General features: G+C 48.1%; 1 protein-coding gene across 1 annotated transcript; it reads right to left on the bottom strand.

Moving 5' to 3' along the window:
• Positions 1 to 34,033: 34,033 nt before the first annotated feature.
• LOC144805666 (uncharacterized) lies at positions 34,034 to 56,270 on the bottom strand. Its single transcript, XM_078672179.1, has 3 exons — positions 56,201 to 56,270; positions 39,202 to 41,393; positions 34,034 to 34,299 (listed from the first exon to the last, which is right to left on the bottom strand). Exons 2-3 carry the CDS (start codon positions 40,010 to 40,012, stop codon positions 34,034 to 34,036), a joined length of 1,077 nt encoding a protein of 358 aa, XP_078528305.1. The 5' UTR covers positions 40,013 to 41,393; positions 56,201 to 56,270.
• Positions 56,271 to 71,826: the final 15,556 nt, after the last annotated feature.

Here is a 71,826-nt window from a genome sequence, read left to right as displayed (position 1 = left end):
CACCTCCTCTGCACCCCACTCAGGCTCTCCTGACCTCACCATGAATGCCAGGGGGGGAGGGTGGGAATCTGATCCATGGATTCATAAATTGCGAAAAGTAAAAAAAATAAAATGAGTTGGCAGCTCTCCTACCTGAGCAGAAACCTGTCCGGGCTCTCTCCTCCTTCTAGGGGCTGAGGGGGGGGGCAGATCTGGGGTCTGAGGAGGGGTCTGTGAGGGTCTGAAGATGAAGGTCTCTGCCCACCAGACAGGGCTCCTTCCTCCTCTGCAGCAGGCTGCATTCACGAGGAGAGGCCGGAAGTGATGTCACCACCGCTGCTGGTGCTGTCTCTGCTGCTGCTGACCCGGAAGAGGAAACCCTTAATTTCACCCCACGTACAGCTCAGTGAGTTTCATGAGCAGGCGAGGAGCGCCCTCTGATGGCCGCTGATGGAACTGCTGCCTCCAGGCTCCAGCAGTGAATGCATTTCACCCAAACAAGCACTTATACCTGTAAAGACCTGGGATTTCAGATGTCACAGACAGACGTGAATGTTTTTAAGGGTCAGACAGTTCAAGTACAGGGCCTCACACTTGGCTGCTGCTGTAAAAAAGTATTTATAGCTTCACTTCAGATGAGCATCTTCCAAACACTGACGTAAAGGACTTAAGAGTATTTACAGAAAGGTGACAACTGGAAGTGACAGTCTGTATTTCAATGAAAATATCTGTATTTCAATTAAAATATCTGTATTTCAATGAATATAACTGTATTTCAATGAATATATATGTATTTTAAAGAATATATTAGTATTTCGGTCAGTTTTGCAATTAAACTGGACAGCTTATTTATTTTTCTAAATAACTTATTTGCAGGTTTTTCAAATCCATAGCGTGGTAAATAGGAAAGTAAACAGAGGAAAATACCAGGGAGTTTTAAACACCAGATCAGTGACAATGAGGCTCAGGTCATGTGTCAAAACGACAATTAAAGGAACAGTTTATTTCCAACTTTCCTGTGTCTGTCGCTTATTCCTTATATCTGATACAGTTTTATATCCTTGAACAAGACTGAAATTTATGCCCTAAGTAGGTTTTGAATTTCTGATTTAAGAGAACAACTGTCTTCTAAATTATTAAGACACCGGCCTCTTCGAGGTTTTGTCGTTTTGTTTACAGTAACCACCTCCCTCTCTCAACAAAGATTCACTGACAAAAAAAAGCAATTTATCTTTGAAGCATTTAATTCCTAAGATAGAAATATCAAATATGAACCAGAATTTTCTCACACAGTTTGCATTGTATCATTAAAAAAATGAGTGGGTGTTACTGGTTTGAAGAACAGGGGAGGGGCATTTCATTACTCGAAAATATTGTACTCCTTCATATAAGCCCCTATATCATAGTACACTCGTCATCAGTACACCATTGATTAGTGAGTGTGTCAACTCTTTTTAGCATTGTCATGCAAGCAGCCTTAAATGCCTCGACAGCGACATTAATTCAGACATGCATTCATCAGAGCTCTCAAGCCTCACTCATCACGAGTGACGCTAACACATTTGGAAGTCAGTCTGAAGTCTGTGGCTCAGTGGTTAGAGGCGGCAGACCCAGAATCTGAGATCGACCGTGGACCAGGGTTCGATTCCCCGCCTCGGCGGGTCTAGGGCTCATAAATTCCACGGTCTCGACAATTCTCGCTCCGGTGCCTACTCGACTCACGGGGTCACACTCTGCGACTCTGGGCAATAGCTTGCTTAATCTCCACATCGGCCCCTCGCGGTGGGATGCCTGGCTTTCACCTTGTGGATACCCTGCCGGGGTTTCTCACAGGGGAATACCAGGACGGGTTCCCTAAGCAAGCGCGGAGATGCCCCAGGGTAAGTCCTGCGCTATATAAGTTTCATACATTTACATTTACATTCACTCAAACCTGGCCCATTCTTCCAAACTATGGGGGTTAACTAGAACTTCACACATGACTATTCGGCACAGAGCAGACCCTCTGTCCCACATTTTGGTGGCAAGACCTCTCATATTTGACCTCGAGCACTGCACATGTTACAGTTCAGAAGAATGCTAATGTGAATGTCTATTTTAGTGAGACTTGGTTGTTAATTGTATCACTTTACATGTGTTCTCATCATGTCTATAAATTCATTAATGTCACTAATAGCCTTTTTATAATATCTCAATTCTTTATTGATTTTCCTTATACAATCAGCATATAACAGGTATGAAAGATTATCGATTAAGCAGAGTCCAAGGTACTGTGTAAACTAGAACTTGTGAGAATACATTGATAACAGGAAAAACAATAAATAGATTAACCCCTTCAGATAGAGGTGATACGGCACAGAAGATCGGACAGATGATCAAGGAAGGAGGATGTGGGGGAACACGAGGGGAAGGAACATGGGGACAGGAGAGAACAGTCAGGGTGCCAGGCCACCTGGCAGCCCCTGAAGAAGCCAAAACCCACCCCCGAAGTAATCAAGGGGCAGGCACAGAGGACGGAACCAGGCCGATTGGTGTCAGCGTATACTGCTACCGAAGTAGGAAGGGTCCCCAAACTTCTGCAGTTGGTCTTTCAGCTTACACATAGGTCTTTTGTAAGTGGCCATGTTGTGCATCTCAAAGAGCCATGTACTATGAAACGGTAGCGTGGCGGATGACCAATGGCATCAAATTCCACCTTTGCCTCTACGAAGGCCGTAGCCAGCCAACTCTTGCCATGGTGCATTAAATCCGGGAATATTGACATTTTGTGAAGCAAGGTCAGATGGGCCATTAATTGCGGTGTCACCCCTAGGTTGGTCATCAAAGTATCCTAAACGAAGCCCCAGTAGCACAAAGTACTATACAGACCCACAGGAAATACAAAATGTCACAGGCCGGTGCACCATACCTTCAGCACTTGGAATCCTCTGCCAAATGTGCTTTATAGACCCACTCCGGCATCCAGTGCCAGTGGTGTAGGAACTTGAAATAACTGAATTTCAACCTGGCCTCCTGGAGGAAACTGCCATGGTCTTTCCAAGGGTCATGGGAGTCCCCCTCAGAGAGTGAGAGGCACCGCCTCTGCTCCAACAAACAGCATAAATTATGGGTGGTGATGCCCGAAAAAAGGCTGTCTGCAGCAGTGTAGGAAAGCAGGATCTGCTTCTATGGTTACCCCCACTTTTTGCCCGGTGTTATACTGTTTCTGACTAGTCTGGCTGGGATCCTGCTAAGCAGTACCCTAGCCTCTGTTCTTTCTTCCCTAAATTGGCTATGGCAAGTACCTTTGTACATTCCTGTTTGGCTACTGGTGCACCCTTGTAAGTCCCTAGTATATGGTTCTGAAGTACCTGGGGCATAGGTGCACCAGGGTTCCTCCCTGGGCTGAAGCATGTATTATGCCACCCATGAGGGTCCCTCCAAATCCTGACTACAGGCCAGCCATTGCAGACTGTGTGAGTTGATGCCTGCACCTCTCACTAGAGATATAAGCTCCTTATATCTCTCTCCACTGCACTTAGACCCTAGAGGTCACCACTCTGGCAGGCCTTTTCAGCCCCATAGGCAGGGTGCTCGGTTTTAAGTGTGAGGGTGCCCCTGCATGAGCAGGACACCCCTACAAACCCTGGAGTCCATTCTCCAGGCTTTGTAAGTGGAACAGCCATCCTGAAATAAAGAGGCCAAGAGTCATCACACGATGACCATCTCGAAACTGACTGGAACGAGCCTGGGCATGTTTGGTATCAAACCTGTTGGAATCATACCACAACACCATATCCGGTGTTGAAGGTATGATTCCAATCACAGGAGAGCTCCCTGCTCCCGGGACCGACGTTACAGAGCCTAACCGCAACCTAGGTCTGCTGCCGATGCCAGACACAATTCTGCCCTCCTGCTGCTGGGCCATGGCCGAGCAGGGGAAGGTAGGACAAAAGGTTTCCTGTCACAGGGAGGTCGCTCCCCACACTGCAACAGCACCACCTGTCTGTCTGTGTCTCCCAGCTTGCTGCTGTTGCCTCGGACACGAGTTCAAGGCCCTCCTCCACCCGCAGGCTACCACCTGTGCCTCATCCCTGGTGGCCAGTGGTAGGTTGCTTTGTGTAATTATATTGCTTGTTGTATTATTTATTTTGTTTGCTTAATTCCCCCTGTTGATTCTTTCGCTACTTCCATGCCCTGTGCCCTTCTGCCTTCCTGCAGTTCATCCTGTGGTTTCCCCGCCGCTGTGTCCCCTGCGGCCCTGCTCCCCGCTCGCTACACTTCGCCTTAGTGTATTTTGTATTGCATTTTGCTGGATTGTTAGTTGTTTTCCTTTCCATTCCTCCTTTTCCTCGTGTGCCATTTCTGTGCCCTTTTTGCCTTCTGTACCCTCGCCGTTCCCAGTTTTCCCGGCGCTGCGCCCCCTGCTGCCCCAACCCTCCGCTCGCCCATTAATGCGCCCCCACCTCCCAGATGCTCCTCCCTCCCATCTTCCCATCTTATGGCGGCTGCTACACGGTGAGGAGACCGACCCTTGACCCTTTCACAGGCAGGTGGCTCACCACGCCGCAACAGCACCACCTGTCTGCCTGTGTCTCCAAGCTTGCTGCAGCTGCCTTGGACGTGAGATCGGGCTATCCTCCACCTACAGGCTACCACCTGCGTCGCTTTGTGTAATTGTATTGCTTGTTGTATTGTTTATTTTGTTTGTTTCATTACCCCATTTGCCTCTTGCACTACTTCTGTGCCCAGTGCCCTTCTGCCTTCTTGCCGTTCCTCCCATGGTTTCTTCGCCACGGCGTCCCCTCCGGCCCGCCCCCCCACTTGCTACACTTCGCCTTAGTGTATTTTGTATTGCATTTTGTTGGATTGTTAGTTGTTTTCCTTCCTATTCCTCCTTTTCCTCTTGTGCCATTTCTGTGCCCTTTCTGCCTTCTGTACCCTCGCCGTTTCTCCCCTGTTTTCCAACCACTGCGCCCCGCCCTTCCGCTAACCCATTCGTCTGCCCCCACCACCCAGCTGCTCCTCCCTTCCACCTCCCCTTCTTATAGCGTCCACGCCTGGACCGCGCCCAGAGCCAGAACACCTGCCCCCCGTGAACGCCACGACGCCCGTCTCCGCAACTACTTCAGCTCCCTCCACGCACTCAACGCCGGACGATCATGCACCTGCTGCCTTGCTGCTCCGAAACGCACCCAAGGACCCTTCTCCTGCCAGAACTGCAGCTTCACCAGCATCCGGCCCGCCAACTCTCCTACCAGGAAAGAACCCAACTACCTTAGATGCATTCATCTCAACACTCGCAACACTAGAAAGCATGTTAAGACTCACTTACCAGCCGGGATGAGATGAAAACTGTGGATCAATGTTTTGTCCACGGGGCAAAGTAACATAATTAGGAAAATTAGTTCAATTAGGATTGCTATATAAGATACAGTGCCAAAGTTCATAATGCCATCTTTGATGTAATCTTTCCTAGTTTTTCAGTGCAGGGCAGTAGAAAAACAAATTTGCAGGAAGTTGCGCTGAGTGTGGCACTTCTTTACGATCCCAAAGGGATTCTATAAGGACAGTATCCACTTGTCCTAGCTCAAATTTACATTTTGTTACAATAAGTCAGGGAACTTAGAGTCAAAGAACTTAAAGTATAAGTAAAAGATTCATATATTCATTTGAAATTTAAATGCTCCACGTTCAATTTCTGAAGAACGAATAAATCATTGTGGGTTCTCTCCGCGCTTCTGGTTAACGAATCACGGCAGAGAACATAAACGGGATGCAGCTGGCAGCCGCAGCGTGTGCATGCAGTGTTCAAAGGCCTCGTGTAAGATGGCAGATCAGTTGAGTGGCGGTTTAGCTGCCGCTTGCTGTATGGTACAAGTGGGATTATACGAAGTATGCATCTAAGACTACCCAAGGTTACAGTCCTGTTTTTCTATCACAAACTTACTTCAAATGTTTTGTTTGATTTAAGTTATTCCTGTAACTGTTCAAAATGAAGAGATTGATCTTGAGAACACAATTTGTCACCAGGGTAGGCTGAGAATTAAGAAAAACAACAAATCTCCTGGTTTTATAGATGCCATCTTGTTTTTTAGTGGATGTCACTGTCTGTGATAGTGAGACCGGGACTGTTCTTATCATGGAAATGCCACTGAGTGCGAGCTGCCCAGACCTTGAATAGAGAGTTCACAACCACAATATTTTGGCAAAGAGGTGAAGCCACAAATAAATGAGTGAGGTTTGTGGCTGCCCACATCAGTGAACACCTTGTTGGCGGGGGGGGGGGGGAGATTCACAAGGATTTTTCTAAAGCACTCGCTACTTTAACAGAGCCAGTTTCCTAACACTCAAAGTGTTTACCGAGAAGAGACTAAGGGCCAGATGTAGGAAGCTAAATACCGGTCGGTAATGGCCAAAAATCTGTGAATTTTCCATTACAGACCGGTATTTAGCCCTTTCCAATGTTAGAGGCTGTAAATAAGGATTCGGTAATTTACTGATTCCTTATTTTAAGGAATCAGTAAATTACCGAACCCTTAAAACCTATGTAGGTAGCACCTAAGTGAGTGCATTTTTGTTTTAAGGATTCTCCATTTACCACCAACCACAAGTTGGTGGTAAATACTGAATACCTTTAAAAAGCAATTATTTGCTTTTTTCAAAGTGCCATGTGGCAGACATACATGCCCTTAGGGCATGTATGTGTGCCACATGTGCACACATGCACGATTCAGGGGTGTAACAGGGTGTCAATGTGACACCCTGCCACCTTTGAGTATGCTCCCGCTATTACCGATTCGGTATTTACTGAATCGGTAATAGTGAATGGCTTCCTATTCATTCCAGGGCCATAGGAATAAATGGAAAGGTATTCCTCATTACCAAATCGGTATTACTGATTCGGTAATAAGGTTTATTACCGAATCGGTAAATTTTACCTATTTTTTACCTACATCATATTTACCGATTCTTAAATACTGAATCGGTAAAACTCTGTATTTAAGAATCGGTAAATTGAGATTACCTACATCGGGCCCTGAAGGTATAATAAGGAGATAGCGATGCCGAAGATTTTATTTCATACCAATCAAATTACTTCCTGTGTAGACTTGGCTCACCAAATGCAGCAATAGCAGGCAGAAAAGGCTTACTTTAAGGTCCAGTACTGTCTAATCCTTGTCTCTTCTAAACACTAGGGGATTCAACAAACTTTATTCGGTTTTATAAATGGAAAAAACCACAAAAGTCATAGATAGGATGCGTTTTTGCAGCATGCTGCTGGGGTTCTGGACAAGGAGATTGAAGTGGCTATTAGACAATTATCTCGCTCACCTTTCCACCCTTCCCTAGGGGTTGCTTCTGTTGCTCCATTTGCTGGTTCCCATACTCAGTCCCCTCAACTAGGCTTGGTGGACATACCTCAAGATATGCCTCAAGACCAGGCTGGGGGTATCGCCCCCTTACACCAGTTGTTGTCACACGGGTCGGTGCCCAGTCTCCAATTTTTTGGTCAGCCCCTGACATGACCCCTGGCAATAGGTGGTGCCCAGGAGACGCTAAGCGGAAGCGCCCCTCAGTTGGGGGCCCTTGTAAATGAAAAAGAACATTGGATCACAGTCATCTTCAGCAGTCCACCCAGAAGTGCCTAACCTGGATGGTATTTCGTTAGACATGCTCAAAGCAGCCTTGCTGTCAGCTTTTGGAACTAAATTGGACCCCAGCCTACTCTGACTTTCTGCACTGGAAAGCAACCTGTCTGCACTGATAGCTACTTGCAAAGGGATCGTGCCCTTCTCTCCACAAGTATCCCTCCTACAAGGCCTACGATCTCGATCACCATTTCCAGTCCCAGTAGTAGTGGCACAGAAGCAGGAGACAGAGCAGTGTCTATCACGAAGCAGCCTAGTCACATGGTAGGAGATACAATGGCACCTATTGCCCAGGACTGACCCTCAGCACCATCCAGCCAACCGGAGGGGGGCGGGGGGCACCCAGAACACAGTATCTTTTCAGTCTCTGCAATCTCAGGGTTTCAAAGTGGGCGGATTGTATAGTTCCGATGACAGGTGGGAGGGGCTGAAAGCCATGTCCCCGGGGACTAGAATAACTATTATCCTAGTTTGGGCTCTGTTCATCTCCTACCTGAGCCCACTCCGCTTGTTGTGGTGTTAGCTAGAGTACCATGCCTCAACCCCGGGACCAAGGAAGACTTTTACCAGCTGAACAATAAGGTGGTGCACTGGCTCAATTAAAACATTGCCCCTGGGCTTAGGGTTGAAAACCAAATTGTCGTGGTGCGCTAGACACAGTGGGTTGGTAGCGTATGTAAGAAAGGAGAGGGGTACCCCCGACTAGAGTTCCTAATTTCGGGATATGTGACCGTGTGTCAGTACAATAATTAGGAACAAGATAAAAGGGCGGATGATTACTGACAAGAGAGAAGGAACACTGAATCAACAAGAAAGTGTGCGGTGCAGTTAAGTTTCATATATTTTTATTATACAATCATATCAAAAAAAGGGGGAAAAGAGGGAGGAACCAATATCTTTTATACATTCATTGTGGTTTGGTCTCCGTCATATTTGTATATTCTACAACAGCATAAAGTTATACATATTTGTTGCTATAGATAGCTTGTTTGAGATTTACATTTGTAGTGCTGTATAGAAGATTACATTAAAATACATGGCTAAAGATTAGAGTGTTACCGTGGGTTGGTAGCGCCATGAAATCCTGGCTGGAGACTGCATTATCATCAATTTTAACAATCCAGTCATGGTAAACCGAATCTTAAGCATGGTTACCCAGTCTAACTACAGGTGTTGGAACTCAGCAATCTTGACACTCCCGCTGGGATACTTCTACAGGCCCAATTATTACCAACTACGGTCCCAACGCAAGCGGCTCCAAGAGGTGGGCCATAGGGGTCGTGCAGAGGGGATAATAGTGTCTGTAATAAGAACTCCGGCGGTCCTAGTGTTGGGCAGTACCGCTCCTAAGTGGAGGGTGCAGAAGTCCTGGTTCGCTGAGCATTTGACCGTCTAAAGTGCTTGACCATATTTTCTTTGGGGGCCTCTGGAGGTCGTTCCCCGAGGAGGGGGGAGGCCAGGTTCAGGTTCAGCCTGACCTGGAGGAAAGGGCATCTGTAATCAGTGTCCTGACCGGTTGTTGGCTTCCAGGGGTACCGCTCCCAGGTGGGAGGGTGCAGTACTGGAGGGGAGTGTGTCGCTGATACGCCGCTGGCGTGTGCTCTGTCTAGCCTGAGACATACTGTGCCTGTAATCGTGGAACTGGGAGGGGGTGCAGAAGGACGGTGTACTTCTGACTCCGGTGCAACTTAAGGGTGTAAATCCTAGGTTGGGAGATTAGGAAACTTCTAGGTCAAGAGGAACTCTACCAAAGTGAATCAGCGGAAAAGACCGAGGGGGCTGCCCTTGCTGTGTGTTCTGGGGCCCGTCTGCAGTTTGTTGTTTCCACTAAGGTAGAGGAAAGGGGACTTTGCTGTGTGCTGTGTCCCCCCCACCTGCTTGAAGAGGGACTGTGCTGTGTGCTTTGTACCTCAGAAGTGGAATCGTCTGGTCTGGTAGGAGAGTTGTGTTCTGGTGAGTGCTTCGCTGTGAGGGTTATTCCTTCACCCTGACTGGAAGCAAGGGTCCCTACTTGGTCTAAGGTACTTACCTCTGCCAACTAGAGACCCCCAGTTCTAACATTGGTGGAGTAGAGGTAGGATCGGGCATGCTTGCCCGTGACCTCTAGTTAGCCTGAGGGTGTGGTCCCTAGGTTGTAGGAACAGTGGTAGTGTAGCTACCCTGAGAGAGAGAGTGGAGATTGGCTATTGTGTGCCAGGGGCTTCTGCCCCCACTCTGTGGATTGGTTAGGACCTGTGATCTTTGGATGGCCTAGGGCCTGGTCCTGGCTGTGGATGACTAGTGTGTACCAGTGGGGTATCCTAGTTGTGTCAGAGAGCTTTTGTTGAGGGAAATCCCTGTGGGTTCAGAGTGGCGAAAAACTGTAAGGTGGCCCTGCCCTGCAGGCCCGTCTCCGTGGTTTTGTCGCCCAAAGCATTGAAGACCATCAGTGTAGTGATTGGTCTACCCTGCGTTTTGGCTGGAAGGGGGATGTGTTGGACCCGGTCCTTTGGGCAGGTTTACCCCGTGACTTTTTGCTTTTTCCTAGCCTGTTTTTGGAACCTGGGTTGGTGATTTTTAGGCCTCTGCGCACTTTTTCACTGTAGTACAGTGTAAAGTGCGTGTGCTCTCTGTGTATGGATGGTGAGCGCCCTGCCCTCCCATAGGAATGAATGGGGAATATGTATGCCCATGGTAGATTCCTGATGCATGGGGAGTGCAGGGTCGAGTTTGATATGCATGAACTCGTGAGAATGAATGCTGCAGAATGGTGTATGCGGCATGGCTGTATCTAGTCCAGAAGCGCCACTTTTAGAAGTTGGCATAATTGTGTAGTGAGTCTGCTAGCACGTGATTGGCTGATGGGCCTGGCCCAGGCATGCCTGGGCCTGTTGCTAGATGGACTGTCTGGAGGAGGGGGTCTGAGTCAAGCCGTAGAGGAAAGGCCCCCCATCTGCTGTTAGGGGGGAGTGGAAAGAGCTCTGGTGGTGCCAGGCTGTGTCTGTCGGCCCACCCTGGATGACTCTCCCTCCCGATGGCCCCCTGTCACCTCTGACCTGAGGCTGACAGGAGAGGGAAACCAGATACTCCCAGAGCTTAGGGCTCGCCTACACAAAGACTTCTAAAGACTTCAAAGGTTTTTTCTGTGGATAAGAAGGGGCTGTTCCCCTTCCAAAATGTTCTTGTCTTGTTCTTACTTCGGACTGGAATCTACCAGGGGCGGGCGCTGCCCAGCCCCTGGATGCCTGGACCTCTGGGGGACCCCTCTGCCTGTCCAGGAAGGATGGGGGACTTTGCTTTACCCTGGAGGGACTTTGCTGCATCCCCCTGAAGGACTTGGCTGGACTTGTCCCTGTAGCGCTGAGGGAGCGCTTCATCTGCATCTAGCGCTGAGAGAGCGCTTTATTGCCCTTCTAGCGCTGGGAGCGCTGGATTTGTCCTTCATAGCGCTGAGAGCGCTTTATTTCCTGCCCATGGCACTTTGGTTGCACTTCTAGTGCTGGAGCGCTTTGTTTGCCTCTATAGCGCTTGGAAGCGCGTTGCTGCTGGAGGCCGGCGGCGGATCGGCGCGGGAGCCCACTCCGCTTATTTTTCCGACTTGGATTTGCCCAGTTGTTTATGTGATTTACGAGTGCCCACCTCGCGATTTCTGCCCGCCTGCCTGCCTAGCGAGGGCCGCCGCGCTGCCCGCGGCGACCCGGAAGTACCTGGCCAGCCGGCCAATCCCAGCGCGGCCGGCCGGAAGTCCCGCCCCGCAGCCTGTGAGGCGGGGGGGAAGAGGAGAGAGGCGCGGGGAGATGGCGGCCGATGCCGAGAGGGGAGAGCCTGGGGGCCCGAGGCGCATTGTCGGCGCCTGCCCCAGGAAGACAGAGGAGCCGCCCCGTGAGCCCCGGTGAGTCTGGGCTGAGGGCGGGCCGAGTGGGGCTGTGCCTGGGAGGTCCCCCTTCGTCAGAGCGGCCCCGTAGGGCAGCGGGCCGCTCCAACGGTGTGTAGAGCCTGGGAAGGCTCGAGGGGCCAGTCTTTGTGTCGAGCCCTGCAAGGCTCCAACGCGGGGGCAGAAGAGAGGAGGGGCGCCGGGACATGTTGTCGGTGTCCGCCCCCCCCGCAGTGGCGCGAGCTCGCGCCTAGTGCCAGTAGGAAGCCATGAAGGCTTCAGGGGCGGCCCCGGTTGGCAGTGGGTCGCCCCAACGTGCACAGAGCCCGGAGGGGCTCCCCGCCTCATTTTTGTATTTGGAGCCCTGAGAGGCTCTGGGGGCATTTTGAGAAGTTAGAGTTCCCCGTAGGGGACTCCACCGTGACGAGGGCTTCAAGGGCGGCCCCAGTTGACAGTGGGTCGCCCCAACGCTTGGAGAGTCCAGGGAGGCTCCAGGGGGCATGTTGCTTTAGAGCCAGTGTGGCTCCAACGTTTGACCAGTGTTGGCCAGGGCCTGTGTGGCTCCAACGTGCGCAGTGTTTGTTTTAGAGCCTGTGTGGCTCAGGTGGCACAGATTTGTTCTAGGGGCTACTGAGAGCCCTGCCACAGCTTTTGGTACACAGTTGCCCAGCACTTCGTGGGCAGCTGCCACGTTTAGGCTTTTTGGTACTTTGAGACTGGCGCTGCATGGCAACGCACCCTGACACTGAGACTCAGGGCGTCTGAGCCCCAACAAGGCCAGTTGGCCTAGGGACTGCCACAGGTGGTGGCTTATGTGAGTTTTTGCGCAACTGTATGGTTATTGCACCTCTGAATGTGTTCTCTTGCATCATGTCTTATTCCTGCACCTCTGAATGTTTTTAGACATCATGTGACTATTGCGCTACTGTATTATTCTGGTACCTCTGAATGTAATTTTATTGCATCATGTGCTTTATTCTTAACACCGCTGAATGTGTAGGTTTATGCATTATGTGTTTTTCTTTACTACTCCTCTGAATGTATATTTATGCATCATGGGTAATGTGTTCTTTCTGAGACCCCTAAATGCTGTGTGATACTTAGGTGGTTTTCCTTTACTACTCCTCTGAATGTGTTTCATACATCATGGGTAATGTGTTCTTGCTTAGACCCCTAAATGCTGTGTGATACTTAGGTGGTTGTTCTTTTTAGTACAGGTGGTCCTAGTGAGGTCCTGGTCCCCGGTGTGACATTCTCCTAAGGTGTTAGGGTTGCGTAGGGGGTACTTACCTGTTCCCAGTAGTTACTGGAGGTGATCTATAACTGTTACTTTGTGTTACAGTGAAGTTTATATACTTTTATTCTAATTTCTGATAAGTATTTCTATATCTGCAAAGTGTTGATTCAGACAGTGGCCCCTGTGGCCCTGTCTTGTAAATAATCCCTTGTGAATATTGCCGTGCCAGTTGGCACAATGTACATGTGTAATTTCTATCTGATATGTTTTGACAATACAAAAGTTATTTTAATATAACCTTGTGTGGAGTCTCTTTTGTGGTGTACCTAGTATGTTGTTGCTGTTGTGCGCTGACGCAAATGCTTTACACATCGCCTCCGAGTTTAGCCTAGACTGCCCGCGCCATGCTACCTAGAGGGCGAGCAGGGGTTATCTTGGCGTGTGACTTCCTTGCCCTGACTGGAATGGTGGTTTCGGCCTGGCTTGGGCATCAGCCTTAGCCTACCCGAAATAGCCGGTTTCCAACAGACAGCAAATAGGTTTACTCCTCTGAGCTCATAGGAAGATTGCGATTGACGATGTGTGGGTCCCTTGGACCCTGTGGCACCCACATCCCAGGGACATGTATCGCCCCCGGAACAGCTATCGAGTGTGAATGGAGGGTGTAAATTTCTTTCTTGGAATATCGTGGGGCTGGAGAGTGAGATTGGGCACACCGAATGGTTGGCCCTTGTTAAGAGTTTTGACGTAATATGCCACCAGGAAACTTGGGCTGGAGACAATAATTAGCACCTGGATGGCTATAAAACCCTCTTTGTTCCAGCTACCCCATCCAGGTCAGGGAGAGCCAAGAGGGGGCTTATCACCTTTGTTTCTCTAGCTGTCCTTGCCATCTCCGCTCCCAGTAGGAAGGAAAATGCTACTTACCAGTGTGCATCTGTTCTTGGCAAGTAGAGCTGCAGAGATTCACACTCTGTGCATAGATCGCCATCTGGTGTGGGGCTCGGTTGCTTGCACCTTGTCGTTGTCTTGGAATAAGTCTTTTTAGTCACAAGATAGGTGACTTCTCCTTTGGACGATAGTGCGCATGGGCATCAACTCCATCCTCAGATTGTTTTTCGCCACGTGAGTTTGTAAGAAACAGAGATGTCCATGAGAATGTACCTAAGATAACACTGGAACAGATATAGGTTCCGGGGAGGTGGGGGGGGCGTGTGAATCTCTGCAGCTATACATGCCAAGAACAGATGCATACTGGTAAGTAGCATTTTCCGTTCGAGTCGCAGAATTCACACTCTGTGCATAGACTGTACAGCCGTGTCTCCCCTAGCGGTGGTTGCCTGTATCTGTTGCAGTCATTTGAAGAAGTGTTTGCCTGCACATCTACACAATAGTGTTTGGTGAAGGTGTATGTAGTAGAAAATGTTGCTGGCTTACAAATGTCTTCTAGGGGAATGTTCCCTAAGAATGCCATGGAAGCCCCTAGTTGGCGTGTTCAGTGCGCTCTAGGGGGAATTGTTAAAATGCATTTTGCTTCCTGATAGCATATTTGAATGCATTTTACTATCTACCTGGCAATTCCAGCATTGAAAATTGGGTTGCCTTTATGAGGTGGTGAGAAAGCCACAAACAGTCGTTTTGTTTCCTGTCTATGCAATAAAGTAAAGCTCTTTTGACATCAAGCGTGTGAAGACTTCTTTCCGCTACAGAATCAGGGTTTTGGAAAAATATTGGTAACTCTACTGATTGATTGAGATGGAATGTCACCTTTAGAAGAACTGTTGGGATTGTTCTAAGAACCACTTTGTTGCGATGTATTTGTAAAAATGATTCTTGTTCGGTTACAGCCGGAATCTCACTTACTGTCCTGAGAGAGGTGGCTCCTATATGTCTTTGGGCCGAGATGTTGGTGGCATAAGTTCCGAGTACACGCCCAGTTGGGTGTGGCCGTATGTGACATCCGATAACCATTCATCAAAAGTGGGTATCCTTTTCCTGCCCCACTTAGGTCAATCTGCCTGCGCGCATATAGCAATAGGAGAGCATGTAACTTGCGCCTACGGGGCAATGTGTGCTGTACCAGCCCTAGTAGACCCAGGTGTGGTGATGCCTCATCTCTACGTTCAACTATCTGATTGATTGCCGAAAAAATGTCTGTCCAGTAATTTTTTAGCGACGGGCAGTCCCATGCTATATGTAAGAAGGAAGCAGGTTCATACCCGCATCTCCAACATCGCTCATCCTCGCGCAACTTCATTTTGTGGAGACTAATAGGAGTTCTATAATACCGATGTAAGAATTTAAAATGTATAAGTCGGAGTTTGTAATTGGGGGATAAGTCCGATAATTGTTTGCAACAGTAGTCCCATTGCTCTTCTGTCAAAGGGGATCCAATTCGGCGTTCCAGAGCTGCAAGGATTTGGGTTGAATAATTGGGGTCTGGTCCTGCATGGTGGTGTATAGCCTAGAGACTAGTATCCGAGGGGAGGCCCTGGCCAAGATGTTATCTAATGCGTTTAGTGTCGGAGTGGCCTCCGGGAAACCCTTCCACATCGCGCAGCATGCAGCCTTCAATTTATGGTAGGTGAACCGCTCAGCAAATGTCAATGCCTGATCTTCTGTGTCTGCGGGTAGGGGCCTAAAACTGCCCTCTGGATATAGGTCGGCAAAGGTTATCAGCTGCGTACCTCCTATCTCTACCACCCCAACTCCTTGCTCCAGACCCGGTATAGTGGGGTTATCGCGCAAGGGCATGGAAGGCGCGTACAATAGTGGGACATTAGCACGCCGCTGGAGTTCTCACCAGACCCATCGCAACATGTCAGCAGTGTTGATGTCCTGCCGGGGCCGTGGCGCCTTTTTGTAGAGTGCAACTTTCAAAGGAGTGGGCGCAACAGCTTCCATCGCAACCGCGACATGCGGCTGATAAGGGGTAGGGTATACCCAAAAGTGAAGGAATTTTGCTTGTGCACACAGTGCATAAAGTGGCATGTCAAGAGCTCCGAGGCCACCTTGCTTGAGTGGAAGCGTCAGGAGATCCCAGGATACTCTCGCCTGACTCCCAGCCCACACCAAAGACAGCAGCTGTGTTCTAAGGCTTTTATAAAAATGCTGCGTAAGAGGGAGCGGTACGTTAGCAAACAGATACAGGAATTTCGGCAATATGACCATTTTTATCAATGCCACCCTCCCAGTAATGGATAGTGGCAGTTTAGACCATATAGCTACTTTCGTCTCCAACAAGTCCATGGCCCTCCCAAAGTTTAAATTCCATATGTTCTGCAGATCATGGCTTAGGCACACTCCCAGGTATTTTACTTTGTCTGCTTCCCAGCGCAGCGGATATTCCGAAACCACCTCAGGAGTACCATCTGTAAGCGGGAATATTACAGATTTCTTCCAGTTGATGGCAATACCAGAGATACCGCCAAAGTTAATGAATTCACGGAGCACAGGATCCAAGTTTTCGGAGGGGTTGAGGATGTACAAAGTAACATTATCCGCATATATGGAGATCAATAGGCTTCTGGAGCTGAAGCCAATCCCCCGGGCCGTGTGGTGCTGCCGAATTCTGGCCGCAAGTGGTTCCATTGCGAAAGCAAACAAAAGGGGAGAAAGGGGACAGCCCTGCCTTGTTCCCCTGCATCAAGGGCACACTTGATTGATGCATTGGTTATTAATTTATTTGGATGAGATCATTGGCCTTGGTCTTGTATTGATCTAGTAAATGTTGCAATAGGGTTTCTAGTTGGTCATAGTGAGCCCTATCATACCTAGCAAGTAATGCTTGTGTGTTGGCTATCCGCCAGTGATTAGCTGCTTGAGCAGCAACTTGTTTGCCGGAGGCATCTAATAATTTAGACTCCTTGTCCGGAGGTGGTGTCTCACCAGAGGTCTGAGAATTAGCCCATTTTCTAGTGTTAGCTGCCACCAGGGAATCTTAAGGGAGTTGAATTTTGATGTAGGCGGGATCATTGAGAGGAGGTTTATATTTGTTGTCAATTCTCAGATTGAGAATTCTAGCCCTAACAGGGTCTTTAAATATGTCAGGGGCATGTTTAATGACACCTTTTAACATTGGCAGGGTTTGTGCAGTCTTTAGTGGTTGCTCAAAAGTGTCTGAATGCATTGAAATGCCATGGTATGTAGCTGCCCTATTTACCAACTGACTAAAACCAATATTGTCATCTGGGGGAGGTGGCTTTGTTGGGTATGCCTGGGGATCAGGGAGGTCTAGAGTGTCGACCGGGTTATCATAATTTTCCTAGCCGTCCTGTGGTAAGTCTGTGTAGGTATCAGAGTCTGTAAAAGGGTCATTGTTGCCTCCCCCATTGCCTAAATTATCATCGACCTGTGGTAATTGTGAGTTTGGTGGAAGTATAGGAGAGTGTGGAGGAGAGGTAGGATTGGTAGGAAGAACAGGAGAAGAAGGTTGTATAGGTTTAGTAGCACCATTTCTTTTCTTAACAGGCACTGCAGGAATGCCTGGTGTATACAGTTTCCTCTTCTCGTGTGGAACAGTAGACACATGTCCGGTTTTAGGGTCTATGTGGAGTGTTTTTTTATTCGGAGCGATAGGATCTGGTCGAAAAAGTTCTTCCTCTTCGGTAGATGCTTTCGGTGCCGATCTTTTCGGGTCCAAGCATGGTTTGGATTTCTGCTCCGGAGCCTTGGAAGGTGTTTTTGGATCCTTCGGCTTCGATGTGGAGGCGGAAATATTTTTTGGTTCCGAATGTGTTGGTTTAGGATCCGATGCCTTTTCTTTCGGCGCCGGGTTGGTCGATGCTGATTTCTGTCTGGGAGTAGGCTGCGCTCCCGACTTCGGTGCCGATGGCGCCTGTGGGACACTAACATGCGGTTTGCTCGGTCACGAGCTGCCTGAAGGCTTGTCCTTTGTCTTTAGAGCCGAGCCCGGGGGCGGGGCTTCTGAACATTGTTTTCGGTCACGGCTGGGGCCAACAGGCGAAGTCTTGACCAGGGCCTTCTTTTTTGCAGGTGGGGTTGGGGTTGCGGCAGTGGTACTCACTCGTTGATCTGGAGGGATGGGTGGTCTGAGTTGGAGTGGTCTGCTTCGGACACGATTTCCAGTTCCTCAGAATCTTACTCCGGGACATCGGGACCTGCATCAAAGATGTCCACCGGTACCGGAGCTGCTTGCTGCGCCATGATGTGTCGTCGGGCCCGGCGATCACGGATGGTCTTTTTGGATCGAAAGGAGGCGCAGGCCCCGCAATTATTCTCATTGTGCTCTGTCGAGAGACCCAGATTACAGACCTTGTGGTTGTCACTGTGTGGGAATTTAGCTTCACACTGGGGGCATTTTTTAAACAGAGTCCTTTCCATGAGCCGTAGGCCCAAATGGCGTCAATAGCCCCAGCGGCCCGTGTCGACCACAGGAATGGGATATTTGAAGATGGAGTCGATGCCCATGCACACTATCATCCAAGGGAGGAGTCACCTATCTTGTGACTACAAAAGACTTCTTCAAAGACAACAAGGTGCAAGCATCGAAACCCCACACCAGATGGCGATCTATGCACAGAGTGTGAATTCTGCTGCTCATATGCCTCGAACAGTGGGTTTCTGTTGCAGTATCCCCCCCCCCACTTTTTGCCAGACTACTATTGCACCTTTTTTTGGTGTGTCCTGGGTGCCAATCAGATTCCCAGGGCCTGTGTTCTTTCCCCAAAACTAACTCAATTGACATCTCTGTCCACATGTCAGCCCCTGGTAAATGGTACCACAGGTACCCATGGCACTGTGACCAGAGAAGGCCTCTAAGGGCTGCAGCACTTATTGTGCCACCCTTAGAGGCCCTGTACCCTGACACTCACACACTGCTAGGCAGGCTGCATGTCTTGGTACAGAACAAAGTGAAGATTCGACATGGCATACATCCCTGTGTGCCACGCCCACAAACCACTGCCCTCGCATACATCAGTCACCCCTCTAGCTGGGTGCCCTATGCCAGTGGTGAGGGTACAGGTACATGAGCCCTATATCCCTACAGTGCCCAAGTCTATTCCTGGGCACTGTAAGTGCAGTGATGCCATTAAGAATAAATGGTGCTGGGAGCTTGTCATTACGAACTCCACAGCGCCATAATGGCTACACTGAAGACTTGGAAGTTTGGTATCAAACTTCTCAGCACATTAAACCCTCACTGATGCCAGTGTGGGATTTAATGTAAAAGGCACAACAAAAGGCATCTTAGAGATGCCCCCTGAAACTCGACCAAGTCCTAGTGACTTGACTGAGTGGCTGCTTAGGCTGCCACCACCAGACATGTTTCTGGACCCCTGGGTCGAGAGCTTGCTGCTCTCGGGGGCCTGAAACAATGCACATCCTGGGAAGAGGTGCCAAGCCTCCTCCCCCAGGATAGGCAGGGTTCACGAAGGGGAAGCTTCAAAGGCATGCCGCCTTTGTGAGATTCTCCAGACCATTTGCCGCTTTCAGCAATGGGTCCCCACTGGTTCTACCCCCCACTTTGGGTGGGAGAACCGGCGGGAAAAACAATTGAGGAAGAGAGGTGTGCCCACCTCTGCCAACTCCACCCCTAAGGTGGGGGAGGAGAGGTGAAGCACAACCTCGAATCCCCACCATCTTGAGGATGGGGTACCCAGCCAACCAGGGACAGGCTCCTGCCCCCTCCCACTGGAGAGTGACAGAATAGGGAGTGTACCCACCCCAGGGAGCGACCCATTGGTCCCTGCCCTTTACATACCTGTAACGCCCCTAAATTTAGTATTTAGTGGCAACCTGAATGTTCCTTCCTCAGATCCAGCAACAACAAGACAAGAAGAGGACGAGAAGCCGTGCAGAGCTAATAAGAGGACGACGCCCACTGACTTGGCCTCAGCCCTACAGGCCTGTCTCCCCTTGAACCTGCTCCTGCGAAAACCCCGGCCTTTCCAGCAGCCAGCAACCTCACAAACCCCGGAGGACCTGCCTGCCTTCATTTTCAAGACTGTTTCTCCTGTGAACACCGGACATGTTTAAACTGCAGCTTCTGGTGCCAGCCAGAAATCGAGAATCCAGCCCACTCCACACTCGCCGAACCCGACCCGAGCTCGGGTGGAAAAACACCACAAGGAGGTCCCCCCGGTGATCCTGACCCGAGATCCTTTGACCCATGACTTGCCTCAAGCCTCCAGAAGACGTCTGTAGCCTCAATTCAGAGGACCCAACGTCCAAAGGCACCCCTACATCCAACGCCCCAGGGCCTTGTGTGCCCAACCCAGCGGTGCCTAATCAACCTTCAAGATCCCAACTTACCACTCGAAGTGGTGGTCGCTCCTGGAAGATCCTCGTCCACAAGCCTGCAGTGTTTCTTTGTCCCGGAGAATCTCCATTGAAATCAACAGGGCCCCCGACCTCAAAACAGACCCTGCGCCTGGCCGCCTTAGTGCCGCTGAGGGTGCACCTTTGGTCCCCAACTTGCCCTGAGCTAAACCCTAGGAGCTTTGCTCCCACAATCCTGTGGCCTGCTTGCCAGCCTCCACAAAACAAAGCCCCCCTATCCTCCATAGGATAACATTGGGCCTCAACACTCTGCACCCGGCCATCCTAGTGCCATTGAGGGTGCAACAACAGTGAATCACTGACCCTTGGAGACCCCCTGAGTCTAACCCCAGAACCTTAACTCCCACAGTCAATTACTTACCTGAGAACCGTTAACCTGTTTTCCCTCCATAGGATAACATGGACACTTTTTCTCCAAAATGTTTCTAAGTGTGGAGTTTTGAAATCTAAAAATATTTTTTTTAACTGCACAAATCACCAAAACGTGTTTACTTACCTGTTTCAAGGGAATGTCCCAGTGCTGAATCTAGGTATCCAAAGCGATACAAAAGGGGATGATGGACGGAGCGTTTGAGCAAATCAAAGACTCACCCCCAGTCAACTTGATCTGGGTGTAATCCATCACCATTCTTTAGCTCACTCCGCTACCCCAGTTCAGACATGGCCATATGCAAATCAGTCTGACCCTGTGCCTCATGGGAACAGTCCAGCCCGAACTGCCAAGCCATGTCTTCCCTGGACCGGAAACAAGTATCCTGGGACCGGTTTCGGGTTCATAACCCTCATCAGCCAGGCTATCTTGAATCAAGTGGCAAAGTGAGGGACTCACATCTGAGCACACCCTGCCAACTTAGGGCGAACAAAGCGATACAAAAGGGGATGATAGACGGAATCTAGGTATCCAGCACTGAGTTAGAAAAGTAACACGAAAAGGTTTATTGTAGAAGCCCATTCATTTCAATGTACTGCTCCAAAAAGTTTCCAAGTGTGGAGTTTTGAAAACTGAAAATATTCTTTAAAAATCATGCGAATAACCAAAACTTAATTACTTAGCTGTTTCTAGGAAATGTACCAGTGCTGAATCTAGGTATCCAGCACTGAGTTAGAAAAGAAAAGCAAAAAGTTACTTACCTGCAATTTAGTGAAAAAGCCTATTCATATCAATGTACTGTATTTGCTAAGTGTTGCATACTACTTCTCCCCTGTAAATCATACAAAGTACAATTTCTACTGCATACTTGAACTGTGTTCATACAAGTAAATGATTACCGCAAAGTATTTTTATGCTTACCTGTGCCAGGCTTGCTTGGTTCTAGAAATAAAACAACAGTATATTTTTTATACGAAAACAATTGGCCTAGAGTTCAGTTCTTGAGTGTGTGAATTCATTTGCTGACTGAGTGTGTACATCAATTGCTTAACACTGTCCTCTTATACTACATGTGTAGGGACATCATGCAAGGAGGAGTGGAAGCTATGGGCTGTGAACGACAAGCAGGCTTACACATGAAACATACTCCCAAGGGTGTTGAGCTTAACTCCATCTTGCTTGAATTTGATCTAACATCTGTATTAAATAAGCTGCCTCTGGGGAAAACAGACATTCCTCCCACCTTTATTGTGAGAGGGTGTGAGACCGTTATTGATTTCACCTTTGTATATACCCCCTTTTACTCTCTGTGCAGGCGAGTGAATGCAGTGACCACAACCCCTTTTGTGTCTCAACTGGCTGGACCCTAACACTCGAACACACCACGGTGGGTGGAGGCTGATGTCCCCCTTAAAGAGGTGGAAGCGGGAAGGAGCATAATGAATATGCTACTTACCAGTATGCATCTGTTCTTGGCATGTAGGGCTGCTAACATTCATATCTATTGCATAGATTGCCGCCTAGTGTTGGGTCCGGATAATTGCACATTGTTGTCCTGGAAGAGTCTTCGAAGTATCACGAGATAGGTGGCTCCTACCCTGGACTACAGTGCGCATGGGCATCGGCTCCATCCCCAGATTGTTTTTAGCCATTGTGGCAGAGATGGAGTGAAATAGTGTAAAGGATGTCCATGCTAATGATGAATGCAAGAGAGTGTCTGCAGCCGCTACGGGCACCGGGGAGGAGGGCGGGCGATATGAATGTTAGCAGCCCTACATGCCAAGAACAGATGCATACTGGTAAGTAGCATATTCAGTTCGAGGCATGTGGGCTGCTAAATTCATATCTATTGCATAGAATACATAGCAGTCCCTCCATTAAGGGCGGTTGCCCGTGCCAGCTGCAGAAGCTCGAAAAAGTGTTTTGAGAACAGCCTGTCCTACAGCTGCTTGCTGTTTGGAATGCACATCTACACAGTAATGTTTGGTAAACATGTGTGGTGTAGCCCAAGTGGCTGCTCTACAAATGTCTTCCAAGGGGATGTTCCCCAGGAACGCCATGGAGGCCCCCAATTTGCGTGTGGAGTGCGCCCTTGGGGGTATTGTTAAAGTGCGTTTAGCTTTTTGATAACAGATTTGAATGCACTTAACGATCCATCTGGCTATTCCTGCTTTGGAAATGGGGTTGCCTTTGTGCTGTGGTGAGAAGGCAACAAAAAGTTGTTGTGTCTTTCTAAAGTGTTGAGTTCTGTCAATGTAGTACATTAGCGCCCTCCTAACGTCTAATGTATGAAGCATTCTTTCTGCTACCGTTTATGGGTTTTGGAAGAATGCAGGCAGGTCAATAGTTTGGTTGATATGAAACTGTGACACCACCTTTGGAAGGAATTTAGGGTTAGTGCAGAGCACTACCCTGTTGGAATGTATTTGGATGAATGGCTCTTGGATTGTGAGCGCTTGCAGCTCGCTAACACGTCTGAGCGATGTGATAGCAATGAGAAAAGCCACTTTCCACGTCAGAAATTGAATTTCGCAGGAGTGCAGTGGCTCGAAAGGTGGGCCCATCAGCCTAGTGAGGACTACATTGAGGTTCCACACTGGAGCTGGTGGTGTTCTTGGAGGAATGACTCGCTTCAGTCCCTCTAGGAAGGCTTTAATGGCAGGCACCCTGAAAACAGAGAGGTGCTGCCTATTCTGGAGATAAGCCGCTATGGCGGATAGATGTATCCGAATGGAGGCGTACGCTAGATTGCATTTGTAAAGATGTAACAAATAGCAGATGATGTTAGGAATGGATGCATCCAGCGGGTTGATATTGTTGTCAGTACAGTAAATGACAAACCGCTTCCATTTCGCTGCATAGCAAGCTCTGGTCGTGGGCTTCCTTGCCTCGCGGATGATGTCCATGCATTCTGGAGGCAGGTTGAGGTAGCCAAATTCTAAGACCTCAGGAGCCAGATCGCCAGATTGAGCTGTTGCGGATCTGGATGCTGAATGTCGCCATGGTTCTGCGTCAAGAGCCTGGATGTGAGATGCAGCCTTTGATGCGGTACCACGGAAAGTTCTAGAAACGTGGTGTACCATGGTTGGCGTGCCCATGTTGGAGCAACCAGGATGAGAGTCATCGAGTGTTGCTTTAGCTTTCTTGCCACCAGCGGAATGAGAGGCGCTGGGGGAAAAGCGTACGCAAATTTGCCTGACCAGTTCATCCATATCGCATTCCCTTGCGATTCCGGGTGAGGGAACCTGGCGGCAAAGCTTTGGCATTTTGCGTTTTCCCTTGTGGCAAACAGGTCTATCTCTGGATGACCCCACTGCTGGAAGTACGGGTGGAGTACTGATGGATGTATCTCCCACTCGTGCATTTGATGGCTGTATCTGCTGAGCAGATCCGCCATCTGATTGTCCTTGCCCGGGAGGTGTTCTGCCATGAGGAAGATGTTCCTCTGAATGGCCCACTTCCACATGCTCTGAGCCAGATGAGACAGCTGTGGCGAGTGAGTACCGCCCTGCTTTTGGATGTAGTACATGGCTGTCATGTTGTCCGTCCGGATCAACACGACCTTGTTGCACAGATGTACTTTGAAGGACTTGAGTGCCATGAAGATTGCCATCAATTCCAGGTAGTTGATGTGCAATCGTTGTTGCTGGGTTGACCACAGTCCCTGCACCGTGTAGTGGAGCACATGCGCTCCCCACCCTTGGAGAGATGCGTCCGTTGTCAGGACAATCTGTGGCACAGGCTCTTGGAACGGTCGTCCCTTGCAAAGGTTGTGTGGATTCCACCAATGCAGAGAGTTGTATGCCCGACCGGTCACCAACACTAGGTCTGTCAGTTGTCCCTGAGCCTGTGTCCATTGATTTGCCAAGCATTCTTGGAGGGGACGCATGTGCAACCTTGCGTGCGGGACTATGAAGATGCAGGAGGCCATCATGCCTATCAACTGCATGAACACTCTCGCTGGCAGGGAGTGTTGCGGTCTGAATCTCTGGATCAGCGACTGAATGCTGTTGATTCTGACTGTGTTTGGTTGAGCCATAGCAGTCAGGGTGTTTATTGTCGCGCCCAGATACTGCCGCACATGGGCTGGCTGAAGGTGCGACTTTGGGTAGTTTAGGGAGAACCCCAGGCTGTGAAGGAGTTGAATAGTGTGGGACATGTGTGAGGCGCACTGTCTTTCCGACTTCGCTTGAACGAGCCAGTCGTCGAGGTACGGGTAGACATGTATGTTTTGTCTCCTGAGGTGCGCTGCCACTGTCGCCAGACACTTTGTAAACACTCTGGGGGCAGTAGTCACCCCGAAGGGTAGGACTTTGAACTGATAGTGCTTGTTGAGAATGGTGAACCTGAGGTATTTTCTGTGGGACGGGTGGAGCGGGACGTGGAAGTAAGCATCCTTGAGGTCCAAGGTTGCTAGGAAATCCCCTTGGTTCAGAAGGGGAAGGATTTGTTGCAGTGTTAGCATGTGAAAATGTTTTGACAGTATATACATGTTGAGAGGGCGTAGATCCAGAATGGGTCTGAGGGATCCGTCCTTCTTTGGGATGAGGAAGTACAGGGAATAGACCCCTGTTCCTTCCTCTTTCACTGGCACGAGTTCGATTGCTCCTTTTTGCAGCATTACTAGTACCTCCTGCTGCAATAAGTGCAAGTGCTCTGCCGACATAGGACGGTGTTTTGGGGGAATATTGGGAGGAGTGGATATTAACTCCAAACAATAACCGTACTGAATTAGTTTTCTCACCCACCTGTCTGTGGTGATGGATAACCAGACTGGCAGGAACTGCTGGAGTCTTCCCCCGACAGGTGTTGGATGGTCGGGGGGCAGTGACAGGGAGTCACTGTTTGTTCATGGCAGAGGAACGTGAGTTGTTGTTTCCCCTGCCTCTGCCTTTGGCACTGTTACCTCTGTAACCCCCTCTACCTTGCTTGGGGTACGAGGATTGCGCACCACCTCTTGCGAATTGTGTTTGTTGTCCCAAGTGTGCTCTGGTAACACTACGCGCACCTGAGCGACGAAAAGTGTTGCCCCTGAACTGTTGTGATTGGAGAGCCCCCATGGACTTAGCAGTCTCGTTGTCCTTCTTAATCTTTTCAAGTGTGGTGTCTACATCAGGGCCAAACAGTCTGTCAGGATTGACGGGCTGGTTGAGGATTGTAGTTTGGATGTCAGGCTTAAAACCAGATATACGAAGCCAGGCCTGGCGCCTTAGCATGACACTAGTGTTAATCCCCCTAGCCGCTGTGTCCGCGACATCAAGTGCACACTTAATTGCAGCATTTGATATAAGCTTTCCCTCTTGAATGAGCATTTCGCCTGCTTCTTTATACTCATCAGGTAGATGTTGAAGGAGCTGTTCTAGGGTGTCGTAATGCGCCCTATCGTAACGCGCCAGTAGTGCTTGTGTGTTTGCTATACGCCATACATTGGCAGCCTGCGCAGCCACCCGCTTGCCAGAAGCCTCAAGCACTTTCGACTCCTTGTCTGGGGGAGGAGCTTCACCCGTTGTTTGGGAGTTGGCCCTTTTGCGGGCATTTGCGACCACCAATGAGTCCAAAGGCAACTGTCCCCGAATATAAACAGGGTCTCCAGGTGCTGGCCTGTACTTTTTCTCAATACGTGGGTTTACCACCCTTGCTCTTGTTGGTTCCTTAAAGATCTCTGGGGCATGTTTAAGGACACCTTTCAGCATGGGGAGTGTTTTGACTGTTCGTTCCGAGACAGAGAAAGTGTCAAACAGGAAATCTTCCTCCACCGGGTCAGAGTGCATGTCCACATTATGATTTGCAGCTGCCCGTTCTATTAAAGCAGTGAATGTTGCTGAGTCCTCAGTAGGTGACGTACGTGATCCAAAAACCTGAGGGTCCTGTACCACCTGATGGCTGTCCTGGTCCCCAGCGTCGACATATGGGTCCTGGTGTACATCAGGGTCATTTCCAGTAGGGAAGTTATATTGGTCATCTTGTTCATCATCCTCACCCCCTGATTGGTGGGGGGAAGGTGTTGGACTCCTCCTTGGTGGAGGCTGAATAGGTTCAACAAGTGGAGTTATGTCCTGTGCTGGCCTTTTCTTTTTTAGTGGAATAACAAATGATTCCAATGGTTGGGAAGTGATCTTTCTTTTATAAATTGTCAATTTCCCCGTGTGGGCATCGATGTAGTGCTCCAAATTGTCCTCCGACGCAGTTGGCCGAGGCAAATTGGGACTGGGCGTCGAATATTCCGGCGTTTCGGTGTTCTTTGAGACCGTTTTGGCCACAAACGCCTTCGGCGCCACTTTTGGTGGTAGAACGTAGAGAAGCTTGGAGGACGACTTTGCAGGTATGTCCACCGGTCTCGGATCCGACGGTGCGGTAGATGCCGACGTCAGGGCTTTCTCCCGAATTCTCTTGAGGGAGTCGGTGACCTGTTTTGTAAAGGAAGCCGAGGGTTTGGCAACCGATGCTTCATGTTCGTCCGCTTCGGAGGACTTCGGCGTAGCAGAAGTGGCCACCGATGATTCCTGGCCTCCCACGGGACGCTGCCCTGTGGTAGGTTTAGGCGCCGACGCCGTCGATGCCGTTCTGGCATCCTTGTGCCGATGAGTAGTGGCTCCGGCCGTCGGATCCTGGGCCTTAGTGGACTTGGCTTCGACCGTGCGTTTGGTGGTAGACGCCGCAGACGTCGAGGTAGGATGGACAACTTTTTTGGAGGACGTGTCCTTGGCCACCGTTTGAGGCGCCGGTGAGTCGACAGTCTTCTTTGACCTCGTGGGGCCCGAAGGCGACGGAGTTGAAGACGGAGTAGGCTTCGATGGCTTGGACGGGACGTCGGCCATTTTAGACGTTGTCGAAGCCGTAGGTTTCGGTTTCGGTTTTGCCGAGTCGGCGGCCATTTTGGGAGCCGTGGCGACCGATGGTTTCGGTTTCGTTTTTGGCGTGATGTCGGCCATTTTAGGTGTTGTCGACAGCAATGGTTGCGGTTTCGGTTTCGATACGCGCAACGGTGGCTCCTCCGGTGTATCCGTGGCCGGGCCCGAAGGCGGGGCTGGGGATACCGGCGCAGGGTCGTGGGTAAGGCCGAGTGGCGATCCCGTGACCGGAGCCTGAGTCGAGTAACTTTCGGGGCATAGCTCGTCCTCTGAGCTATCTTCCGCGGCCCCATAGACTTCTTCGTCGTCCCCTACCTCCTCGACGTATTCAAGGTCTTGGCTCTGTCCTTCGGTGTATTCTTCTGGATCCGCCTCGACCTCCGTCGATGGTGGTGAGATTTGAAGATGATCGCTGTGGCCCTCTTCTGCGGGGTCGTCGAATATGTCGTCGGGTGCCGGGGCTGCGTGTAGGGCTTCAAGTCACGCCGCGCGCCGATGCTTGAGCGTCTTCTTTGACCTGAATTTGGAGCAGGCCATGCAGTTGTCCTCGTCGTGTTCCGGCGATAGACATTTATTGCAGACTGGATGCACGTCGATGTGTGGGTATTTAGACCCACACACGGGGCAGCGCTTGAACGGACTCTGTTCCATGATGAAGTCGCCGGGGTCTTGCTGCGAGTACAGGGCCTCGATGCGCGAAGAGTAAAGCACTCCGCAGAAGTCCGACCCGAAGAGTCAGACGATGCTCGGGACCGATCGCAAACAATACCGACGCGAATACCGAAGGCCTTTTGGCCTTAAGAAGTAAGTTTCTTACGATTCCGACAAGGAGCCGTCGAAATCACATCCGAACCCAATGGCGGAAAAAAACAATCTGGGGATGGAGCCGATGCCCATGCGCACTGTAGTCCAGGGGAGGAGCCACCTATCTTGTGATACTTCGAAGACTCTTCCAGGACAACAATGTGCAATCATCCGGACCCAACACTAGGCGGCGATCTATGCAATAGATATGAATTTAGCAGCCCACATGCCTCGAACAGTGGGGGTGTATTGTCCCAGAGCTACTCCACGAGTCACTTTTAACTCGGTGTCGTAGCGAGTTTGCCACCTGTCTTGACAATGAGGCAAGTGCTCTGGACATCATGAGTGCATTTGGATCCATGTCTACTGTCATAAGGAACTTTCTACGGGGTCTGTTAGCAACCAGGTCCATGATGGTTTTACTCGCGTGCTCCCAGGCTTCCAGGAACCTGAGACAGGCCTTGGGTGTTAAGCCCCGAGACCGGGTGTCGGTCAAAGGACTACGAAGAGCATATAAGGCTGCTCTAGCAACTTGCGAGTCTGTCCTGAAGGAGGATGCCTGGATCAATTTGGTGGAGGCTAGTACACTACGTAATAGCTCAAAGTTCTGGGGCATTATTAACAGCCCATTTCTATCTGGAAATAATGCTAATTTACTGGATGCCCAAATCACAGAGGACGATTGGGTACATAATTTCGAGGGTATCTTCCAGTCAGATACCCCTCCAATTGAGGGGCAGGAAAGGGTGGAAGGCAAGTCGGAACTTATTTTCACCACGCAAGAGGTGAGTGCCTGTATTCTGGGTCTATCTAAAAACAAGGCCCCCGCACCAGATGGGATCCCACCAGATCTCTACATCGCCCACTTAAAAACCTGGGTGCCTGTCCTCACAGCTGTCATCAATACTGCAGTCCAGATTGGCCTCACAAATTCTTGGGCTTTATCGATTATAGTCCCGGCATTTAAAAAGGGATAAAGGGACAGTACCTATTGTTATAGGCCCATTTCTCTGCTGGACTCTGTGGTGAAGGTGGTTGGCCACATGGTACTTGACACACATGTATCATGGGTTGAGGAAAACAACTTTTTATCCGATATCCAAAACGGCATTCGCCCAGGTCGTTCCACTGCGGAACAGTGTTTAAACCTGTACATGGTTCTGAACAAATACACTGTGGCTCGTTCCAGCCCCATATACCTAGCCTTCATGGACCTGTCCTCAGCATTCAACTGGGTCAATAGGTCCAAGCGGTGGCAGTTGATGTCCTTCATTGGCATAGACAGTAACATAATTTTATTCACCGTGATTCAACCGCGGTTGTCTGCTATTCAAAGGACCTGAAAGTGTCCTGTCAGCTTGACATCAAGACAGGGGTGCATAAGGGGTGCATTTTAGCACCCTTTCTTTTTAACCTATATATTAATTCCTTAGAGAAGGCCCTTTTGGCCATAAATGCAGATTGTCCCCAGGTAGGCAAGCATAGACTGCCAGTCCTCCTATACGCTGACGACGCAGTCCTCCTGGCGAGGACAGCTAGGGGCCTACAACTTCTTCTGAATTGTTTTGCCCTTTTAATGGAGGACTTGGACCAAGTTATGAGAGTGAGATTTTGGGCCACATTGGGGTAGGAGCAGTGCAAAGTACTGAAAACTCTTTCCTGCGAAGGGCCCTTTCTGTCCCACAAAGCTCTTCGTTTATGTCGTGCACAAAGAGTTGGGAATGCCTTTCCTCTCAAATGTACTTGCTTTCCGTCCCCTGGCTTTGTGGCTTAATATTTGGGCTAAGCAAGAAAATACACTTAGCAAAGATATCCTACGGGAATGCCTTTCACTTGGCAGTGTCTCACGCATCCGATGGCTCCAGTATATAAGAGTTGGCCTCTCCAGGGTAGGTAGAAACTATTCGCTAACCCTGAGCGCAGATGTAAGAGTGACTTTTCTCTGGTCAAAGAGTATTTTTTAGGAATGAGCCGCTGTGATAGAGAGGGAAATGAGCTGTGTAAGCCTAGTGTGCGTATGTACATCGTGTTAAAAACATTACCAACCAGCGAACCTTATCTTCTAGGGCTAAAAAGCATCCCTAATCATTTTCAATTACCCGGTTTCGGCTCAACCTCTTCCATTACCTCATGGCACACCCTCGCGGCTTCCACAGAGGCCAGTGCCTCATGCCCTGTAGCTGCAACAGTGAGTCTCGTCAGGACATGATGCACTTTATAATGTTTTGTAGTTTTTATGCTGTCCCTAGAAAGTTATTTATTATTCCCATTCTCAAAAAAGCGGGTTTTAGGCGGGTGAGACCAGCTCTTATCTTTTTACAACTCCTCTCTAAAGACACTGTTTTGCATACGCTTTACTTTTTACGGTTCGCTGTTAGACTCAGGTCAAGCTGCGATTAACTTCTGTACTGTAATTCATAAATTTTATCTTCTGTTTTGATTAACTTGTACATATTATATTTGTCAATCTGTAACTTGGAAAATGTTTAATCATTTTATGTATGACTTTTATGGTTTTCGTTTATAAAACCTAATAAAGTTTGTTGATAATAATCACTAGTGGATTCATTTACAGGGTAGCATGGTATCCCTCACAATAACTCCAGGAGTCACAGTCCACACAATGTACATGCGTTGTGCCCCCTACTCCAACCGTACATATACCCCCAATCACCTGCCCAAACCTCTCCCTCCTGATGTCAATGTGGTACTCCGTCAACCCTCAGACCATATTTTTGGCCCCTTTGAAAGTGCCCATACAATAAAAATGCTGCAGTTGTAAATACATATCAACTACCATTTGTTGTGTTTGAAACATTTTATTGAATAATAAAACCTAATAAACATAAGCTGATTATTAAAGCAAAACAGAACATCAGTTGCCATACACATAAGAGACAAAAGTTGTACATACAAATCAACATACTGTAACACAGCAAAGTTATGTAGAGCACAATTCTTAATTTCAGGCAATCTTTAAAGTTTAACAATAGAAACATTAATAAAGAACAGGAAAGGAGAGAAAGAAGGTGGGATACAGTGGTTTCATTAATGTAATGCTTCCTACATATAGAAAAACAAATGCTAATTATTTTCCTTAAGCAATAAAGTCCTCACATTAAAATACTAAGAGAAATATATTGGACAATGAACATTTCATGTGTAATTTGAATTCAATTTGAATATTTTAACCTCCTCAGCATTATTTGACTCATGATTACAGCCTGAATGCTTTCTGGAAAGGAACCGCCTCATGGGGTTCAAATCACATCTTTTCCAACATTAGGATTAAAATGATAAACTTGAATTTCAATTCAATTTATTGATTTAGGCCTTTTTGGAGATCAGCAATTTTAAATAAATTTTAAATCAAGCGAACGATTACCAAAAAGGCATCTTGGCACTCGTGTCATTTCAAACCTGACAGTACCGGATATAAAATACCTAAACATTTGCTAAGCAGTTAGATGACAACATTAAACTATGGGCTGAAAAGAAAAGGCTTAAGTTCCTGAACTTCAATAGTTTAGGCTGACCTCAAATGATTGGATAGAGTTCCACCATCTGGAGGTAGAGTAGGGGAAACTTCTTCCTCCCCAATAGACATTTTTTATTCTGGAAATGTAAAAGGCGCCTGCCCGTCTCTGACACTATCTCCTGATCGGCCAGTCTAGCACGAAACATCGGGCTTCTGTGATACGGCCCTCGCAGCGGGAGACAAGGAGCAGAGGACAGAGGGGGCGACAATATGAGCATAAACTCCGCAGGAGGCCACCGCGAGCTCAGGGGAAAAGCCGGAAATCGGGACAGCGATTCGGAGCTGCCGCCGAACCGTCCCCTCCCCCCTCCCATGGCGGCATCGTCCAGGGGCAGATAAGGCCCCTGCATACCTGCAGTATAAACCACGGACACTTGGTCATTTCAGCATCCTTCATCTGAGGGCACGGAGCACACTCTCACCCCCGGCCCCAGCATCAGTTTAGACGCGATCCAACACCGGGGCTGCCTGGACTCAAAATGGCGCCCGAAAGACTTCGTGGCTGAGACGGCCCGGGAGAGGTGATACAGCCCACTCCGTGAGGACACCGCAGCGGAGCTCGGGAGTTAGGCTGTGAGACCCCACTGAGCCGCCTGCTGTCTCCCGTACAACCCCCCCTTTACTGACCTAGACCGGTCAGAGGCACGGCAGGAGGTCATCGCCTGACCTTAAGATGGCCGCCGGACCGCCCGGTCTGCACCCAGTTTGATCAACCTCCCTCCCCACTGATTTCTTTGGAGTGAGGCTTCCCAGCGCCTGCCAGATGGACTGAGTTCCTGAGGCGCAATCCATCACCCGCGCATTGAGTACCCACTGGGAAGTGGGGTGTGGACTACGCTTGCCCGGAAGTGACTACTGAGGGGGAGGCCACACACAATTTTCTGAGCTGGGGAGCAGCACAGACAACAGACAGTGCACTACACTGGACCATCAGGTGGCACCAGCTCTACGCAGCACAATGGGGAAACCAAAGTTCTCACAGAACGCGACGGGACCAGAAACTACACTGGAAAACCTACCAAATACCCGCGCCTCATCAAGACACCAGCGACCCCCTCGTACCCATAGTGGTCCTTTACCACGTTGTGCTACTACTATTGGACATCGACCAGTCCTCAAGCATATCCCCTATCCGGCTCACCCATTAAGACATTGACTCTGCGAACTTGCCGCCGACCGTTGAGACCTAGCAGTTTGGCTGATGCCCAGTGGAGCTACCTTGATAGCTATAGAGGAGAAGGGCTTTGGGCTTCCCCCTCGGCCATCACCTACCCAGCCGGACTTTCCTTCGTCTCTCCACCGTATCTCCCTCCTACCCATCTACCATACTCCCCTACCCTTCTACACTCCTTTTATCTCATCTTCTATTCTCTTTAAATGTTTTCTTGCAACAAATGTAACTTGTAACTGATATAACAGTGTAACATTGTGGAACCTCATATAAAGTGCTCTGATACCTCCGGGTCTAGCCAGCGCTATATAAAACTCTTAAAATAAAATAAATAAAATAAACCTACCTGCCTAGTATTGCTGGACCATAGAGTACGAGAATAGGAATATCATTTGAACGTCTTCAAGGAAGGGCCAATCTAATGCAGTGCCTTATGGGCACAGCATGAGGCTTTGAATTTAATTCTTGTCCTAATGGGCAGCCGATAGAGGTCTTAAATGGCAATAAAGGCTGAGCAAAATTTGGGGAGGTTCTTCAGCACTCTTGCTGCCACATTTTGGACTGTTTGAAAGTTATTGAGAAGACAACTGGGAGCCCATATAAAGTTCAATAAAAGATTCCATTTTAGATACGACAAGAGCCAGGATAACACTTTTCCTACGCTCCATGGGAAGGAAGGGCAAGATTTTCTTTGAATGTTTTAACATAAGAAAACAGGAAGAGGTTACTTGATTGGAGTGGTCAATAAAAGTGAGTTTTGAGTCAAAGACGAATACCCAAATTTCTAGCCTTCTGGACTGGGAGTGGAAGGGGCTCAAGACTGTGTGGCCACCAAAAGGTGTTCCAGAAGGAGGAATCCTTACAAAATAGCACTAACGCTGTTTTTTCTGCATCCAATTTTAAGAAATTCTTCTGCATTAATTAGCGATGCTAGTCATACTAGTTCTAAAATCTTTTGCCACTTTTTCAGGTTCTGCAGTAACCAATACCACTATTTGGGTATCATTGGAATAAAAGAATGCAGAGAACTAACAGGATCAAACTAGTTCAATTAATGGAGTGCTGTAGGCATTAGGCAAAGTCAGACTTATTGAAGATCCCCGAAACCAAACAAGGAAGTGAAAATGGGGCAGAGGTAAAATCTTCCAAAGGTACCAATTGCCCTCTGTTTGACAAAAAGAACCTGGTCAGTTTTAGAGCAGTACAGTTGATGCTTATACTTTCTAAACGGCTTACCAAAGAGAAATTGTTAACCCGATCAAATATGGCTGAAAGATCAAATAAGATCAAGGACGCATTAATCTCCTCTATCCACAATGGATCTGATCTCTTCAGTTACTGCCGATAAGGCCGACTCTGTACAGTAGTAGGGTCTAAACCCATGTTGAGCAGGACCCATACAGTCCGTATTTTCAAAGAAGACGGTGATCTCCTGATTCATGGCCTTTTCTAAAATTTTATCGGGAAGAGGAAATACCAATTTGGATCCGTAGCTCTTTACATCCGAGGGATAGAGGGAAGGAGTCTTTAGAAGTGGCAAAATAGATGCCTTTTTCCAAGCATCTGGAAAAAAGACGGACTTAAGCACCATTCTTAGTAACAAAATGAGATAAGCAGAAATGTTAGATGAAACCGGATGGAGGGCAAGAATCTGCAAGGGTTCCACATTTCATAGTGTTGATAAGATTAGATACTTTCTCTTCAGTAAGTGGGGTGAATGTACTCATTACCAGGAAATGGTAAGTTAGTTTATTCACCGTACGTTCCTCCACTGTATCTGTCCCTAAAGATTATCTGGTGTTATCGTAAAATTCAGGAATATTTTATTTACTTTGGAAAAAGGAATTTGGTTACTTCATCACAGCTTTTTGGCTGGGAGTTACTATATTTTTATAACCAAAGGATGAAAGTGATTTAACTGTGTTGAACAATAGGCTGTAACTCTTCCTCCAAAATTGTTATTGGTGCCTACATTTTCAGATCATAGGAGTACCATGGCGCGGAAGGCGCAGACAGATGGTTAATCTTCAATCTAAAAAGCCCTACTTGATAAACTGTCTGGTAACAATGTGTGAGATGATTAGCCTTAAGTAGCTCAAGACTTTCACTGATCAGAAGTGGCTCTCACTTCAGAAAAGGTTGAAGACCCCTGTTGTAAACACTTAATATCCCCAAAATCAAATAATTTGAGAAATGCATAAAACAACAGTAATGTGCTACAAAACAAAGAGTTTCCATTGGGCCAGTCCTGTGAAAGGGGGCTTGTTTTTACACTCGCAACAATTGTCTAGGAGAGGTAGGACACGCATGATGCAAATTGTGAAAGGGAGAGGGCACATGTTACTTCCACCCTTTTCTAGTGGGAGTTCAAAAATATGGATCCAGCCCACAAGGTTCTGAGTTTCCCAGAAGTGTACTGAACCCCAGACTGACCGGAGACTTGAAGCAGCAAGAGTATATTGTAGTTACCAGACAGCCCAAGAGCTCTATAAGCAGCAGAATCTACCCTTCAAGACTCTACACAAGAACAAATAGGAGTTAGAATAGCCTAGACCTTTTCCATGTCACCCTACCCCACAGCACTGCCACCAACCCCACCACACTAACCTTGAAAACCATAGCCCCTTTCCCCAAAACATTGCCAACATCCGTTCCCACAAAACACTGGCCCTTTCTGCTCACCCTATCCTGCCACCCCCACCCAAACTGACCCCTACTCTACCATTGTCCCTATTGCGAAACTGTTGGACTTGGCCCTTTTGGCAGGTTCACCCCTGAACTTTTTGCCTTGAACTCTGACCTGATGTTAAGTGATTTGCGGCCTCTGCGTACTGTAGCACTGTGGCCCAGTGTAAAGTGTGTGTGCTCTCTGAGTGCGTGTGGTGAGAGTGGCCTGCCCTCCCATAGGAATGCATGGGGGATGAGTGTCCATGATAATTCCTGATGTGAGAAGAGTGCAGGGGCAGGTTATGGTATGTGCGGACTCGTGAGATTAAATGCTGCGCAATGTTTTGCGCAGATTTAATGTGACTAGTGGAGAAGTGCCACTTTTAGAAGTTGGCATTTCTGCGTGCAGTGAATGTGAATTGACTGTCTGGTTTGTGATTGACAGGAGCTGGCTGGTGTGCTTGGCTCCAGGAGCCAGGATGGGTCTTCCCGGTGGTGAATAGGGAGATCTGCATGTAGATGGGAGGGAGGAGTTGCATCTAGGACCTGAATAGAGCTGAGCCTTCCCTCCACAATGCTGGATCCACCCCCTGGGGTGCGTCTGATGTCCCTGGCCTGTCCTGTGAATAGAGGAGAGGAGCTGAGCAAAACAAAGTGCTCAAGTGCTCCTGAACCAGTTGTAACTGGTTCTCTCCTAGCCCTGTGCAGTGTCACACGTGTATTTAGCTGTATAAATAAGGGGCTGTGACCCCATGAACATTTTCTTGTTTGCTACTTAAATCTACCAGGGGAGTGCTGCTGCTGGGCCCCAGGGGAAGACTTATCTCCCTGGGCCCTGCCCTGCCCCTGGATTCCTGGAGGACTTCTTGGGGACCCTTCTACTTTTGGATCCTGACAGAGGGGTCTTGCTGCTGGTGTGGCCCAGGAGGGACCACCACGGGGCTGTCTCCTTGCTGGAGTGCCCTGTGTGCTTGCCAGGGGCCCTACACTGCCCTCCCTGATGCCCAGGACTTCTTGGACCTATTGCTCTGTGTTCTGCTTTTACCAAGGCTTGCTACAGCCTTCCTGCGCTTTATATGAAGACTGGGTGCGCTTTTGATTTAGTGCCCCCAGTGAGGGAGAGCCTTGTAGGGATTCCCCTCTCCTCTTGAGCCTTTCGGGTGCCCACCCCGATTATCTCGTTATTTATGGTGTGCAGGTGCCCACCCTGCGTCTTGGTGTGCTATTTTTAATTTATGCGCTGGTGCCCACCCCGCAACTTTGCCTAATTAAGCGTGTGCCAACCCCTCTGTATATTTGTACTTACGAGGGAGCCTGCCCCTCTTATTGCTGGAAAAGAGATCACCGCAGCAGCCCACAGCAAAACAGGAAGCCAGGCACCGTAGTGCCTGACGGCGGGCGGGACTTTCGGTATCGAAAGGAAGTCCCGCGCTCGCCGCCGCCGGAAAAGCCGCCCGAAGGAGAATGCTGGTGCCTGCCCGTGCGGGGCTCCCATTGCTGAGGGAGAGCCCCGCGTGCAGCAGGACGGCTTTAAAGTTTGAGGATCCATTCTGGCGTGTGGGAAATATTCACAAGGTGAGGAATCTGCAGGTAAAGGAGTATCCACCAGAAAGAGCGTTACCGAAGGCAAGTAACTGGTTTGTTATGTTTTCCTGCTGTTGTATATTATCTAATTCCGGGTGGTGAACTCCGCTAGCAGAGTTTTCCATACTCAGCGGAGCTTGCATAGTTCTTAAAAACTCTGCACTGTGGAGCGGAGCGAGGTTTTTTCCACACTCGCGCTCTTCAACGCCATTAACTGGAGCGAGGAAAATCCACCTCCTGATTAGATTTTTCCTTGCTCGCGCTTGCCAAGGTCTAGTTGGCGAGCAAAATCAACTTCCTGGCGAAATTCGTCGTCTGATTTCTCAATGCGAGTAATCTCGGCAGGACACAAGCACTCGCGTTGAGAAACCTTCCTTCGCATTGACAAAGCTGCCGCTCGAGTAGAAGCAGCTGCACCCTCTTGCGCTGCACATGGTGCCATTCACAATTAATTTTACAGGGCGGCACTAACAATCAGAGATCAAAATCACCACGAACGGCATGACCCTAAAACACTCCGCTGCTCGCAGAACTCCACGTCTCCAGGCCTAATCTTATCATGAAAATCTAGATTTCAGTCATATGTTAAGAAACAAGTGTGAGTAGAAACCTTTTGGGTGGAGAAAATTTAAGACATTAATATTTTGAATTTTTTGTTAATTAGTTGATGTTTGCAAGTACGAACACTTCACTGTGTCAAGTAAAGACCTTGAGAGTTTTGTAACTTTCAGATACTCAAATTGTGGATTTTGTTGCAATTAAAACATTTTTAAGGCCTGAAATTTCTTTGAAGGTTGCATGCGGGCAGCCTAAGTTATCCTGCAAGAGTTTCTTGATGAATCCTATTGCAACTACAATATGTGCTCTCTCATGGTAGGTCATGTTGTTAGAAGCTTTTCTGCAACTCATGATACGCTTTACTTTTCACCTCATGTGGATGCATTTCTCAAGTTTAGCGAGATCTCCCTTCTGAGTAAAACGTTTCTGGCTTTCCCCTCCTATATAAGCTTTAGTCCAGTGTGAATTCTCTCATGTGAAATGACATTGTATTCGTGATTAAACCTTATCTGACATTCAGAACACACATAAGGTTTTTTCTCCCGTGTGAGTTCGCACATGTGAAGTGAGAAGTAATTTGTGACCAAACCTTTGCTTGCATTTCGAGCACACATGAGGTTTTTCCCCCAGAGTGGGATCTCTCTTGAAGCATAACACTGTCTTTCAGATTCAAGCTTTTATGGCATAAGGATTTTCTGCAGTGTGGAGTTTCTCATCGTGAAATAGCGTTTTTCTCTGCAGCTTTTCTGGCATTCGGAGCACTCATAAGGTTTTCATCAGTATGGAGTTGATTATGGTTAGTGAGGCTGTGCCTATCAAAAAATAGGAATTTCTGGCATTCACAGCATAGGTAATGTTTTTTCCCTGTGTGCGTCTGCTCATGTAGAGTGAAATTGCATTTAAAATTGATGCTTTTCTGACACTTGGAGCACTGAAGTATTTTTGATGGTGTGTTTTCTTATGGTGCATGTAACCATCACTACCTCTGAATCTTTTCTGACATTTAGAGCACTGATAATGTTTTTCCCCCAGTGTGGATTCCCACATGTTCAGTGAGATCAGATTTACGGCTGAAACATTTTTGGCATTCGGAGCACTGATAAGGTTTTTCCCCAGTGTGGGTTCTTATATGGTGAGTGAGATTGATTTTTTCACTGAAACATTTGTGGCATTCAATGCACTGATAAGGTTTTTCCCCAGTGTGTGTTCTTGTATGCTGAGTGAGTATTCTTGTTTCACTGAAACATTTCTGACATTCAATGCACTGATAAGGTTTTTCCCCACTGTGGGTTCTTGTATGTGTAGTGAGTATTCTTTTTTCACTGAAACATTTCTGGCATTCAGAACACTGATAAGGTTTTTCCCCAGTGTGGATTCTTATGTGCCGTGTGAGACTACTTTTTATACTGAAAGATTTCTGGCATTCAGAGCACTGATAAGGATGTTCCACCGAATGGGTTATTGAATGTTAAAAAAGACTTTGTTGGTTACAAAACCTTTCCTGGCTTTCAGAGCACTGATAAGGTTTTTCCCCAGTGTGGGTTATTGTATGTCGAGAAAGACTTATTTTGTCACTGAAACATTTCTGGCATTCAGAGCACTGATAAGGTTTTTCCCCAGTGTGGAATCTCACATGTGCAGTTAGAAGTGTTTTACGGTTGAAATGTTTTGGGCATTCAGAGCACTGATAAGGGTTTTCCCCAGTGTGGATTCTTATGTGCCGTGTGAGACTACTTTTTAAACTGAAACATTTCTGGCATTCAGAGCACTGATAAGGTTTTTCCTCAGTGTGGGTCATTGCATGTTGAGAAAGACTTTGTTTTTTACAAAACCGTTTCTGGCATTCAGAGCACTGATAAGGTTTTTCCCCAGTGTGGATTCTTGTATGTTCAGTGAGTCTGATTTTTACACTGAAACATTTCTGGCATTCAGAGCACTGAAAAGGTTTCTCCCTAGTGTGGGTTCTTATATGATGAGTGAGACTGCTTTTGTCAATGAAACATTTCTGGCATTCCGAGCACTGATAAGGTTTCTCTCCAGTGTGAGTTCTTCTATGCCGAGTGAGAGTGGCTTGGGCATTGAAGCATTTCTGGCAATGTGTGCACTGATAAGGTTTTTCCCCAGTGTGGGTTAATACATGTTGAAAAAGACTTTGTTTTTTACGAAACCTTTTCTGGCATTCAGAGCACTGATAAGGTTTTTCCCCAGTGTGGGTTAATACATGTTGAGAAAGACTTTGCTTGTAACAAAACCTTTTCTGGCATTCAGGGCACTGATAAGGTTTTTCCCCAGTGTGGGACCTTATATGTACAGTAAGGTCTCTTTTTTCACTGAAATATTTCTGGCATTCAGAGCACTGATAAGGTTTTTCCCCATGGTGGATTCTCATATGCTCAGTGAGTTGAGATTTACGGCTGTAACTTTTGTGGCACACTGAGCACTGAGAGTGGTTTTTCCCAGTGTGCATTCTCTCAAATTCAGTGAGATGAGATTTATGGCCGAATCTTTTTTGGCACAGGTAATTTTTTTCCCCAACTTGGGTTACTTTGCTTTGATTGAGGCGAGTTTTAACACTGAATTTGTTCTCACAGCCCGTGTTTTTATAAGATTTATTCCTAGAGTTAATAGCTCTACATTTAGTTTTCTCTTGCTTTTATGCCACGGTAAGAGTGAACCCGATTTTAGAGTCTGGCTTGTTTAGATAATGTTCAGTATTTATCTCTAAAAGAAATTGTGTGTAATCTTCTTAACACTTTAATTGAGCAAAATATGTTTAGAAGCATCCCTGTAACACCTGTCGAAATGTTTCTAGCAGATAATAGTCTTTTAGTTATAGCCTCTCCGGCAGCAACCTATTTTGTGACTGAAATTTTTCTCAAATCTATTTGTATAGGTTCTTATCAATGCAGTGATATGGTGTTAGTCTGATATTTAATGATTAAACTGAGAAGAACCTTTTTACACTGACATAATGGCAGTAACTGAGAGCATTAGAAAATGCACAGTACTATTGTGGCTCACCAGTCGCAGAACATCAGTTAATTTTACCCTTTCTATGTTTGGTGTAAGTGTAGTTCTGAAGACAAGGATTTATTTACATTAGCTATAGCGTAACTGTGCTCATTTAATCCGGTTTTATATTTAACAGTTTTACATATCACTCCTGCACAACAGATAATGTTGAGGCAATTTACATAGAATTACAGAACAGTACACATTAAAAAGGAAACAATCTGGGATGGTCATGAAAACGATAAAGTGGTGGATTTTTAAGGTTTTCGCCAGAATGAGCAGAGTAGGTCGAGGTGTTATATCCCGAGGCAGATAGTCTCAAACTTGTGTAACTGGTTAAAAACGGTTGTTGAATAGAGGAGATTTTCCAATCTTTTGGTTGTTAACGTGTCAGCTTCGGAGTCTTCTTTCAGTGTCTTTTCTTAGATGGTTTGCAGAAGAAACCTTTTGTTATATCTTTCTTTTTTGCAGTGTGTGCTTCCTCTCTGAAATTACATGATGCTTTAGATGAAAGTTATTCTGTCATGCTGAGGTAGTTTGTCTTTCTGATAATATTTCAGATGAGGGTGCTGTGATTGGTCTTTCTGGGATTATTTCTGATGCTGTGTGCACAGATATGGCTTTGCTCTGGGTTAATGAAATGCTAAATTAGAGACTTCACTTACAGGTATAGTACTTTCCTCAGCTCCCACTTCCTCGCCACACCTAGATTCTGGAAATTGTTTAAACTTAGAATGCTGGATGTCCTTCAGTTTTTCAAAATAATCCTTCTTATGGCACTAACATTCAGTTGTCTGGTGCTGAATCTTGTTTTCTTCGTCCGTAATTTCAATCACCTATAGTATTAAAATAAAATAGTTAATACATAATACATGTACATTTCCACAAAAATAATTTACAAGCCATATCAATGCAGAATTGCAGAATTTTGAAAATGTTGAGCTGTTCTTCTGACAGAGCAGAGTGTAGAATTGTAGCCTGAGAGTACTTGGATGTAGGAGTGAGGATTTGTAGAATTTCCAACATTTTATTAAGCTCACAAAGGATACATGCATCCTATGGACTTGTAACATAGATTCCCAAAGCAGAAATTAAAGTCATATGGACTGGCATCAAACAGATATTTAAAAAAGAATAATATTAATTTATTTGTAATGTAGATTTTTGAGATGGGAATTTCCCCTCCACGGACAACAGTTGTTTTCCCCTGCCCTGAGTTACCACCTTCTTGTATCTGGTGTCCTGAGTTTTGAGCTCTGGCCTCTGCCGCACACAAATCTATAGTATGTTGCAAGGACTATGCCTAGACCTATCCCTCAACTATGGTCCAGAGTATGAATCAAGGGCAATAAAATTAAGGTGTACTTTTATGTGTCAGATAGTTACTAACTGGTACTATATGCCGGAGCGCGTGAATCGCATTGACCCTCGACGTAGCGATCTGTTGTTAGAGGGAGTGTGGGGAGAAAGGAACATTGGAACACATCCTCTGGAGTTGCACCCACATATAGCCATACTGGTCCCAAGTACTGGATGAAATAGATCTTCACTTAGAAACTCGGCTCCCTCGTTTTCCCTCCTATATCCTCCTGGGCCTGCCTAACCCATTGATGTATCCACTAAAATCCCGAAGGGGACGACTAATAGCGATTGCCATAGGGGCGGCCTTGCAGAACATCTTGATCCCCTGGCGCACCGCCCAAATCCCTACACTCTCCGGCTGGCTTCAACGGCTTTGGATGATACTGGGTATGGAGAAACTCACACTCACACTGGCTGGTAGGGGGTCGGAGTTCCCTGAGTTGTGGCGACCCTTCTTGACCCTCCTGGTATCCGAATTTCAAGAGTTGACATGCCCCAGATATCGAAGGAGTTGTTTATGATGTTCCGGAATTGGGGTGCGATGATGGTGTCGGCTTTGTTGTAGATATGATGGGGGCACGGGTCAGAGGGAGAGCCAGAGTGGATGGTGTTCATGACGTGGGTGGTGTCTTCTGTGCTGATGGGGGTCCAGGCGCTGAGGGTGGTTGTGGGGGTCGTTGGTTTGGTAACTGGAGGCAGATTCTGGGCGTCAAAGCTGTCGTGTATATCTGCGAACTAGCGTTAGAAGAACATGGCGAGGGAGTTGCAGAGGTCTTGCGACGGTGCGATGTCGTTGTTGCTGGCGCTGGGGTTGGAGAGCTCTTTTACGATGTTGAAGAGTTCCTTGCTGTTGTGGGTGTTGTTGTCCAGCCGCTCTATGAACGATGTCCTTTTGGTGGTGCGGATCAGCTGGTGGTGTTCGCGAGTGGTGTTCTTAAGGTCTGTCATGTTTTCTGTCATCCTTTCATGGAGAGTACGGCAGGATTTCTTTGAGTCTTTGAGGGCGTCGGTGAACCATGTGGTTTTCCTGTTGCTGGTCGTGCCTGGGTCTACACCAAAAAGAGGCATAGTGTGCAGAGAGTCCAGTGGATCCCCAGAGATTTTCAGAGGCTAAAGTAGATAATACTATGGCCCTTTTGTGGTAGTGTGGGGGAGCAGTATACAAGGGTAGTTTTAAGCATTTGTTGTACACACAGTGGCAATAAATGACGCACACTGTTGTACACACAGTGGCAATAAATGACACACACTCAATGAATAAATCTGAGACCAATTTATAAAATGATACTTGGTTAGATTTATTTTGCGGACCCACAGAATTTCATCTTGAGTAAATACGTTTTGCAATAGAAATACTGTTCAATATAAAAAGTGGAAAATTAGTGCAATTTCCAGACTTTGCAATGTTAACCCCTGTGAGGTTTCCTCCAGAACTCCGTGAGAGGCGCACCTATGATAGAGCGCAACTGTGGAACCTGGGGGGGGCTGTGAGAGGACTAGGTGTCCAAGGATGTCCCCGGATATACATCTACAGGTAGGATTGCAATGCTGTCCCCTCTGTAAATTGAATCTTCCTCCTATTATTGGGGGCAAAACTAAGGCTTTCACTCGTACTCCCACTACTAAGGATAGACGAGGAAGTCAAACTTTCAACTGTATTCTAATTAATGCCAGATCTCTGGTAAAGCATAGTGTGGAGTGCGCTGAGTTGATTCTGGACATGAACGCACTAATAGCCTTTATCACTGAGACCTGGACGGATGCTGCATCTGGCCCGACCTGGTAAAGGCTACTCCACCTAATTATCTTAACTTTGTCCTGGATAGACCAAGGAAGAAGGGCGGAGGTCTTGCTATCATTTATCAGGCGTCCATTCAGGGACACTTTTTTCCAGTTACCTCCGTGGATTGTGAGGCCTTGGGGTTTAAACTGGAACTTTCTAATCATCATTCTTTTAAGGGTTGCCTCCTATACAGACCCCCTGGGACGAAGTCCCTTTTTCTTGACACAGTTGGTAGTATTCTAGAGGAAGCCCTTTGTGCCAACTCTTTCACCGTTCTGGGTGATTTTAATTTTTATTTAGAAGACCCCTCTGAAGCTGATACCATGGCCTTAGTTGATGTGATGTCTGCAGTGGGTCTGACCTAGTTGGTCGTAGGGCCAACGCACCAGGCCGGCCACACACTAGATGGGATATTTTCCAGCAGTCCTGATTTGGTATTTTCCAAAGCTGAACCCTTGCCCTGGACAGACCATGGGGTGGTGCTGTTTTCCATCTTCAGCCCACGGGTTAAGACAACCCGATGTGAGGGGCAAATAATTAGCATGTGTAGGGCTTGGAAAAACATCGATGGTACAGCCTTGGAGGAGTTGCTCACGGCCTCTGGCCCGGCCTTGTCTACAGACGTGAACATTGCCACCACCGAGTATACGGAGTGAATTGATAGGGCCTGTTACAAGTTAGCTCCTCCTAAGAGGTGTAGGCCCACCAGGCTGGCTCCATCAGCTCCTTGGTACTCCGACGCGCTCAGAGAAGCCAAAGTAGCATGCAAAAAACTCGAACGGATCTGGCGAGCTAACTACACCGAGTTTGATAAAGAGAGATTGAAAGTTAGTCAGAGGGCTTATAAAGATAACATTAGGAAAGCAAAGAGTGTATACTTTACGGACCGCATTGAGAAGGCCAAGAATTCAGCAAAGGAACTCTTTGAGACAGTGGCCAGCCTGGCTGCCCCTAAATCTGTGATTGTGCCACCCAATATCGAACTTTGTAAATCATTAGCAAATTTTTTCCTGAACAAAGTTCAACTGATTTTTACCTCCCTTGAACCTCTGGTGGCCCAGAGTCTCTCGGAGATGCCCCATGGGAATCTTCCGGCCGGAACCCCGGGGGCTAAACTCTCGAACTTCGAGCCAGTCAAGGCAGATGATGTGCTAAAACTCCTGCTGACCACCAAATCAGGCTCACCTCATGATCCCTGCCCTACCTCAATTGCTAAGCTGGCAGCCGCTCCTATCGTGGATTACTTTGCCTGCATTTTCAATCTAATGTTCGAGAAGGGGGAATTCCCTAAACTCTGGAAGCGGGCTTCAATCTGCCCACTTCTCAAAAAGCCCTCCCTTGATATTACGGATCCCAACAGCTATAGGCCAATATCCAGGCTGCCACTGCCGGCTAAGCTGATTGAGAAAACATGAACTCCCAGCTCTGTTCCTTCCTGCGTAACTCGAAGGGCTTAGACCCAGCCCAACATGGGTTTAGGGAGGGTCATAGCACCGAGACCGCTCTTATTAAATCTATAGAGGAGGTCCGGAAGGTGCTTGATGAAGGGGGCCAGGCAGTGCTGATCCTTTTGGACCTGTCTGTGGCCTTCGATACGGTCCACCATGCTTTGCTGGTGGATCGATTGGAGGGCTGCGGGGTCCAGGGTCAAGCACTTAACATCTTGAAAGCCTTTCTAACAGACCTGGCACAAGTGGTGGCGATGGGGGAGTTCGAATCAAGACCTTTCGAACTTCCTGGGGCGTCCCGCAAGGTTCCTCCCTAAGCCCCACTTTATTCAATATTTATGTATCCTCCCCTGCCCTGGTGATCAGATCCTTTGGGTTCGAGCTAACATCCTACGCAGACGACACCCAGATTGTGGTCTCGGTTCTCCCGGGGACAGAGGTGGGTGTGGCAGCCAGGTTTCGGGATTGCTTGTCAGTAGTTAGTTCCTGGATGGCAAAGAGCTGTTTAAAATTGAATTCCTCCAAGACTGAGGTGCTTATCTTAGGGTCAAACACAAATCTTTGGTGCCCCAACTGGTGGCCCCGTTGACATGGGTCTTCCACCCTCCCCGGTTTTGAAGGTGAAGAACCTTGGTGTCATAATTGACAACCAACTCTCCTTCAAATCCCAAGTCAAGGCGTTGAGCTCCTCCATACATTGGACTCTGAGAATTATTAGGAAGGTTCTCCCCTTCCTACCGGAGGGAAGTAGAAAGACGGTGGTGACAGCTCTGGTACTCTCACGCCTCGACTATTGCAATAGTCTTTTTCTCGAGGCACAACAGGGGGTGCTTAACAAACTTCAGGTCCTACAAAATGCGGCCGCCCGCCTTGTTGTGGGATTGCCTAAGTTTTCCTCAGTTACCCAGGAGCTGGAGAAGTTGCACTGGCTCCCGGTGCAGAAGCGAATTTTGTTTAAGGCTCTCTGCATCGTCTTTAAGGCGTTGCATGGTCTTGGCCCTCTGTTCCTTCAGGATCATTTTCAATGGTACAGACCAGGAAGACAACTTAGGTCGGCCAGTTTAGGACTGGTCAAAACAGCTCGTATCAGGAAGGCGCGCTGGGGCGGAAGAAGCTTTGTTAGAGGAGCAGCGCTGGCGTGGAACTCCCTCCCTTCCTCCCTGAAACAAAATTAGAATCTGCTAGCATTCAGAAAAGATCTGAAAACTTGGCTCTTTTCCCTCTAGCACCCGAATGTCCATTCCCTGGGAACTATCACTTCAGCGCCAGGACACCGACTGGTATTAGCGCGCTTTATAAGTGTTATAAATAAATAAATAAATAAAATTAACCTATGGGGTGAAGAAAACATTCAACATACGTATCGGCAACATCTACTTACAAGACCATTCTACGAAAGTTAAGGTCAGTATTGGACATGGTTCCGTTCAGAACCAACAGTGCACCAACAGCAGCACAGGGGCGCCCATGTGCAAGTTCAAGGTTGGAAACCCAATACAAATTAAGGGGGACTTGGGAAATCGGACAGAGGCTGCTTACAGGTAAGTAACAGCGGCTTGGGGGAACTAGTCTCTCGGGGTTGAGGCTAACATTGGACATGGCCCAAAGCAGCACCATGACTACACCACACCACCAGCGGCACAGGGACATCGGGGTGCAGGATGCCAACACAGCATCAAAGACAAATTGGAAAAGGTCTGCAGGCTCAGGCCAGGAGGCCGGTTGAAGGAAACCAAAAGCTGTCATTGTAAGTTTTGATTCTTGAGGACGTAGCAACACCTTTTGTCCTCTTCACCAAAGCCCAGGACGGATGGTTGCAGGGGTGCCTTTTGGTGTCAGAAAAGTAATACCAGAGCATGTCAAGGTCGAGGGGGTCTCCTTGCAGAGGCTGCAGGTAATGTCGAGGAGTCCAGAAGAGGTCCACTCATGGTGGACTCTAGCTCTAGACTGACTGGGATCGATCCTCGAGAAAGGAGCTAATCCAGCTAAGGGCTGAACCCTGAATGCCAGCCTCCTTGACACGGTCCGCCAAGATCCCATGGTCGACCGTGCTTTACCAGGTATTGGAGCAAAGAGATTGGGTGGTTATTACAACAGGATCTGGGGGTCTGCCCCTGATTTCTTCAGAAGGGGAACCACAATTGCCTCTTTAAAGGCCTTAGGGACACAACCCTGGAATAGGGACTTATTCACAAGAGAGAGGGCTGGACCCGGACGTGTGGTGGGCAGCAGTCGATAGGGCATCCAGATTTTACTTTAGACAAAAGGTCCTGGAACACCTGTATACAGTAGTTCTCTGCAATCATTTCTGTTGGTGCAGATCGGTAGTGCCCAGCTATTCTTAGGTGGTCAGGAACTGAAGTTCATGGACTGGGGATGCCACCTAAAAAGTAGATTTAAGGGTGTTACAAGGGAGTGACAGGTGGTGTCCAATGGGCCCTTTGCCTGGGTGTCTATGCCCTCTAACATGCCCACCTTCTGTGAGAGGAGGACACACTCCTGGCCCTAACTGGATAAGTCCCATCATCTTCAAGATGGTGGGCACTGAAAAGTGTACTTGACCTAACCTCCAGCACCCGAGGGTTGGAGTTGGAAGAGGGGGGCACTCGCCTATTCTATCAAAGGTTTCCGGCCTGTCCTGCCACTAAAAAGGGGGTGAGGACAGGATGGAGGCCAGCTCCTTCGAACAGGAGAGGCTGGGGTCACTTACATTTCCCTTCCTCTCTCCCTATCCCTCGCTCTGCCTCCCTTTTCCTTCCTCCCTCCCTCTCCCTTGCTTTGCCTCCCTCCCTCTTGCTCTGCCTCCCTCCCTCTCCCTCCCTCTGCCTCTCTCCCTCTCCCTCGCTCTGCCTCCCTCATTCTGCCTCCCTCCCTCTCCCTTGCTCTGCCTCCCTCCCTCTCCCTTGCTCTGCATCCCTTTCCCTTCTTCCCTCCCTCTCCCTCGCTCTCCCTCGCTCTCCCTCCCTTTCCCTTCCTCTCTCTTCCTCCCTCTGCCTCCCTTTCCCTTCCTCCCTCCCTCTCCCTCGCTCTCCCTACCTTTCCCTTCCTCCCTCCCTCTCCCTCGCTCTCCCTCCCGCTGCCTCCGTTTCCCTTCCGCTCTCCATCGCTCTCTCTCCCTCTACCTCGCTCTCCCTCCCTCCCTTTCCCTTCCTCCCTCCCTCTCCCTCGCTCTCCCTCCCTCTGCCTCCCTTTCCCTCCTTCCCTCTCGCTCCCTCGCTCGCCCTCCCTCTGCCTCCCTTTCCCTTCCTCCCTCCCTCTCCCTCCCTCTGCTTCCTTTTTCCTTCCTCCCTCCCTCTCCCTTGCACTCCCTCCCTCTCCCTCCCTTTCCCTTCCTCCCTGCTCTCCCTCGCTCTCCCTCCCTCTGCCTCCCTTTCCCTTCCTCCCTCCCTCTCCCTCCCTCTGCTTCCTTTTCCCTTCCTCCCTCCATCTCCTTCGCACTCCCTTCCTCTCTCTCCCTTTCCCTTCCTCCCTCTCCCTCCCTCTCCTTCGCTTTCCCTTCCTGCCTCACTTTCCCTTCCTCCCTCCCTCTCTCTCCCTCCCTCTCCCTCCCTTTCCCTTTCCCTTCCTCCCTCCCTCTCCCTCCCTCTCTCTCCTGCTCCCTCGCTCTCCCTTCCTGCCTCACTTTCCCTTCCTCCCTCCCTCTCTCTCCCTCCCTCCCTCTCCCTCCCTTTCCCTTCCTCCCTCCCTCTCCCGCTCTCTCCCTCCCTCTGTCTCCCTTTCCCTTCCTCCCTCCCTCTCCCTCGCTCTCCCTACCTTTCCCTTCCTCCCTCCCTCTCCCTCGCTCTCCCTCCCTTTCCCTTCCGCTCTCCATCGCTCTCTCCCTCTACCTCGCTCACCCTCCATTTCCCTTACTCCCTCACTCTCTCTCCCTCCCTCTGCCTCCCTTTCCCTTCCTCCCTCCCTCTCCATCCCTCTGCCTCCCTTTCCCTCCCTCCCTCCAGCTCCCTCGCTCTCCCTCCCTCTGCCTCCCTTTCCCTCCCTCCCTCCTGCTCGCTCTCCCTCCCTCTGCCTCCCTTTCCCTTCCTCCCTCCCTCTCCCTCTGCTTCCTTTTCCCTTCCTCCCTCGCACTCCCTCCCGCTGCCTCCCTTTCCCTTCTGCTCTCCATCGCTCTCCCTCCCTCTCCCTCGCTCTCCCTCCCGCTGCCTCCCTTTCCCTTCCGCTCTCCATCGCCCTTTCTCCCTCTACCTCGCTCTCCCTCCCTTTCCCTTCCTCTCTCTCCCTCGCTCTCTCTCCCTCTGCCTCCCTTTCCCTTCCTCCCTCCCTCTCCCTCGCTCTCCCTCCCTTTCCCTTCCTCCCGCCCTCACCCTTGCTCTCCCTCCCTCTGCCTCCCTTTCCTTTCCGCTCTCCATCGCTCTCCCTCCCTCTGCCGCCCTTTCCAGCTCTCCCTCCCTCTCCCTCACTTTCCCGCTCTCCCTCCCTCTACCTCCCTTTCCTAATCTCCCTCGCTCTCCCTCTGTGTCTCTCCCTCTATCTCCCTCTGTCTCCCTCTGTCATCTCACCCTGCCTGTGTGTGCCCGAGCTGAGACAGCTTCCCGGGCACACACACACACAGCCGCACCCGAGCATTTCACAGGTCTTTAAAAGAACATTTTCATGTTAATGAGGCTTTTGTATTTCACCTCATAGTGCCCCTGCTGCTCCACTCTGACTATCACTGGAATGCCGTGCCCCCACAGAGCAGCAGAGTCTCTCAATGTCGCGCCCAGTGTTTGCAGAAACTCTTTAAAAACATATTTTTTTAAAACACGGGTATGATGTCTGCAAGGTCCCTGGGCCGTACTATGAGTACCCGTGTTCTTGATCAACTAAAAGCCTTGGCATCTCAATTGACTGCGATCTGTCTATGAAATCCCAGATTGGGACGGTTGTCTCTACCTGCTTTTTTCAGCTCCGGAAGATCAGGAAGATGTACATAAGTTACTTACCTGTAAACTGTGGTTCTCCAGTATTGGTATCTTTGATAGATTCACATGCTTGTGGGAGTTCCACAGTACATAGAATAAAAAGGGTTATAGCAATAGCATCGCTAAAAGAGCAATAGGACGTATTGTAACATAGAAGTTAATAGGAAAAAACTTGTCACTTTAATAACTTGTCCAAGTCATTAGATATTTTCCAAATTCTAGCCAATCAGTCAACAGCACTCTCAGGAACATTCTCATCAGAGGCGCAGGCTCTCAGATTTTTGAGCACAAGTGTGGCATAAAAGCCAAGGAGAAGAGAGGAGCCTCTGAGGTAGGTGGGTCGCATGTGAATCTATGAAAGATACTAACACTGGAGAACCACAGTTTTCAGGTAAGTAACTTATGTTCCTCTCCGGTATTGGGGTATCTTTCATAGATTCACATGCTTGAATCAGAGTAGATAGCAGTAATTCGAGAACTGTGCATGGTAAGCCATAAGTAAATCGTAAACAGAGTACGAGAGAATACATATACGTATATTACAGTATAGCAGTAAACATGGGCACATCTGCAAAAGCAGAAATATACATACAATGTGTGCAGGAGGAGGTAAGAAACAGAGGCTCACCTTACTTAAAAAGATTACGTAGCACCGCTTGCCCAACAGCTGTGTCAGCATTGTTGGCAGCTTCCAGACAGTAGTGCTTGGTCGCAGCTCTGCAAATCTGATGAAGAGGCACACCAGCAAAGAGAGAAGTAGAAGAGGAGACTGCTCTAGTAGAGTGTGCTTTAATCGTTGCTTGAAGTGTCTTGCCTGCTTGCTGATTGCAAAAGGAAATTGCACTAGATATCCAACGTGCAATAGTCTGTTTAGCAACTGGAGGTTCTTTACGCATCCTGCCGTAGGCTATCAAGAGCTGATCAGTTTAACGGATACTGGTTGTTCTTTGCAAATAAAATGTCAAACATCTCTTAACATCTAGAGAATGTAAAGTCTTTCCTGCTGGCAACTGTGTATTAGGGAAAAAAGTCTTTAAGATGACATGCTCATTCAGGTGGAAATCAGATGGAACTTTAGGAAGTAAGGCCGTATTAGTGCGGAGCACCACAGCGTCTTTGGTGAATTGAAGAAAAGTTGGTTTGATAGTAAAAGCTTGTATCTCGCTGACTTGAAGTAAGAGCTAAAAGCAGTGATGTCTTCCAGGAGATGAATTTAAGATCAGCCCTAAGAATGGGCTCAAATGGGGACTTCATGAGTTGTGCCAACACAATGTTCAGATGCCAAGGCGGAGGCGGGCGTCGATTGGAGGGAACATCTGAAATAAGCCTTTGAAAAATTGTTGAATAATTCTTGAAGAATAAAGAGAATTGGAGCTATCGTGCTTGAATCTGGAAATTGCATCCAGAAAAACCTTCAGGGTAGAGTGAGAGAGGCCGGATTTTGCTAATTGGCGTAGAGTGAACAGGGTGAACATTTATTTATTTAAGTTAGCAACTGACACCCTACGGGTAACCTGGCGCTGTGATACAGGCGACTAGCTTAGGGCCGAGAGACAGTGTCCCCTGCCTGGAAGGAGTTAGCAGGATGCCAAGGAGCATACTCAAGGGTAGAGCCAGGTTTTTAACCATTTTCTAAACTGCAGGATGTTGTCCATTTGTCTTGTATCAAATGGAAGAGTATTCCAAAGGCGGGACGTTGCCGCACTGAAGGCCCTAGCTCCTGATTTGACTTTCCTAACTCTAGGCACCCTCACCAGATTAGCCGATGAGGAGTGCAGTGCTCATGGAGGGACATACCATGTCAGTTTCTCCTGCAGAGATTTAGGCCCGTGCCCACGTGGAGCCTTAAATACTATACATAGTGCCTTAAATCGTATCCTCTGCGAGACTGGCAGCCAGTGTAAATCTGAGAGTGCCCGGGAGGCGGAGGAGCGGCGTGGTTGCACTAGTACTAGTTTGGCCACCATGGTCTGTACTCTCTGCAATCTCTCAATCAGATATTGCGGGGATTCTAGTAACAGGGCATCACAATAGTCCGGCTTACTGAGGATAGTGCTCCGGACCATCAGCGCTCTGTTCTGTTAAGAGAACATCAGAAGGATTTTCCGAAATGCTCTGATCAGAGTAAAACAACTTCCAGCTGTTTTGTTGACAGTTTTCTAATGTCAATTTGCTATCAACCATGACTCCCAGATTACGTACCACGCATTTGGGAGCCAATGGAGTAGAAGGGGATGTTGGCCAAAACTCAAGCGGAAGTTTAGGAGGCATTCTACCTACTGCACAGTGTAGAATCTCTGTCTTCTCAGAGTTAAACTGAAGAATTTGAATTTGAAGCTTCACACCAAAGATAGAACCGTTTCCACTTGAGTTTGTAGGTTTTGATAGTGGAGGGTGCTTTAGCGTTAGTGAGGACCTCCCTGCAGTCGGAGGAATAATCAAATTGGCAAACTCATAGTGTTCAGGCGCCAGGCTGCCAATCGCAGAGAAGTTGGATCCGGATGGCAGATCAGGCCGTGGTTCATAGTAAGAAGATTCGTAATTGGGCACAGCCAAATTGGATTGCACTCCGACAGGGAGGAGGAGCTCCATAAACCAGAACTGGCGAGGCCATCTGGGGACTATGAGAAGAATGCTGCAGGGTTCTTTCTGCATTTTCCAAAGTACCCTTACTACTAGAGGAATTGGTGGAAAAGCGTAAGCATATATTTTTGACCAGTTCATCAAAAACGCATTCCCGCACGATTCTGAGTGGGGAAGCCAACTTGCATAGAATGGGCATTTGCGGTTCACGTTGGTCGCAAATAAATCCATATTGGGGTGTCTGCAAAGCGGATAGATGCGGTCCAGTGCCGGCTGATGAAGTTCCCACTAGTGGTTTGACAAGACCGACCTGCTCAGGGAGTCCGCTAGTAGGTTGGACACACCCGAAACATGAACTGCTGTTAAAGTGACCTGATGTTGAATCGCCCCAATCCCAAATTTGCTGAGCTTGTAGGGATAGCAAAGTGGATCTCGTGCCCCCTTGTTTGGTTACATAATGCATGCTTTTTGTGTTGTCCATTCGGATCAACACTTGAGCTCCTTGAATGAGGGTGCAAAAGGACTTTAGAGCCGGGAATATCGCCAGTAACTCCAAAAGGTTTAAGTGCCAAGTTCATAGGTGGGTGTCCCATTTCCCCTTGACTGTGAGGGCTTGAAGATGCGCTACCCACCATTCGAAGAAGGCATCTGTCGTGAGGATGAAACTTGGAGTGTCCACTACAAACTAACTGCTGAGATGTTTGGTATGCGAGTCCACCGTAGCAATGCTCTTCGTATCTGAGACGTGATGTTGATGACATTGTTTAAGGACCCTGAGACTTGTTGCAATTGGTTGCCGAGTTTCTCCAGTCGGAGTCCCATTTTGAGGCGACAGTTGGGAATTAGGGGGATACAGGAAGACAGCATCCCCAGAAGCGATTTGAACTGTCGAACAGAAACATACTTTTATGTGCGCAGGAGAGTTGCCAGTTTGGAAATCCGCTGTTGTCTTTCGTTTGAGACAAAAGCCCTTGTTTGCTGTGTGTCTATGATGGCCCCCAAGAAGGCCCACACTTGAGAGGGGGTGAACTGACACTTCTCCAGAGTGATGGAAAGACACAGAGACAGTCATGATTGAGTGTGTCTGCTTGCGACTACGAACGACTGTGCCTTTATAAGGCAGTCGTCGAGGTAGCGAAATATTTGGACACCAGCTTGACCAAGATATGCTGCCACCGGTGCCAAGACCGTAGTGAACATTCGGGTGCAGAGCGAAGGCCAGATGGAAGGACTTGGAATTGGAAATCTCTGCCAGCCACTCTGAAGCGCAGGAATTTTCTGTGTCTGGGTAGGATAGGGACATTAAAATAGGCATCTTGAAGGTCCAGTGTTGGCTTGTAATCCCCTTAAGACAGTAATTGAAGCACTTCTTGGAGAGACAACATCCGGAAAGTTTGCTTCTTGAGAATCTTTTTGAGGGAACGAATGTCCAGAATGGGGCTCCACTCCCCCGATTTTTCCTTGATTTGGAAGAATCTGGAATAGAAGCCTGCATCCCTTTGACGATTCGGTACACTTTGATCGCTCCTTTCCTTAACATGAGATTGATTTGGCATAAAAGTTCCTTCAGACGGGCAGGAGGGGGACCTCTTGGGGAGAATTTGGAGGGAATTTCACAAATTCCACTGTAGTCTCTGGACACTATGTCCAGAACCCATCGATCTGTAGTTATTGCGGACCAATTGGAGAAGAAATGGGAGATCCGCCCTCCAACTTTGGTCAGATTGATGGGAAGAGCGGTTGACAGTTGGCAGTTGTCACTGCTTTTTTGAGGAATCTCTACCTCAGCAGTTGGATTTCCCTCTATACTGCTCGTAAGAGGCAGCCTGCGCCTGTCGAAACGACTGCTGTTGCAGGGAGGAGGAGTAACGCGGTTGGCCCGGATAGGGATGGTACTGCTGGTATTGGTTGTAACATCCCCGAAAGGAAGAGGAGGAGCCACGACCCCTCGCACCCCCAAAGGGCTGCATTTTAAACTGTACTGTAGACACTACACACTACACACGGACCCGAGAGGCCTGGAATTTAGACTTTGACATTCCAATGGAAGATAAAGACTGTCAGTCGGTCCTGTGAACTAGCATGCATGGTTTCTAGTAATGCCCATTTTCGACTGATGCATTATAATTTTCTGCGAATAACCTACTTAACGCCACAAGACCCTTATCGAATGGTCGTGTCTTGCCCAGATATATGCCTGCGCTGCAACACAGTGGCGGCTGATTTCTTACATAAACCATGGCCCTGCGATGCAATACACTCTTTCTGGCAACAAGCTGTCGAAGAAATGGTGCATGCCACACAACTAAGTATTGATCTGACAACCAAATGCTGTTTATTAGGCAGAAGGGCGCAATATAACCTATAAATTTGGTCAGTCGCCTATGGTACTGGCATGACGTAAAAATGCAATCACATCACTGTACCCGCTAATGACTGAATTGATGTGATTTTCTATAATGTAAGCACTACTGCTCTTTCACTGCTCCATGATGTGTCTTATGATGGAACTGTTTCTTTCAATAAAAAGATGTTTAAAAAAAAAATGCAATCACATGGCTGTCCCAGCATGCCCCAACGATTGCGCTCTGGCATAGAGATGCGCTCGACTGGGCCCTAGCTGAGGAGACACATATGCGCCTTAGCAGAAAGGATGACATATTTGAGGATACACTAAACACTTGCTGTGCTCATACAGATAACTCCAAGCTCCTGCTTCCCGAGTGACAACAGACACAGACTCTGGCTCTGAAACTGACGAGGCAAAAGACTACGACACTGGGGATGAGCAGGGAGGTGTCTCCATATGATAATTATAAGGTACATTCCCAATTAGGGGAATGGGACACTTATTGATCACCTGGAGAATGGGAAGGCAGATTAGTGCATGTGTAATTAGTGACTGCTTCTTGATTAACCTACTTACGTAGAACATATTCGTATGATATGTCTCTGTATACTCTGACTGCCAGGTTGTATGTTGACAAAATTAAAATAAAGTTCTAAAAAAACAAAACAAAACAAAGCCATTACATTGTGGGTGGTAGAGGGTAGTGAACCAGTAATTCACGCCACACTCCTTCGACATGTGTTTCAAGTAGCCAGACATGAAGTTGGTACCTCGGTATGACACCACCTCCTTAGGGAAGCCCACCCTGGTAAAGATGCTAATGAGGGCACTAGCCACTGCAGGGGCAGTGGTAGTCCTGAGGGGAATAGCCTCAGAATACCTGGAGGCATGATCTACTACCAGACCTCACTGAAGGACGTGGAGTCACCACGCCACGGCCCCGGAGTGACGTGGCTCTTCCAGGTGCGTGGGGGTCTACGGGGTTTTGGAAAGGGGCTGAGTATAAGAGGGACGGGAGGGGAGGCTGTGGAGTGAAATGGACCCAGGGAAAAGGAAATAAGTGAGACAGAAAAGAAAGACAAGAGCAGAAATCATCGGCTACTCTTTTTCTTTTGGTTGCTCCAACCTCTACTCCCTCCCTTCCCATTTATGCATAGCTATTATTTATCCCTCACATCCTCCCTTGACTAAACCATAAATCAAAAACACTTACCTGAGTCTTTTCCTTCTGTCCGAGGGACGACGGCGGCCGAGGCTCACCTAAGGGACTGAAGTGGAAGACCCTGTGGGAAAGAAGAATATAAAAGAGACAATCAATCATTGTGATTTCCTGTAATACTAATAAAAAGTGCATACCAAGAAATTATTCAATGCAGTGTGCTCCTTCTTGACCGACTCTTCTACAATGGGGAGCTACATACTTTCCCTACAGGGAATGGGAGACAGAAACACAGAGACCAACAGACACAGACAGACACACGGGAAAGCACTGTAGGAAAAAGCTACATACAGTTATTCTATGCTTGCCATATGTACATTGTTTTAGAAAGATGGTGGAACTGTTTATTTTGTTCAATGTGCTTATACTGCTAATTACTTTTATCTGCTTCTATTATCATTGAAGCACATAAATTCTATACATGAATTACGATGGTTCAATTAATAATGAAAATGCTAATGTTATATTATTTAAATTTGATTTCGCACATGAATTACCCCTAAGCAGAAACTACTTTAAGGAGAAATTTAGGATTGGTACGTAGAACAACTCTATCTTTGTGAAGTTGAAAGAAAGGCTCTTGGATAGTTAATGCCTGAAGTTCATCAACTCTCCTTAGTGAGGTTATCGTTATGGGGAAAGCAACTTTCCATGATAGGAATTGTAACTGACATTTGTGCATTGGTTCAAAAGGCGGGCCCTTTAGCCTTGTAAGGACTATGTTTAAGTTCCACTCTGGAGCAGGGGGACTACTTGGTGGTATAACCCTTTTTAATCCTTCCATGAAGGCGTTAATCACTGGTACTCTGAAGAGAGATAGGTGTTGTCTATTTTGCAAGTATGCAGCTACGACTCCCAGGTGTAAACAAATAGATGTGTAAGTTAATCCACATTGCTGTAAATGCAACAGTTAACAAATTATTCCGCACAAACGCATCAAGATAATTGATATTGTTGTTGTTACAATAGGAAACAAAACGTTTCCATTTGCTGCATAACATGCTCTAGTAGTTGGCTTTCTAGCTTCCTTGAGAATATTCATACAGTCTGGTTGTAGTTGTAAATAACCAAACTCTATGACTTCAGGAGCCAAATCGCTAGGTTGAGTTCTCTGGGAATTGGATGTCCGACTTCCCCATGGATCTGAGTGAGGAGACAAGGTGTGAGATGTAGCTTTTGATGTGGAACCACTGAGAGTTCTAACAGGGTGGTGTACCAAGGTTGCGAGCCCATGTGGGGGCTATTAAGATCAGTGTGAGGGATGTTTGTCTGAGTTTCCGAACAAGTAATGGAATTAGCAGGAGAGGCGGAAAAGCATAAGCAGATATACCTGACCAAATCATCCAAAGGGCATTGCCTTTGGATGCTGGTTGTGGGAACCTGGATGTAAAGTTTGGGTATTTTGCGTTGTGTACTGTTGCAAACAGATCTATATGTGGAAAAGCCCATTTTTGAAAGTAGGGAAGAAGAACTTCTTAGCTTCTCAGACTGTGTCAGCTAAGCAGGGCTGCAATCTGATGGCCTATCCCTGGAAGGTGTTCTGCTAGGAGATAGATTTTTGGGTGAATCGCCCAATTCCAAATGCTTTGTGCACAGCGTGACAGCTGGAGAGAGGGAGTACCTCCCTGTTTCCGTAGGTAGTACATTGCTGTGATGTTCTCTGTGCGTACTCAGACAGTCTTGCCTACAAGTTGGGTGAGAAAAGCTTTGAGTGCTAGGAACACTGCTAGAAGTTTCAGGTAGTTGATGTGAAGACATTTGTATTTGTCCGACCACAGCGCTGTACTGTGTAATATTGAAATGGGCACCCCAACCTGTTAATGATGCATCTGTTGTGAGTATAGTCTGTGGAATCAGGTCTACGGAAGGCCGCCCTTTTGCTAAGTTTTGAGGGTTCAACCACTGCAGAGAGCGATGGGTGCCACTGTCTACCAACACTAGATCGGTTAATAGACCCTGTGATTGATTGCACTTACTCGCTGGACAGTGCTGCAGAGGACACATGTGAAGTCTTGCATGAGGTACGATTGCAACGCAGGATGCCATCATTCCCAGCAGCGCGATACCAAAGGGGATGATGGACGGAGCGATTGAGCAAATCAAACACTCACCCCCAGTCAACTGATCTGGGTTTAATCCACCACCATTCTTTAGCTCACTCCGCCACTCCAGTTCAGACATGGCCATATGCAAATCAGCCTGACCCTGTGCATCATGGAAACAGTCCAGCCCGAACTGCCAAGCGATGTCTTCCCTGGACCGGAAACGAGCATCCTGGGACCGGTTTTGGATTCATAATCCTCTTCAGCCAGGTTATCTTGAATCCAGTGGTAGAGTGAGCAAGGGACCCACGTCTGAGCATACCCTGACAACTTAGGGCGAACAAAGCGATACCAAACGGGATGATGGACGGAGCGATTGAGCAAATCAAACACTCACCCCAGTCAACTGATCCGGGTTTAATCCATCACCATTCTTTAGCTCACTCCACCACTCCAGTTCAGACATGGCCATATGCAAATCAGCCTGACCCTGTGCATCATGGGAACAGTCCAGCCCGAACTGCCAAGCCATGTCTTCCCTGGACCGGAAACAAGCATCCTGGGACCGGGTTCGGATTCATAATCCTCTTCAGCCAGGTTGATGAAGGCTGATAGCCAGAAACCAGACTTCCTCCAGCCCGTAGATACCACGATTCCTGTATCAGGCCTACTCCACGCCCCACTCAGACTGAGATCCTGCGCTCCGTTATCCCAGGAGGACCCCACCCGGGCCCCTTGAAGGGCTGCCACTTCCTCTCTGCCCCTTCAAGCATCAGCCCCCCGGACAGCCCGCATTTTCTATCACCATCCACTGCAGCCCATCGTTCCAGTTTTGAGCCCGGGACTCCTTATTTGGAGTTCTCCACTCGGTTATCTTTCTACTCCTTTTTGACGCCTCGCTCAGCATTTGGCCAGCGTGTATCCCGACCTTGTTCAACCTTCCCTGGTGCACTGATTTGCTCCCGTTACCTGCCGACTTGTGCGCCTTTCAATTTGACCTCCCAGATACCCCCACCAGTGTTCTTTTATTGACTTGTGCCCTGATGAACGTGAGACCTCGCTGAGGTCGCACACCGAAACGTACGTCGGCACCGCGAATTTCACCTGGCGATACCTATGTTTACTATTGTATCTCCATATTTTTCCATTGTCATTATTTGTGCAGAAAGGTATTCCTTACTGTTTATACTTTGTTATTTTGTGACAACATTTATTGTATTTACAAATTCTGATTTGGTTGGACTTTGATCCACTAATGATTTGATACTACACCTTATTCAGTAGGAGTATCTCCATTTATAATCTTTCTTCATTGTACCCTAACTCATAGGTTTTCGCCCCTGTTTGATTAGTTTGAGAATTTTAGTTTCCCTAAATGAATGGATCTTTGTGAGTCTCTGGACGTCTGTGAATGAATGAGTGAGAATGTTTTATTCTTGTGTGGGGGATCATTAACCGTTTTTGTGTTTTGTTATCAAATGTCTTGCAAATTTATAAATTATCTCTTTATGAATTTTGAATTTTGATTAAAACATACCTATGTACTCATAACTTTTTTGTTGCTTTGCTGATCTTCTTTCTCCTGGGAGGGAGACCTTCTATATCAAGTGACTTTATAAGCACTTAATGATTTAATACAGGTGGAGCTTTCTTGTTTTATTGTGATGAAGGCTGATAGCCAGAAACCGGTCCTAGGATGCTTGATTCCGGTCCAGGGTAGACATGGCTTGGCAGTTCGGTCTGGACTGTTCCCATGAGGCACAGGGTCAAGACTGATTTGCATAAGGCCATGTCTGAACTGGGGTGGCTTGGTCAGCAAAATAACAATGGATTAAACCCAGATCTGTGACTGGGGGTGAATGTTTTGCCATTGTGCAACATTCCGTCCATCATCTTGTGTGTTTTTCTGTTCCCTCTATGTGGGTAGGGTATGCCCAGACGAGGGTCCCTTGCTCACAACGCCACTGGAGTCAAGCTATCCTGGCTGATGAAGGCTGATAGCCAGAAACCGGTCCTAGGATGCTTGATTCCGGTCCAGGGAAGACATGGCTTAGCAGTTCGGTCTGGACTGTTCCCATGAGGCACAGGGTCTAGACTGATTTGCATATAGCCATTTCTGAACTGGGGTGGCTTGGTGAGCAAAGTAACGATGGCTTAAACCCAGATCTGTGACTGGGGGTGAATGTTTTGCCATTGTGCAACATTCCATCCATCATCTTGTGTGTTTTGCTGTTCCCCCTATGTGGGAAGGGTATGACCAGACGTGGGTCCCTTGCTCACTACGCCACTGGAGTCAAGCTATCCTGGCTGATGAAGTCTGATAGCCAGAAACCGGTCCTAGGATGCTTGATTCCGGTCCAGGGAAGACATGGCTTGGAAGTTCGGTCTGGACTGTTCCCATGAGGCACAGGGTCAAGACTGATTTGCATATGGCCATTTCTGAAGTGGGTTGGCTTGGTGAGCAAAATAACGATGGATTAAACCCAGATCTGTGACTGGGGGTGAATGTTTTGCCATTGTGCAACATTCCGTCCATCATCTTGTGTGTTTTGCTGTTCCCCCTATGTGGGAAGGGTATGCCCAGACGTGGGTCCCTTGCTCACTACGCCACTGGAGTCAGCCTATCCTGGCTGATGAAGGCTGATAGCTAGAAAACGGTCCTAGGATGCTTGATTCCGGTCCAGGAAAGACATGGCATGGCAATTCGGTCTTGACTGTTCCCATGAGGCACAGGGTCAAGACTGGTTTGCATAGAGCCATTTCTGAACTGGGGTGGCTTGGTGAGCAAACTAACGATGGATTAAACCCAGATCTGTGACTGGGGGTGAATGTTTTGCCATTGTGCAACATTCCGTCCATCATCTTGTGTGTTTCATCATTCCCAGCAGCAGCATGAAGACTCTGGCTGGTAATGATTGGTTGGGTTGAAATTGTAATAGTGTGACCTGGATATTGTGAATCCTGGCTATATTTGGAGTGGCTAGAGCTTTGAGAGTGTTGCTGGAATCTCCCAGATAAGATTGCACTTGTGCCGGATACAGGTGAGATTTTTGTGCATTTATTGTAAAACCCAACTGGTGAAGTAGGTGTACTGTTGTCTGAGTGTGTAGTATACAGTTTTGTTAAGTGCTCGCTTCGATAAGCCAACCGTCCAGGTAAGGGAAGACATGTAAACATTGTTTTCTGAGATGAGCAGCTACTACTGCAAGACATTTGGTGAACACTCTGGAGGCCGTGATGACGCCAAATGAAAGTACCTTGTAATGGTAATGTTCGCCTGCTATCATAAACCTGAGATATTTGAGATGAGCGGGATGAATTGGAATATGAAAGTAGGCGTCTTTTAGATCTAATCAATCAATTAGGGGACTTGTAAGCGTGCTACTCTCCCATGAGGGTCTCAAGGCGCTGGGGGGAGGAGGGGGGGGGGGGGGGGAGAAGCAGCTCTTTTCAGTAGAAGAGCCAGGTCTTGCGTGTCTTCCTGAAGATGTTCACGGAGGGGGAACGTCTGATGTCGGTTGCAAGCTTGTTCCAGGTCTTGGCCGCGATGAGAAGGCTCTTCCACCTGTTTTGGCTTTTCTGCTGCGTGGGGTTTCGTCGAGGTCGGCGAATCAGAGGTTTCTCTTGGGTACGTAGAAGGAGATCCTTTCGTTGAGGTATTGGGGGCCGGTGTTGTGGAGGCATTTGTAGGCATGGGTGAGTTTCTTGAAAGTAACGCTCTTCTCCATGGGGAGCCAGTGGCGGTTACACAGGTGTTGGGTGATGTGTTCATGTCGAGGGATGCAGAGGACGTGTCTGGCTGCGGTGTTCTGTATGGTCAGGAGTTTGTGGAGCAGAGACCTGTTGATCCCGGCGGACAGGGCGTTTCCATTGTCCAGTCTGCTGGTTATGAGTGTGTGGGTGACCGTCTTCTTTTTTTCGGTGGGGATCAGTTTGAAGGTCTTTCGGAGGATGCAGGGGGTGTTGAAGCAGCTAGAGGTGACGGCGTAGACCTGTCGGGTCATGGAGAGGGAGGAGTCGAGGACGATGCCAAGGTTTCGGGCGTGGTCCATGGGGGTTGGAGGGCTGCCGAGGGCGGTGAGCCACCAGGTACTGTCCCATGCAGAGGGGGAGGGTCCAAGGACGAGGACCTCTGTCTTCTCCGAGTTGAGCTTCAGCCAGCTGCTGCTCATTGAGGATGCAACGTCCGTCATTCCTTCCTGGAAATGGAGTCTGGTGGTGAGTCCATGCTGTTTGACGATGGCGGCGAGGGGGGCCATGAAGATGTTGAAGAGCATGGGGCTAAGCAACAATCTTTGGGGTATTCAGCAGTTGATTTCCGTAGGTTTGGAGAGGAAGGGTGTCAGTCTGATTCTTTGGGTTCTGCAGAGAGGAAGGGGCGGATCCAGTCGAGGGCGGTTCCGTGTATGCCGGTGTTGTGGAGCCTGGTGGTTAGTGTGCGGTGGGAGACGGTGTCAAATGCAGCAGAGAGATCAAGTAGGATCAGAGCCGCGGTGTGCCCTTGGTCGAGGAGGATGCGGATGTCGTCTGTGACGGCGAGTAGAGCTGTCTCAGTGCTGTGGTTGCTGCAGAATACGGATTGGGAGGGGGCAAGGATGGAGTTTTCTTCAATGAATTTTGTTAGCTGGGCATTGACGATCTTCTAAGTGACTTTGGCCGCAAAGGGGAGGAGGAAGATGGGTCGGTAGTTCTTGAGGTCAGTGGGGTCCGCAGAGGGCTTCTTGAGCAGGGGTCTGACTTCTGCACGTTTCCAGTTGTTGGGGAAGGTGCTGGTCTTAAAGGCGGTGTTGATGGTGCGTCGTAGTTCTGGGGCGATGGCGGCACTGTGGTAGATGTGTGGCAGGCAGGGGTTTGTGGGGGCTCCTGAGTGGATGCCTTTCATGGTCGAAGTGGTGACTTCGGTGGTCACTGGGGTCCATGAGGAGACGGTAGGCTGTCTGGCATTGTTGGGGAGGGGGTGGTTCCGGCGTCAGGTGTCTGGTCATTGAAGTGGTCGTAGAGGCCCATGATTTTCAGATGGAAGTAGGATTCAAGCTTGTCGCAGAGGTCGTGGGAGGAGGTGATGCCCGTGGTTTTGCTGGGTGTTTAGTGAATTCCTATATAGACTACTATTGGGGGCATTGATTGGTGGTTGCATCTGGTGTTTCTATTGGTTTATGGTTAGTGTTCTCATTGGTTGGTTATTTGAGGGTTCTGATTGGGTCCTGGATCAGTGATTCTATTGGTGTAGGGCTTAGGGTTGGTGATCTGATTGGTGGATAGGTTTAGGGTTTTGGATTGGTTCCTGGGGCTAGGCTTTTTATTGGACGTAGGGCTTGGAGTTTTTTGTGTGATTGTTGTGTAGTCTAGGGTTAGGACTAGGGCTAATGTTAGGCTTTCTATTGGAAATCGGGCTCAGGGTTTTCTGTGTGATTGGTTACTTAATATAGGGTAGGGACTAGGCCTAGGGTTAGGTTTTCTATTGGAGATAGGGTTTAGGGTTTCCTGTATGATTGACAGGGAACTGGGTTGGGACTGGGTTTGGGTTAGGCTTTCTATTGGATGTAGGGTTTAGAGTTTTGTACCTGATTGAGTCCTTGGCCTCCTATTGGCCCTAAGGTTCAGGGTTAGTGTTGCGATTGGATAGGGCTAGGGTTCCCATTGGCTGAAGGGGTCACCTGACTACTAGGGATATAAAAGACCAAGGCCAAGGGTACGGGAGGGGATGTAACCTTACGGCCAGAGCGGTTGACCTCGAAGCTGGAGAACCAGGTTTGAGTCTCGACAACAACGCACAAAATCCTGTGATTCTGGGCAAATCACTTAATCTCCCCTTGCCTAACAAAATGAATGTGTCCTTTTGTAACGAAACTGGTGCTCATGTAAAGCACTCTGATACCTGATATCTTCGGGTCTAGTTCGGGCTACATAAAAAAAAAAAAAGCTTAGGGTGTCTCACCTGTGCATCGAGGCTGAGGGTGGAGAGGACAAGGGTGAGTGTCTGTTTGAAGCTGGTCGGGACAGGGTCAGAAATGCTGCCCATTTCCTCATTCATCAGCACACACCCAACCCCATCCACGACCAGAGTAACACACACACACCCAATGTACTCCACTCATGGACTACAAACTAACCCTATGCACAATCCAATTTCTCAGCACACACTACTAAAGCACACCTTTATACCCTTCTATCCCAGCTACCACACATTTCTACCATCACCTGCGAACAGTACATAACTCTATCCTACACAACTAACCAATCCACTCATCACTAACTGTAGGAAAGTAGGAACTGCTTCTTATGGTTCCCCCCACTTTTTGCTGATTGCACCCACTGTTTTTGACTAGTCTTGCTGGGATCCTGCTAATCAGGACCCCACCCTACTGCTTTTTCCTCCTAAACTGTAAAACACGTACTAGGTACACTCCAGATTGGACACTGGGGTACCCTTATCAGTCCCTAGTATATGGTACACATGTACCCAGTGCATTGCATAGGTACCCCAGAGGCCTCCCACGGGCTGCAGCATGTATTATGCCACCCATGAGAGTCCATGCAAAATGCAACTACAGGTCTGACATTGCAGCCTATGTAAGCTGGTGCTTCACCACTTATGAAAGATATAGGTTTACTATATCTATAAGTTACTACACTTAAAAGAAAAGGTCATCGCCAAACTCCAGATGATACAAAATGCCTCAGCTAGAGTTTTACTGGGCATCTCAAAATTCAGTCCCATCTCTAAACACATTAAACATCTGCATTGGCTTCCCATCAGAAGCCGCACAAAATTCAAATCCCTCTGTATTGTCTATAAGGCAATTAACAACCTTGGACCTAAATTCCTTAAGAAATCATTTAAACCTCATATTGCCCCCAGAATGCTCCACTCCAATACTGCCCATTTGCTCAACATATCCAGAACAAGAAGTGTTAACTGGGGAGACAGATGCTTCACGAACGCCGCTGCAAGACTGTGGAACTCCCTCCCCCTAAAAATAAAGATCAGTCCCACCCTCATCATTTTCAGGAAGCAATTAAAAACATGGTTATTTTCTCAGTAATCTTATCATCCTCAGTAACCCTTTCACTCTTAGGAAGCAACTAAAGAAAGGGTTGCCGTGTCAGTATTCTCTTACCAGTTGTCTTAATTACAGCATCAGCGCCGAGACACCCCTGGGTAATTGCAGCGCTTTAAAAATCGCGTAAATAAATAAATAAATAAATAAATCAATAAAACCTATCAGTCAACCCTATTGCAGGCCTTATCAATCCTGAAGGCAGGGTGCTGGGTTTTACATTAGAGGGCGCCCCTGCATGAGCAGGGTCCCTTCAAATAATAAATGGCGGCGATACTAGGAACTTCATTCTCACCTGATATGTGGAGGTTCTGCTGTGCCCTGACAGGCCGCTTAACTGCAAATTGCAACCTCCGCATCATCCATTTTAAATACTTGCACCAGTTATACTATACACCGCTGCAATTGAAGCGCTTTGGTCTGCGGGAGAATGCCTGCTTTGTTCGGTGAGGGCAGGGGGATGCAGAGTTTCTGCATCTTGCATGGCATTGTACAGGAATCTATCAATTCTGGACCAAGGTCACAACTCTGCTTACTAATGATGTCTCTGAATCCGTGATGTGTACTCCTGATGTCTGCCTGCTGGGCTGGGTAAAGAACCTCAAACCCTGCAACCATATTTTAGTCGCTGTCTCGACCTTGTTTGCTAAACGGGCAGTGGCACAATGCTGGGGGTCTAAAACTACTGCTACTCTGAAAAAGTGGATCCGGGACTTACTCTACTGTAAAATACAACTTGAAATATATGCAGAGGAACTGCCCGAGTCTTCACGCCCTAAAGATTTCTGGGCAACCCTGATTTGCAATAGATATTGTAATGGGGCTGGGTGGGTGCACTGCCTCAGTGCCAGAAAGTCTGCACGAGAAGCACATTTAGTGTCCCTGTGCCTAGTCCAGTTCAAACCGTTCTGAGAGTCGTTGGCTCAGGCTCTGGCACGAAACTGGACAAGGACATTGGAGTATCCTCCCCACTGTCTAGACCCTCTCCTGGGAGGGTCCTCTTATTCTGTCCAACCCTCTCACGTGGGTAACAAAGGGCTTACCTGGCTGTAGGACCCTAGATTCGACGTGGACAAGATTCTGAACCAGAAACCACTGAACTTCCACCGTCTGGACACTCTGCACTTTGCTGGACTTCGACTGAGCCTGACTTCGTCTCCCTCTCCGTCCAAAGCATCGTCGGTGCCCATGCACCATACCTGTGGAGCATCAAAGACTACAGAAGTATCTCTCTTGGAGTGAAGGGGTCACTCCCCTGCATTCACAGGCATGTAACACAATTAACCGGTCTGCTGATCCTGAGCTCCTGCGGACTACAAAGGCTCCAGCAACACAGGAGGTGGGTTCCCAAGTTCCCTGAGGTCGAGCTGCCCTCTTACCGAGTTTGAGGCCAGTATCCCTCGTGGGGACCGCATAACCCATACCCCTGTGCACCGCGTTCATTTGCAAGTGCATATGCTTGTTGGCGTTCACCAAATTTGTGCATTGGGGTGACAGCCCCAACCTCTGTGCACATTTCCTACCAAGGACTTCGGCCTCCTCGCACTCTGTGCCCTGGGAACTGAGGTTTTGTGAAACTGCCTGAGGTCCCCTCGCGACTCCTGTGCCTCCGGCATGTGGGTCCTCTTGAGGGTCAACACTGCTTTATTTGGGCTTCCCTGGTTGCTCCAGGCTTGCCCTGACTTCCCTTGCTGTGGTGAGTCTTCTGGTCCTTGTTGGGCCAGACCCTAACCAATCTTGACCATCTTCGTGGGTTGCAGTTGCCAAGGCTTGTTGGTGTTCCCGCCGGACACTGACCCCTCAGCACTCGACATCCGGGACAGCTCACATCTGGCTCCTGGTCGTCCTCGACGTCTCCTGGTCCCTGCAGCTGACGAATCAAAAACCCCCTCATCGAGCGGCAAACAAGATGGCTGCTTAAGCTCCCGGCTCCGTCGACCTCTGTATCCCGCCACAAGATCCTCCACATTATCCTGATTTTGCGCCCAGCCCCTGCGTGAATGAACTGTTCCTCACTCCGATGGTGAAATCCAAAACTTTTTATCGGCTGGTTTCAGGAAGTTACATCGAGCTGAGGGTTGTGGCCTGTTCCAGCGGTGAAGCCGGGGCCTCGAGTATCTCCAAGGCCAGGCTGCAGTGCAACAACAGCGGCAGAGAGACCCAGGCAGGGTCCGGTCAATCGTAGTGGAGGTTTCTTTTGCGCCCGATTTTGGCGGCGATTGTTTTCTTTGCTCAGCATTGATGGAGAGGTGACCCTGCTTGCTACCGCCTGTGGGTGGGGGTCCCCGCCCTGCGGACTCGGTGTTGGCTCCCTGCCTGGTTTTGGCGGGTCGGGACCCCGGCCTGCGGCGTTAAGCAGGGTGAACGCGGCTGTAGAGAACGACGGGTCACCGTCCACGCTTGCCCTTTAGCGATCTTGTGTGCTCCCCCCGGAGATGCCGGATTCACCCGGGGGGGTGATTGTGATTGGTATTGGGCATGAGACTATGGATCGAACGGTGTCTGAGCTATCGCGGAGGTCAATATTGGCAGAACTTTGGGCGTTTCACTCACAGGTGGATGTTTTATTGACTAAAATGGATGCGAGCCTATCCGAGATGCTACTTGTGGTACCGGACCCTGCCTTGCTGTTGGAACAGCAATCTGCAGCCGTTCAAACCGCGGCCATTTTGACTCTGAGCAAGCACCCCATGATGGAACGAGTATTGGAACCATCGGATGATGCCTTAGAAGATGGTGTCCCCGCGGTTGTGAGTGTACCACTACACCTTCCTTCATTATTGACTTTGGAGGTATCAAATGGCGTTCCCCCCCGGAGACCTGTGTTGTAGACTCTTCTCTCATCTTGTGGTCGTCTTCTCCCTCCTCGGAGATGTTACGGCCCTGTGGCAAAAAACTTCGGGACTGTCCAGCTAGGAGAGGGAGACTTTCGGTGCCTGAAGCTCTCGTGGACTTACTGGCTACAAGTGGTAACGGATTGACTCTCGATGACTTCCTTCTCCGATATGACTCGTTTGTGTGCTTTTGGGTCTTGCTGGGGAGGGTTTGTGTGCTGGTTCGTAAGGGTCAAGGTTGAGATCAATTAAATCAGGACGGTTTGGAATGGCTATTATGGACACTCGATCTGCAATTGTTTGACTTAAGGGGCTGGGCGGTATGTCACTATGCCCCCTAGTTTCTTTATAAGGGTCCCGCTATATCCGTCGTGTTGCGATAGGGGGTGTCGGTTTCTGGCGGGGGGACTAAGGGGCTGGGAGCACGTACGAATATGCCCTCCTCCATTCTTCTTTCTCCTTCCTTTAGGGTTTTAGTTACTTGGGGCGACAGGCACGCTGCTAGTGGGGTTAGGCTGTAGCCATCGGCAGGGGTGCAGGGTGGGGGGTTGGAGGGTTTTTTTTATTTTGCCTTTTTTATTTTCTATGGCCTTTTTCTCCTTTCCCTTTCTTCCTTTAGGATCAGTATGGTTTGTGATTTATTCTGATTTCACTGTGTCCTGGAACTTAGTGCCCATGCTTCTTACGTTAGTCGGACTTTCGGGTGGGCAGGCCCTGAGAACTGGCGCTCACGAAAATGTATATCGTATTGCTGTTTACTCTGATTCATAAGTATTGGCGCCAGAGTCCCACATATGGCTGTTTCTAGATGGATATCCTGTTTCTGGGCTTGTCCCCCGTATCCTCCTGTTTAATTGTGTGGCACCTGATATGTTCATTTAGATAATATAAAATAAAACCTTTATTATATCCTGTGTCCTATTCACGCGTTCTAATACAAGTTCTATCCTGAATCGTTACCGAACCTCAGGGTCGTCGGCTGATGAGCTATGTTGTACCGCGATATAATGTGTTCTACTTCTGTATAGCGGCCGGCCCCTGCGGTTGTAGGCCCATACTTGTATTTTAAGAATGTTCTAATAAAGGTTTTTTTTTTAAAAACCAAAAAAAAAACCCTCATCTCACCAGAGGCACCCGACATCGGTGGGCATTCGTCTCCCGAGCCCCTGGTCACTCCTGAATGACCCAAACTCTGTCCCCTCTGCTTTCAGGTTCCTTCCATCAAGAATCCACTTGTGGATTCCACTGGACATTCTTCTTACTTCCAGCAGTGGCATTTCCTTGAAGTCCCCCATTGAGAACGACAACGGTTTCCAACACCACTTCAGCCCTATGCACCCAGCTTCCCTGGGATAGGTAACTCTGGTACTACGGTATCCACGGCTCTCCAACATTCTAAGTTCCAAAGGGTTTCTTCGTAATCCACTGGGAAGGGTCCTTAATCTTTAAAACTTCAACCGCGACTCTCCCATAGAGTTGTACGGAGCACGCGTCCTCCGTGGGGTTACTACGTACTCAACTTTGGTTTGTTCCTTGGGGTTGTGCGATTCTACACCTCCTAGACATTGTCTTGACTCAAGTCGTGGTTCTTATATCACTATTTTAGTATATGGTTTGGTCTTCCTGTGGAGCCTACTGCGTATTGTGCTACTTATGATTGTTTAATTGCTAAAGTATTGCGTGCTGTGTGTTATATCCTCAAATAGAGGATACTAGAGAGTGTTATATTAATAAATACATATTTTTATAACTACTGTGTGGTTTACCTTTAATTCAACCAATACTATAAGGTTGCATTCTGGTAAAACAAGCTGCTTAACATTACTTCAAGACTAAGCCCAACGGGTGCTCTCCACAGCTACCACTTGGAAAGCTTTCCAAGGTTATCTTTAACCTAATTACCATAAGGGATGTTTGGACTGGTGCAAGGTGCCCACTTAAACTAGTGGACAGCATATACCAGACCAACTTCTCACATTGGTGTGCAGCCGTTGGGATTCACCCCTGCATTATTTTACCACATACATCTTTGTATTGATTAACTGGAAAACCACAAGTACTAGGTACATATAATACTAGCTTGGATAAGTAAGTTCTTCTGAACTTGGGGTTGAGTAGTCAAGGGTTTAGCACACCCTTCCCCAACCTAAGAGAGTTTAGTTTCCCATTAGGTTAGGTAGGTGCACACACCACTCCTTCAGTATGTCTACTAAAGGAGAAACCAGTGGCTCTCTGCCCTCTAGATACAGGAATTGAAAGCCCCATGTGCCTCTAGAAAGCTGAAGACAGGGCGAGCAGCCAACACTCAACGCCTGACTGAGGTGTTACTCATAAATGGCCTTAGGAAGACACAGCATTGCTCTCGCACACAACAAAAATCAAGTTCGCAACTGGTAAGTAGTTAATTAAAGCACAACAACAGTGTCATCAAAGGACAGATGCAGAATCTTGAAAGCGTGTCTCAAGGTAGGTTGTTTTAATAAGTCCACAATCAGCCGACACGTGTTTCGTCATGTAGGTATGATCCACAACGACTCTTCAGGGCTGATGACAAAAAAACGATATGTGTATAGATTTTGTTGAAAAGTTACAGCACTTCAAAAAGTCAAGGATTGTGACTGTATGTGATTGTTCAAACCCCCATGCTGTGCCAGTCGTCCTTAAAATCAAGAGTGTAAGAGGGTAATGCATGTGACTCAAGTGACTGTTTTCCAGACAGAGCATTAAAGCCATATTTACACGTTCACATGATAGTATTTCATACAAATGATTCATTTTATAAGGTCTTATCTCACCACATAGCTAGCAGTGGTAAGTGCTGTATTAACAACAAACATTAGAAACAAAAAGTTTGTCCCGAGGTGAACGACGTCTCAGAGTCAGTGTATCTCAATACGTGTTCTGTGGACTGCATGCAAGTGAACCTGGTGCATGCAGATGAATCCAGAAAGAAAGTAAAGGTGTAGCCCGAAGTGACAGTAAACGAAAGAGGAAGCCTACCTTGTGGCAAGCCTGCACGTACGCAGGTTTAGTGGAATAAGCTCTATGTTGATACCAATCTATTGGAATAACAGGAAAGCATAAAAAGAGGGCAAAAAAACGTTGAGAAAATACTTTGTCGTTTGAGAAGAAAGACTCGAAAAAAACATCTTACCAAGCATTCATAGGGAGTCGGTAAGTTGTGTAGAAGGTATGGCAAGTGTGTATGCCTCCGATAGCAGTGAGAACTTCGAGTTGAAGGTGGTACTCGTGTGCTATTTGAAAAAATCGGTGTACGGTGTAAGTATCCACAACATGTTGATGGGATATAGAAAGTACTGAAAAACCCCAGTATTCACAATGGAGATAAAATGAAAAACACACTGTACCTTAATACGTGTGTGTATTAGGCTGTATCACTGATTATTATGGACAGAGCTAAGGCGGCTTCAGATTTATTTGATAATTTAGCTAAAGGCATGCCTACACATCAAGCCTCAGCTACTACAGGTCCTAAACGAACCAAAGGTCTCAGAGATAAGTTTATTAAACTAGAAAAACTTAAAAAACAAGAGAATTCCCGTTGGTGGGATGGAACCACTCTTAAACATTACATTAAACTGAAACAAATTCCAAGGGGACTACGGCCCCAGGTTTTTCCGACTTATGACGATCTAGACCTAGACCTGATGACCAAATGGGAA

The sequence above is a fragment of the Lissotriton helveticus genome, assembly GCF_964261635.1.
Source record: "Lissotriton helveticus chromosome 1_1 unlocalized genomic scaffold, aLisHel1.1 SUPER_1_unloc_18, whole genome shotgun sequence".
NCBI lineage: Eukaryota > Metazoa > Chordata > Amphibia > Caudata > Salamandridae > Lissotriton > Lissotriton helveticus.
This window is presented reverse-complemented; position numbering and strand designations above follow the sequence as displayed.

Excerpts from the sequence above, each read along its gene's own strand:
- LOC144805666 (XM_078672179.1), bottom strand. The coding sequence starts at position 40,012 with ATGCACACTGGGAAAAACCACTCTCAGTGCTCAGTGTGCCACAAAAGT. Across the intron at positions 34,300-39,201 it reads ATGCCCAAAACATTTCAACC|ATGCTTGGAAAAAGGCATCT; the intron begins GTAAAACACTTC and ends TCTTTTTTCCAG.